Below are 72,089 nucleotides of genomic sequence, written 5' to 3'. Positions count from 1 at the left end.
GCACGTACGCGAGACACCCGAACACCTTCAGATGCCGGTAGGACACTTCTGTTGGAAGACAGGTCCCTCCGGATGGGAAGGGAGAAGAACAGTGCTGACGAACAAACTCGGCTGAGGCCGACAGGCCGAGGCCGAAACGGAGAACCGGACGAGGAGTACCCGACTGCGGAGAGTCGGGTGGTGTAGGCCCGGTATGAACCGGACGAGGAGGACCCGACTGCGGAGAGTCGGATGGTGTAGGCCCGGTATGAACCGGATGAGGAGCACCCGACTGCGGAGAGTCGGATGGTGTAGGCCCTGTATGAACCGGACGAGGAGTACCCGACTGCGGAGAGCCGGATGGAGCCCATCGAGGCTACATTTGTAAATAGCCGAAAAGTCATATTAGTATAAATATTGCTTAGGGCAAACTTTTAGTCATAGTGTTGTCATTCTTGTTGTTATTCTTTGTTGTTGGTGCAAGAAGAAATCAGAGCGCGTAACTGTACAGAGAGAGAGAGAGAGAGAGAGAGAGAGAGAGACGAGGTCGTTGCCTCTGTTGTAACCGCCACCTGTGGCGAAGAACTGTGAGCACGAGGTCGTTGCCTCAGTGATCTCACTGTTGTATACTTCTGCATAGTGACAGTTTGCAGCTTGTGGGCTGCCGTGGTTTTTCCCCCTATTTTGGGGTTTTCCACGTATACCTCCTGTGCACCATTCCTTCTCTTTTGTGTCGCGTTTCATTACCTGTTTTTCTGTGTATGTAAAGAATCTCGGTTGTGGCCGAGCGTCGGACATAAGGAACGTCGAGTTCCCAACAACTTCCTTACTGGTCCATACTCTCTGTGGCGTGTCTCCGTCCAAGGGTACTGAGGGTGATCTGTTTATCACGTATGTCGCCGTCGACAATGCCTCATCCCAAAACTTCTTGGGTAGTTTTGCATGCGCTAGCATACTCCGGACCCTCTCCATTATGGTCCGGTTCATCCTCTCGGCCAGTCCGTTTAGTTCCGGCGTCTTCGGCACGGTAAATTCGAGCCGTATTCCCTTCGAGCGGCAGTACTCCTCAAACTGCCCTCGGTACTCTCCTCCGTTATCTGCTCGAACCGCCTTCAGCTTCCGGCCGGTTTCTCTTTCCACTCTCGTGTGGAGCTCTTTGAAGACGGATAGCACCTGATCCTTCGTCTTCAACAGTGTGGCCCACAGCTTCCGGCTGTTGTCATCTATGAACGTCATGAAGTACTGCGCTCCAGCATGTCACTTCATGTCTACTTGACACACATCCGTATGCACCAACTCCAGTGGTGCATTACGTCTCATCGGTGGCCTTGGTCGGAAGGAGGTCCGGTTCTGCTTACCGGCCAGATAATCCGTGCACTTCTCTAAGTGCACGTTCTTCACTGGAATGAGGTTGTCGTCTGCAAGCCTCTTCATCCCCTTCTCGCTCATATGACACAGCCTCTTGTGCCACAGCTCACCGGCAGTGTCGGATGCCACGTTCACTTCTTCCAGACATAACCGGGCATTCATCAGGTACAGTGTGTTGACCTTCCGGGCCCGAGCCACAATCCGGCTCCCTTTGCTGAACTTCATGACACCGTTCCGAATGCTACCCGTGTAGCCTTCATCATCTAGCCGACCGGCTGATATCAGGTTCAGACGAACCTCCGGAATGTGTCAGACATACTTCAGCAGCAACTTGCATCCGGTTGGTGTGGACAGCCACACGTCTCCTATGCCGACAATTCGGCATGTACCTTCATTCCCCATCCGGACACAGCCGTGGTCACAAGCTGAGTAGGATGAGAAGCATTTCCGGTCCGGGGTAAGGTGGAACGATGCTCCGGAGTCTACCACCCAGGTCATCTCGTCGCCGGCAAGGTTTATCTCACTCTCCTCGGTGATGAGCATCAACTCTTCTTCACTTGCCGCGATTGCCGTCGTTCCCTTCCGGTCCATCCCCTTCCGGTCTTTACCGTTCCGGTCTGGGGTTCGCCTCGAATCGGTACCGTCGGTTTCCTTGTCTTTACGGAAATTCCGACAGTTCTTTTGGAAGTGTCCCGGTTTGCCGCAATAGAAGCAAGTAGGCCTCCCCCTTGACTTTGACCGTGTCCCCGACTTCTCCCGGTTCTGGGGACTACGGTTTCTCTGTCTTCCGCGTTCCGATTCAGCAAGGAGCGCTTTGGAGTCGGAGCTCGTATCTTTGTCTTTCCGACGTGCCTCCTCATCTAGCAAGCTCGACTTTACTCTTGCTAGGGATAACCGTTTTCCTTCCGGCCCGGCGTTGCCCAAAGTGACAACCAACGTCTCCCACCTATTCGAGAGGGAACCGAGCAGGAGCAGCGCTAGTACCTCATCGGCGAGAGGTACTTCCAATGACGTTGCTTGGTGTATCAGCCCCTGGAAGGCATTCATATCCTCCGCCATGCTGGAGCCATCTTGGTACCGAAGTCTTACTAGCTTCCAGAATACCGAAACCTGATTAACAACATTTTTGTTTTGAAACATTATGCTGATCTTCTCCCAAAGCTCATGAGCCTTGCTCTCTTCATTGAAGTTGTTGTACAGGCTCATATCGATGAAGCACCGTATGTACGCCGTTGTCTTCATGTGCATCACCTCCCATATCGCGGCGTCGATTTTGTCCAGTCTCTTGTCCCCGAACTGGGCCGGCAGCCAGAGGTCTTTAACCACGAGCATGTCCCTCATCTTCGACTTCCATACAGAATAGTTGGAGCCGGTGCGCTTGAACATGCCGCCAAACAATTCGTCCATATTTCTGTGTCGTTTCGCTCTAATACCAATTGACGGGAACTCACCGCTCCTTTTACACAACGCTCGGCCTCAACCGAGCTTCTTTACATACACAAGAAACAGGAAACGAAAACACGCGACACAAAGGAGAGAAAAGGGTACACAGAATGTTTACGTGGAAAACCCAAAGAGGCAAAAACCACGGCAGCCCACAGGCTGCAAACTATCACTAAGTTGGAATGTACAAAACAGTGAGTTCACGAAGGCAACGACCTCGTGCTCACGATCTTCGCCACAGGCGGCGGTTACAACAGAGGCAGCGACCTCTTTCTCTCTCTCTCTCTCTGTACACTGTTACGTGCTCTCTCTTCTTCTTGCACCAACAAGAAAATGACAACAACCACACTAAAAGTTTGCCCTAAGTCATATTTATACTAATATGACTTTTCGGCTATTTACAAATGTAGCCTCGATGGGCTCTCAGAAACATATTTACGAATATGTCTCTTCCTCTGGTTCGCACTAGGTCTGCGTCATCCGGCTCTCCGTAGCCGGGTGCTCCTCATCCGGTTCTCACCGGTTCTACACCATCCGGCTCTTCGTAGCCGGGTGCTCCTCATCCGGTTCTCACCGGTTCTGCACCATCCGGCTCTTCGTAGCCGGGCACTCCTCATCCGGTTCACACCGGGCCTGCACCATCCGGCTCTCCGTAGCCGGGTACTCCTCATCCGGTTTAGGGACGGATTGTTCGTTGGCACTGTTCTTCTCCCTTCCCATCCGGAGGGACCTGTCTCCCGACATCTTTGCCCCGGTGGCAAAGATGACGAAGATGCGGACCGTAGTTGCACTCGCAACGGCGAAAGGGTGTACATGGTACAACCTCCCGGCTTCAAATCGCACATTCATCCGAAAGCCATGTGCCGACTCAAGAAGCCACTCTACGGCCTTAAGCAAGCACCGCGTGCTTGGCATTCGAAGATTACGCACTATCTTCATCAATTCGGGTTTCGAATGTCGAAATCCGACAACTCCCTCTACATACGACATCACTCTAGAAGCCTAATTGTCATCATCCTATACGTGGATGATCTGGTCATTGGAGGTGAAAGTCTAGTCGACAAGTCCCTTCTCTCCGGAAAATTCGAGATGACGGACATGAAGGAGCTCCATTACTTCCTTGGCATCGAAGTAATTCGGATTCCGGTTGGCATTATGATCTCTCAACGGCACTACATTCTCAACTTGTTATACAAGTTTCGGATGACTGAGTGCAAATCGGTCGCTACACCTCTCGATCGAAACCTCAAACTATATGCTGACTCTGGCACAGACGAGTGGGAGCTGACCCAAGATCATCAACTGATCAGGAGCCTCATCTATCTCACGATCACTCGACCCAACCTTAGCTATCAAGTCGGACTCCTCGGCCAATTCATGCAAAAACCACGCAACATTCACTTGGATTGCGCTAAGCAAGTATTACGATACGTGAGCGGCACAATGGATTACGACGTTCTCTACGCATCGAAGGGTACACAGAGGCGGACTGGGCAGGCTACAAAGCTCATCGACGATCGACCTCCGAATTTGTCTACTCACTTGGTAGCGGAGCAATATCTTTGAGTAGTAAGAAGCAGCCTACTATCGCACTTTCGAGTACGGAGGCCGAATACAGGGGCGCAACCGTAGCTACATGTGAAGTCGTATGGCTCAAGAGATTTTGAAGGATCCCCATCAAGGATCCGGGTGTCCCCATCAAGGATCCGACTCCCATTTACTGTGACAATATGAGCAGTATATATCTGGCTCGGAACACGGTGTTCCATGCGCGCACAAAGCACATCGAAGTGCACTATCACTTCATTCGAGAGCGCGAACAGGCCGAAGATGTCGACCTTCAACACATCAACACGAATCTTCAGACGACCGACATCTTCACCAAAGCCTTAGGAGCCGACAAGCTTCAGCAATTCATGTCAGACCTTGGATTGACGATCCCTGACTTGCCAAGCTTCAGGGGGAGTACAAGCGAGAACTGGATACCGTCCGAATCGGGTACGAGCCGAAGCGGACATCAGAGATCATCTGAACCGAATACCAACCGAAGCGGACATCAATCAAAAGGAACGAACCCGAGTTGAGCTTGAGGGGGCGTGTTGAGAATCAAGCTCAACATAGCACAATGTGTGAACACACCTTTTGAGAATCTATGATTACTTAAAGGTCAAGAGTCACACCACTACTCTGTACACATTAACTATGTGTCATAGAATCATATTCTATGACACATAACTAATGAGTTACATATTCCCCATGACTATGATTCTTCACATTCCCCAAGAGGGAGAGTGGTTGTTGTAAGTTAATGAAGAGAGAGGGTGACTCTATATAAAGCACCCTCCTCATACTTCATACTATGTCGGTTGTGACTCCTTATTATGCTACATTTTGTAATTCTTATTCTACTTGTGAAATATACACCTTCTTCTTGAGTATTCCTTTTTCTACCAATCTTGTGTTCTATCATCTCTCATCTAATTCCTCTCACACATACACATAACACGCATCTCTTCCGCCACACAAGAATCATACCCGATTCTTTACACTTATGAACAAAATAGCTTGGTTTAAGTTATATAAGATCCAAAGATATTGGATCAATCATGGGCACAAAAGGTCTAGATTGACATGTTTATTTTACAGGAATTAGTTCTTTTCTTATGAACAAAATAACTTTGTTTTCCTCAAGGGATCACAACTTCCCATGCATAAACTCGTGTATCATGTGATGCACATGGTTTGGAAAATATGAGGTGATATTATCTTCATTGTTTCTACATTAGTTGTTGTTCTATGTTTTATACAAAGCTCACACATAAATATGATATGGAGTTATGTTAAAAGGAAGAGAATTTGAGTGGACGAGCATTAGATTCCCAGAAGTATAGGTTCTCTAATATGTTAGCTACTAGTGAAATTGGCATATATGTTTTGTTTAAATCCATGTGTATATAGCTATTAGTAAAATGTTCATAGGTATACTTATTTAAATCCATGGTTAAATAATGTTTTGGACACATATTCACTTTGGTATTGATATGAAATTATTAGCACCAAAGTAAATCATTGGAAAAGAGTATATCAAAATATAAGAACCATTCAAATAAGGAAAAGGAGAAAATATCATGGGGATAAATAATACTTGGTGGGAATCTCTAGATTATTCAAGCAAAGGCCTTTATATTTCATAGAGGGATTGAATTAGAGCAATAAACTAAGGAGGCTTTAAAAACAATAATGAATTGTAGATAGACACGTTGAAAGGGAGATCCATGGATATAGATTTAATGGGAAATAAAATATTCAATGTACGTATGGAAACTTGTCAGCTTATAAATGATTGGGAAAATATATTCCATACCCTAATACAATTGCCAGTTTGAGCTCACTATTGAATGTAAACATTGCTTGGAAGCAAACATAAAGAAAAGAACCCAAAGCTAGCTAGTTTGACAACTATCATAAGGTAGCCATTGTGGCCAAGCACATGGTATGGTCTGTCCCTTCATATAAGGGGAGAATTGATCCTTTGAGGACCAATTCTAAAGCTAGTTTTAATGGTTTAAGGGTTGGATAATTTGGAAACTAGGATTTAACGTTAGGTATATAGGGCAAAAGCAAAGTAAGAAAGGGTAACAGGTTTCCTAACCATCAATTATGTATTAGAGTTCAAAGACTAGATCTTACCATTTGATTTATCCCTTGTTATTTTGCAAATTTTCTATTTCTCTTCTAGTGATAACCTTGACCATAGTCTCAAGAAAAACTTGACCTTTTCATGTTTTTCTTTCTTTGCATAGACCACATCATCACCACATGTTCCCACGTGTCATCGGTTCTTATGGGTTTTCGCCCATGTAGTAGGAAAACAGGTTTTCTTTTTGTGCTACCCTTAATCTATTAAAATTAGCTTTAGAATTAGTTCCTAAGGTTATATTTACACCATATTGCATCTGTTCGAAATGAGGCCAACGACAACTAGTTCACCAATACAAAATGAGAGAAGACAATAGCCAAAACAAAGATAGAAAACTGAAAAGGCACATATAGCGAGACAAGATGTTATCGTGGAAAACCCAGAAAAGGAAAAACAACGGGAGCCCACAAACTCCTAACAGAATCACTATATGAGGAGAGTACAAGAAACTCTAAAGCAACGACCTTGAGCTCTACTTCGTCTTGTAGAAAAATACAACACTCACACTCTCTCGCAACACACTTAATCAACTCTGTACATACATATAATTACCGACTTATAATCATATTGCACTTTTGCCCTAGCTATATTTATACCCATGTTCATATATGACTATTTAAAATATAGCCCACAATAGGCACATTAGGGCTATTTACAAGTATAGCCCTTAGTTGGCTTCCGTTGATTCAGCTATTCGCCGAGTCAGTTATCACTCGAATTGGCAATCAATCAATTTTCGGCCTCGACCGAGTTTGCTATTGATTGATTCGGTTTATCTCTCCCTAGTTGGTGCTAAGTCCTCCTGACGGTCCGACTCCTTGCGCAATATCCGAATTCCTATTCGAACAAGCCAGCTATCTTCTGGCTCTTCAATCGATCTGTTGAAGACAAGGCCGTCAATGCGGAAGATCAAATAGCATTCGATTCGAGTTGAGTACCTGCGTATGACAGTTTCCAAGATCGTGCACAGAGATAGAGAGAGAGAGAGAGAGAGAGACACAAAAGACTTTCTATTCAAATAGAAACAGTAATACAACCAACCTTACAAAAAGGTTACTAGGTCACTTTATATAGTGACAGACATAGGGCAACTACCATTTATGCTAATTACACAAATGGCCCAAACTTGATCTATACAAAGGGATAGTGTGAATACGTCCATTATACACTTGTATTCGACACTCCCCCGTAATGGGCGTATACATGGGTTATCTAAGATTACATGTATAAACCTAGGTTCTCGGACATATCAGTTTTGTTCGAGTCGGCAGGGTCCGAAGGCAGAAGGCCGAACTGGTCGGGTCGGAAGAGTTGAAGCCGATCATTAGGGAACTGATGTCGGTTGTCCGAAACCATCCTGCGCTGTGTCCGGCTCTAACCGGACTGGTTTGTCGTTACGCCCATTTGATGTCGAAGGGACCGAAAGCGGTCTGCCGAAAGACACTTGGTCATTCCATCTGCGACATTGTCAGTTGTGGATATTTTCTCTAGACCGATTTTCCCTGAAATGACGCAGTCCCGAACGAAGTGATATCGAACGTCGATATGTTTGGAGGCATTGTGGTGAACCGGATTTCTCGACAAGGCAACAGCACCTTGACTGTCGCTATAGACAACTGGAGCCGGGTCATGGTCGACTTGCCGAAACGTGTGAGCCAGCCGGCCGAGCCACAAAGCTTCTTTTGCAGCGTCGGACGCAGCTACATATTCTGCTTCAGTCGTTGAGGTCGCTGTGCACTCCTGAAGTTTCGACTTCCACGAAATTGCTCCATTGCCGAATTTGAAGCAGTATCCGGTTGTTGATTTCCGACTGTCTATACAGCCGGCGAAGTCCGAGCCGGTGTAACCGACTACGCCTGAGGTTGAGTTCGGACCGAAAAGAATGCCGTGGTCTTTTGTGCCAGCCAGATATTTGAACACATGCTTGACTGCGTTCCAATGCGATCGGCCAGGATTGTGCATAAATCTGCTAACGACTCCTACGGCATGAGAAATATCAGGCCGTGTCGCGACCATCAGGTACATAAGGGAGCCGACTGCCGGTGCATACGGTACCGACTTCATATCTTCCCCCTCCGGACCGGATGTCGGGCACTCTCGCTGAGAGAGCCGAAGATTCATGGGGAGCGGGGTTGAAGCAGATTTGGCTGATTGCATGTTGAAGCGTTCCAAGACACGTCCGATATAGTCGGTCTGAGACAAAAAAAGATGTCGTTTGTTGCGATGCCGACTAATCTTCATGCCAAGTATGTGTCGTGCCGGACCGAGGTCCTTCATGGCAAACTTCAACCGCAGTTGCCGAGTGAGATCGGCAAGTTCGCCCGCGTGGCGTCCAGAAATTAGCATGTCGTCCACGTAAATGATGAGGAAGATGGGTGATCCATCTTGAGCCGTGTTGGTAAAAAGACAATGGTCCTCATCGCTTTTGGAGAAGCCGATCGATTGGATGAAGTCGTCGAACTTCTTGTACCATTGTCGCGGTGCCTGTTTGAGGCCGTATAGACTCTTCCTGAGTCGGCAAACTAGATGTTCTTGGCCAGTTGCCACGAAGCCTTTTGGCTGCTCCATATAAATTTCCTCTTCAAGATCACCATGGAGGAAGGCTGTTTTGACATCTAGCTGAATCAGCTCCAAGTTGTCGGCTGCCACTACGCCGAGTAGAAAACGAAGGGTTGTCATTTTCACCACTGGTGAAAAAATCTCGTCGAAGTCAACGCCATATTCTTGTCGGAAGCCCTTCGCAACTAATCTGGCCTTGTACTTTGGGGTGGTCGAATCAGACGTCTCTTTTAGTCGATAAACCCACTTGCAAGGAAGAGCACGTCGATTCGTAGGTAATTCGACCAGATCCCAAGTCTTGTTTGCCCGAATGGAGTGCATTTCCGACTCCATCGCCAGATGCCAGGTGGCTGAATCGACAGATGTCGATGCTTCTTCGTAAGACGTCGGTTCGCCGGCGTCGGTGAAGAAAATTCCAGGAGAATACCTCTCCGGAGGTTGCGACAGTCTCTCGGATCGTCGAGGTATGATTGGACTGGTCGTATCGGGTATCGAGGTCGGATGGTCCGAAAGCGGATTATTCTGCTGTGCCGAGTCAGAGGTGTCCGAGTCGGTTGTGGAAGGTTCAGCTACCCGTGAAGCTGACCGTGTGTTAAGAGCGGGGCCTTCTTGAAGGGTCGGCACATCGGAAAATGTTACCCTTCGGACTTCGATCGGTGTTTTGACTGATGGATTCATAGCCGACTCGTTGAACACAACGTCCGAACTTCGAACGATTTGTCTGCGTTCGGGGTCCCAGAGTCGGTATCCCATTTCGCCGTCTGATCCATATCCAAGGAAAATGCATTTCCTGGACCGAGGTGCAAGTTTTCGGCGATCATCTTTCGGAATAAGGGCGTACGCCTCGCATCCGAAGATCCTCAGCTTGTCGTAATTCGGCTTACTGCCGATCCATAGTTCCTGAGGAATTTGAAGTCCTAGAGGTCTGCTTGGCGACATATTGATTATGTGTATTGCCGTGAGTAGAGCCTCTGCCCAGAAGCCATCCGACAGTCCGGAGTGTTGGAGCATGGAAACTATTCGTTCTTGGATTGTCCGATTCATGCGTTCTGCAATCCCGTTTTGCTCCGGACTGTGTGGTGCCGTAAATTCACGTCGGATGCCGCGTTGTCGGCAGAATTTGACGAATTCTTCTGATTTGAACTCTCCCCCATTGTCGGTCCGAAAGCATTTCAGTTTTCGGTCGGTTTGATTTTCTACCATAGCGAGCCAATCGGAGAAGATCGAGAAGACACGATCTTTGGTGCGAATTGGATAAGCCCACACCTTTCGAGTCGAATCGTCAATAAAACTGACGAAGTAAGAGGCACCGCCGAGAGACTGATGCGGCATTGGGCCACAGACGTCCGAGTGGACTAAATCGAGAGGTCTCGTTTCTCTTGGTGCTGATGTCGGGTGTGATGCGGCTGCTTGTTTGCCATACTGGCAATGTTCGCAGAATTGATGATCCGAGAAGGAGAGTTTAGGGATGTATCCGGTTCTAGATAGGTGCGTAATGCCGGCCTTGCTGAGGTGTCCTAATCTTCTGTGCCATAGTGATGACACAGGAATATCCACCAAAAACAGGTTACCCTCTCTGAGCGTAACATGTAACGGATACAGTGAGTGTATCTTGGGTCCTCGAGCAAGCAGGAGGTTCCCCCTGTGGAGTGTCCACCCTCCCGAAGAAAAACCGGCACGAATGCCGTCTTCATCTAGTTGTCCGACTGAGATCAATGGCCTTGAGAGCTCGGGTACATGTCGGACATTGTGAAGTACAAGTGTAGAGCCACCTGCAAGGTTGAGCTCTACTGTGCCGATTCCAATGATGTCACAGTGTTGCGAGTTGCCGACTCGAACTGAGTCGGAGTGACGGATCGTATATTGCCGAAATTGGGATCGATGAGGAGTCACGTGAAATGACGCGCCCGAATCTAAGAGCCATGTGCTCGATTCTTCAGTCGTGAGCAGAACTTCTGATCCGATTGGATTTTCGATCGATAGTATATTCGGGTCGTTTGGTAGCACATCAGCTGAGAAGCTGACGTAGTTGATCTCCTCATGCCGGCCACTCTTCTTGTCTGATTTCTAAGACTTGTCGTTCTTGTTCTTGAGTGCGCGGCAGTCGGCTTTGATGTGTCCGGGTTTCTTGCAATAGTTGCAGATTCGATTATCCCGTGACTGGCTCCGTCTTCACTGATTGTTCGGCTGCCGTGAGGAATCTCTTCCTCGTATGTTCGATCGGTCTATCGAACCTTGTACTACATAAGCGTCGTCTGTTGAGTCTTTGGCGAAAGACTTTCTCCGAGCTGCTTCGGTCAGGATTGCGCTCGTGACTTCGGAGTATTTAACAGCCGTGGTTGACGCGTTGCACACGGTTGTGACGAAAGTTTCCCATGATGAGGGAAGGCTGCTCATGAGTATCATTGCTCTGAGTTCATCCTCGATTGCCGTCCCCTGAGATGAGATTTGGGAGCTTATGCTTTCGTACTCATTGAGATGTGTTTGAACCGAATCTGATTCTTTCATCCGCAAGTTGTAGAGGCGCCGGATCAGAAACATCTTTGTTGCAGCGACCTTCTTTTCGTAGGTGTCCGACAGTGTTTTCCACAGTTCGAATGCTGTCGTACACGATTGCACCGTAAAGTATACCGATTCCGATAGGTGCATCCGAATCGTGGCGCGGACGATTCTGTCCAGCTTCTGCCACTCAATTGGTTTGTATCCTTCTGGAGGTTCTTCATTTTCGATGGGATCGATTTGCCCCTTGACTATGAGATAGTCCTGCATTTGCTCCTTCCAGAAGTTGAAGTTCGATCCATCGAACTTTCGTAGACTCATTTGTGACGAGCCGGATGTTGATGCCATCAAATTTGGTTTCGGTTGACGAAGCTCGGTTCGGAGTTGACTACGAACCTTGTTGGAGTGCAGCCGGTTGGCTCACCCGATATCGTTCTAGTCGGATTTGAACCCGAGTCGGTTCGGCTTCGGATATATGTATTGTTGAACTTGCTCGAATTGACTCCGGTAACTTGAGGGACAGAACCGACTGGTCTTCCCGAATGTTGCCGAGTCGGAGTGAGCCCGGTTCGCTTCCGAATATTTATGCCAAATACCGATTATTGAAACCGATTGTCTTGACCGATTCTGCTTCGGGTGACTGCAGCGACGAGAGAGACGGATCCAACTGATCCTCCCGAATGTCGATCAGCCGGATGAAGCACGAATTGGGGTTGTTGTCTTGAGACCGATCTGCACCGAGTGGTTACAATGAGCAGCGAGCAGCGTTTGATGACCTCTTCGGATGCCGTTTAACCGAGTGGAGCACGATCGTGTCAATGTTGCGCAAGGGGATTTCACCTCGAGCGGTTACGATCACAAGGAACAGAGTACAACCTGCTGGCTTACTCCAAGCGAAGATGATCTAACGCGATGAGATGCAAGTCTCGTTTTTCTTCTTCTTCTCTCTTCTTCGAATGACGCAAGAAACCGAATGCTGAGACGACGGCCGACAGCGGGATGAAGGACCGAATACTGTGCAGGCTCTGATACCAGATGTTGAAGACAAGGCCGTCAATGCGGAAGATCAAATAGCATTCGATTCGAGTTGAGTACCTGCGTATGACAGTTTCCAAGATCGTGCACAGAGATAGAGAGAGAGAGAGAGAGAGACACAAAAGACTTTCTATTCAAATAGAAACAGTAATACAACCAACCTTACAAAAAGGTTACTAGGTCACTTTATATAGTGACAGACATAGGGCAACTACCATTTATGCTAATTACACAAATGGCCCAAACTTGATCTATACAAAGGGATAGTGTGAATACGTCCATTATACACTTGTATTCGACACGATCACCTTCAGGCCTATCCGGCTAGCTCTCCATCCCATTTTGAGGGATTGGATTCTCAACAACTTCTTGATTGGTGGGATAAATATCTCTTCTATTTAATTTGTTCATCTTCCCTTTCCTTTCAGGTAGAACATAAGGTAATATTTAGTGGTATGAAGCACCAATTGTGTTTTATGTTCATTTCTTGTCCTTCAATCACAGGTTGCTAGTGTGGTTAATGACCCTTAAACCATTCATCGCTTAATCTGAATGTTCATTACTTATCATGAATGTTTCAGTTCGTAAAATTCAATATCATTGCATCCCCGTTATCCTACCCTTAAACCAATGAAATTAGCTTTAGAATTGGTCCTTGAAGTTATAGGTATATCAATTATATACATGATTTTGAGTCATAATTTGGACACATGATTTGAATGGTTCTTTTCCCATTTTGTAACTTTGTGTTAATGGCCTCTCCACAAGTCTTACCACATGGACAATATGGCCGAGTAACGTACCACTCATTACCCCGAAAGTGTTAGGAAACAGGTCCCTCCGGATGGGAAGTGAGAAGAAACTGGATGTGGAGTACCCGGCAACGGAAGACCCGGTGAGAACTGGATGACGAGTACCCGGCAAGAGCCGGATGGTGAAGGCCAGGTGAGAAGTGCTCACCGGATGAAGGGACATATTCGTAAATATGTTTTCTGAGAGTCCATCGGGGCTATATTTGTAAATAGCCAAAATGTCATATTAGTATAAATATGACTTAGGGAAAACTTAGTGATATTGTAGTTGTCAGTCTTGTTGGTGCAAGATTTGAGTGCGTAACTGTGTACAGAGAGAGAGAGAGAGAGAGAGGAGGAGGTTGTTGCCTCTGTTGTAACCGCTGCCTGTGGCGAAGATAGCAAGCTCGAGGTCGTTGCCTCGGTGCTTTACTATTGTACATTGTTGATATAGTGATAGTTTGCAGTCTGTGGGCTGCCGTGGTTTTTCCCTAGTTTGGGTTTTCCACGTTAACATCCTGTGTACTCTTCTCTTCACTGTGTCATGCGTTCATTACCCATTTTCTGTGTTTGATTCTAGGCTCGGTTGTGGCTGAGCATTGTTCATCGGGAGCATGTATTCCTGTCAAAGTGGTATCAGAACAAAACGACACAGAAAATGGATGAATCATTGGGAGGCATGTTCAAACTCACTGGCTCCAACTATTCCGTGTGGAAGTCGACGATGAGGGACATGCTCGTGGTTAAAGATCTTTGGTTGCCGATTTAATTCGGGGACAAGAGACCGGACAAAATCGACACCACGATATGGGAGGTGATGCACATGAAGACAACGGCTTACATACGGTGCTTCATCGACATGAGTCTATACAACAACTTCAATGAAGAGAGCAAGGCTCATGAGCTCTGGGAGAAGATAGGCATTATGTTTCAAAACAAAAATGTTGTCAATCAGGTTTCGGTATTACGGAAGCTACTAAGACTCCGGTACCAAGATGGCTCCAGTATGGCGGAGCACATGAATGCCTTCCAGGGGCTGATCCACCAGGCAACATCATTGGAAGTACCTCTCGCCAATGAGGTACTAGCACTACTCCTGCTTGGTTCCCTTCCAGATAGTTGGGAGACGTTGGTTGTCACCTTGGGCAACGCCGGGCCGAACACAAAACGGTTATCCCTAGCAAGAGTGAAGTCGAGTTCGCTAGATGAGGAGGCACGTCGGAAAGATAAGGATACGAGCTCCAACTCCAAAGCGCTCCTTACCGAATCAGAACGCGGAAGACAAAGGAACGGTAGTCCCCAGAACCGGGAGAAGTCGGGGACACGGTCAGAGTCAAGGGGGAAGCCTACCTGCTTCTATTGCGGCAAGCCAGGACACTTCCAGAAAAACTGTCGGCACTTCCGAAAAGACAAGGAAACCGACATCACCGATTCGAAGCGGACACCGGACCGGAAGGGAGCGACGAAAATCGCGGCAAGTGAAGAAGAGTTGATGCTCATCACCGAGGAGAGTGAGCTAAACCTTGCCGGCGACGAGATGACCTAGGTGGTCGACTCCGGAGCGTCGTTCCACCTTACCCCGGACCGGAAATGCTTCTCATCCTACTCAGCTGGTGATCACGGCTGTGTCCGGATGGGGAATGAAGGTACATGCCGAATTGTCGGCATAGGAGACGTGTGGTTGACAACACCAACCGGATGCAAGCTGTTGCTGAAGGATGTCTGACACATTCCGGAGGTTCGTCTGAACCTGATATCAACTGGTCGGCGAGATGATGAAGGCTACACGGGTAGCATCCCGGAATAGTGTTATGAAGTTCAGCAAGGGAGCCTGATTGTGGCTCGGGCCCAGAAGGTAAACACGTTGTACCTGATGAATGCCCGGTTATTCCCGGAAGAAGTGAACATGGTTTCTGACACTGTCGGTGAGCTGTGGCACAAGAGGCTGTGTCACATGAGCAAGAAGGGGATGAAGAGGCTTGCAGACGACAACCTCATTCTAGTGAAGAACGTGCACTTGGAGAAGTGCACTGATTGTGTGGCCGGTAAACAAAACCGGACCTCTTTCCGATCGAGGCCACCAATGAGACGTAATGCACCACTGGAGCTGGTGCATACTGATGTATGTCAAGTGGACACGAAGTCACATGCCGGATCGTAGTACTTCGTGACGTTCATAGATGACCACAGCTGGAAGCTGTGGGCCACACCGTTGAAGATGAAGGAACAGGTGCTATCCATCTTCAAAGAGCTCCACGCGAGAGTGGAAAGAGAAACCGGCCTGAAGCAGAAGGCGATTCGAGTAGATAACGGAGGTGAATACCGGGGGCAGTTCAAGGACTACTCTCGCTCGAAGGGAATCCGGCTTGAATTTACCGTGCTAAAGACGCCGGAACTAAACGGGCTAGCCGCGAGGATGAACCGGACCATAATGGAGAGGGTCCGGAGTATGCTATCAACATCGACGTATGTGATAAACAGATCACCCTCAGTGCCCTTGGATGGAGACATGCCGCAGAAGGTGTGGACCGGTAAGGAAGTGTCCTACCGACATCTGAAGGTGTTCGGGTGTCTCGCGTACCTGCATGTTGCTAAGGACCGGAGGGGAAAGTTGGATTCAAAGACCCAGTCATGCATATTCCTCAGATACGGCGATGATGAGTTCGGCTACTGAGTGTGGGATCCGGTTGACAAGAAGGCTTTCCGGAGTCGAGATATTATCTTCATGGAGGACAAGACTATTGCCGACTGGGAGTTGGAGAAGAAGATAATGAGCTCCGATGAGATTCGGACACACCCGGCTAAGAGCCGGTTGACACTCGAGGAACCAGCCGGTTAGGGTGAGGATACCGAACCGGCAGAAGAAGAAGTAGAGGAAGCTGAAATCGGAACCGGCCAAGATCCCGAATCGGATTCGGATGAAGAACAAATAGAGGAGCCGGTTGCCGAAAGCCAAAGACGGATATATCCTCTTAGAGAGAGAAAGGCCCCCCGGAGATTTCCGGATGTAGAGCATGTGATGCTAACCGATGAGGGAGAGCCGGAAAGCTTCGAAGAAGCGAAGGATGACACCCACAGCCGCAAATGGTTAAGTGACATGCAGGATGAGATTGATTCCCTGCATGAGAACCATACGTACGAATTGGTGGAGTTGCCGAAAGGAAAGCGGGCACTCCGAAACAAGTGGGTGTACAAGTTGAAACCGGGAGATGCCGGCAACCCCCCGAGATACAAAGCCAGGATCGTGGTCAAGGGGTTCCAACAAAAGAAGGGCGTGAACTTCGACGAGATATTTTCCCCGGTAGTAAAGATGACCTCCATCTGGACGATGCTGAGTATAGCAGCAAGCAAAGATGAGATCTACATGCAGCAACCGGAAGGATTCGTGGAGAAAGGGAAGGAGCACCTGGTTTGCCGGTTGAAGAAGAGCCTGTACGGACTGAAGCAGGCTCCCCGACAATGGTACCTGAAGTTCGACTCCTTCATGACCGATCAAGGGTACCACAAGACGCAGGCCAATCACTGCGTGTTTGTGAAGAAGTTCGAAGGAGGCGACTTCCTGATACTCCTTCTGTACGTGGATGACATGTTGATCGTTGAACGGGACCAAGCCAGAATACAGATGCTGAAGAAGGGTCTAAACCGAAATTTCGCAATGAAAAACTTGGGTCTTCCAACACAGATGCTAGGGATGCATATCATTTGGAACCGGCCAACGAAGCAATTGTGGCTGTTATAGGAGAAATACGTGACAAAGGTGCTTCAATGGTTCAACATGTTAGAAGCGAAACCAGTCGGATCGACACTCCTGACAAACTGCAGATTATCCGGTAAGCAAAGCCCGAAGACGAAAGCAGAGAAGGCTGATATGATGAAGGTTCCTTATGGCTCTGCCATCGGGAGCTTAATGTACGCAATGGTGTGTACCCGGCCGGATATAGGATACGCAGTCGGAGTGGTGAGCCGGTTTATGAGCAATCCCGGCAAGGAGCACTGGAACACGGTCAAATGGATACTCTGGTACCTGAAGGGCACTTTGAACATGTGTCTCTGATTCGGCTCCGGTAAACCTCAACTTGACGGTTTCACCGATTCGGACATGTCGGCTGATGTGGATACCAGCCGGTCTACATGCGGGTATTTAATGACTTATGCAGGGGGAGCTATTTCATGGCAGTCGAGGTTGCAGAAGACAGTTGCGTTGTCAACCACGGAAGCGGAGTACATGGCGGCTGTGGAAGCCGGCAAGGAAATACTATGGATGAAGGACTTCATCAGAGAGCTCGGTATCCAGCAAGATGAATACCGGCTCTATTGCGACAGTCAAAGTGCCATCCACCTTGCTAAGAACGCAACGTACCACTCCAGGACAAAGCACATCCATCGTAGGTATCATTGGATCTAGGAGCGAGTAGAAGATTGAGAGTTCGCGCTGATGAAGATCCACATGGCCGAGAATGGGTCAGATATGCTGACCAAAGTATTGATACCTGACAAGTTGGATGCATGTCGTAAGAGGATCGGACTAGTAAGACATCCCATGCCGGAGTCAAGGGGGAGTTTGTTAGGAAACATTGTTCTTCTCACTTCCCATACTGGAACGCGGTCAAATGGATACTCCGGTACCTGAAGGGCACTTCGAACATGTGTCTCCGATTCTGCTCCGGTAAACCTCAACTTGACAGTTTTTCCGATTCCGACATGTCGGCTGATGTGGATACCAGTCGGTCTACATCCGGGTATGTAATGACTTATGCAGGGGGAGCTGTTTCATGGCAGTCGAGGCTACAGAAGACAGTTGCGTTGTCAACTACGGAAGTGGAGTACATGACGACAAGGAAATACTATGGATGAAGGACATCATCGGAGAGCTCGGTATCTAGCAAGATGAATACCAGCTCTATTGCGACAGTCAAAGTGCCATCCACCTTGCTAAGAACGCAGCGTACCACTCCAGGACAAAGCACATCCAATGTAGGTATCATTGGATCCGGGAGCGAGTAGAAGATCGAGAGTTCGCGCTGATGAAGATCCACACGGCCGACAAAGGGTCAGATATGCTGACCAAAGTACTGATACCTGACAAGCTGGATGCATGTTGGAAGCGGATCGAACTAGTAAGACATCCCATGCCGGAGTCAAGGGGGAGTTTGTTAGGAAACAGGTCCCTCCGGATGGGAAGTGAGAAGAACAATGTTGATGAGAAAACTCGGCCGAAACCTGATGTGGAGTACCCGGCAATGGAAGACCCTGTGAGAACCGGATGTGGAGTACCCGGCAACGGAAGACCCAGTGAGAACCGGATGACGAGTACCTGGCAAGGAAGGCCCGGTGAGAACCGGATGACAAGTACCCGGCAAGAGCCCGATGGTGAAGGCCTGTGAGAAGTGCTCACCGGATGAAGGGACATATTCATAAATATGTTTTCTGAGAGTCCATCGGGGCTATATTTGTAAATAGCCAAAAAGTCATATTAGTATAAATATGAATTAGGGCCAACTTAGTGATATTGTAGTTGTCATTCTTGTTGGTGCAAGATTTGAGTGCGTAACTGTGTACAGAGAGAGAGAGAGAGAGGAAGAGGTCGTTGCCTCTGTTGTAACCGCCGCCTGTGGCGAAGATAGCAAGCTTGAGGTCGTTGCCTCGGTGCTTTACTATTGTACATCGTTGATATAGTGATAGTTTGCAGTCTGTGGGCTGCCGTGGTTTTTCCCTAGTTTGGGTTTTCCACGTTAACATCTTGTGTACTCTTCTCTTCACTGTGTCGTGCATTCATTACCCCTTTTCTGTGTTTGATTCTAGGCTCGGTTGTGGCCGAGTGTTCATCGGGAGCGTGTATTCCTGTCAGAAAGCACATTTAGGAGGATTAAGACACCGTTCTAAACATAGACGTAAATGCTCGAAATGATCAACTTTTTTAATATATACAGCAAAATCATCAAGAAATACCTACATAAATGTAGGTATATAATCATTGAAATTTTCTTGAATGACCCTCGGAAATGTCATCGAAGCTGTTTTTAAGCCAAACATCATTACGATTATGACAAATACTCCTCATTGAGTTACAAATGTTGTTTTCTCCTGATCGTCCGGGTGCACGGGAACCTGATTATAGCCGCTAAATCCATCTAGAAAGCTGTAAATTTCATGTCCTACCATCCCATCCAAAACTCCATCCGTAAAGGGTAACAAAAATGCATCTGTTACTGTAGCTGCATGAAGCTTTCTATAGTCGGCACATACCTTTATCTTTCCATTCTTCTTGGGTACGACTACGATTGGACTTAACCAAATTGCCTTCTTCACTATTCCAAAATTATTGTGTTGTTCCGCCGGTAGTCGATTACTATACGTAGCCAACAAAATAGGTCGAACGTTCCGATCCGAATGTTCTATCAAGATGATTGTGGTAGAAGGATGGATAGATGAACTAGTCAACAAATAGGACTTGCTATTTGAGTAACCTTGATTGACTAATTGGCCTTAATATAATTACTTAGTAAGCAAATCAGAAATTGATACTGGGGATAACAATGCACATAGATATTGTCGACATAGAAATACTCTAACTAATAACTTATATTAATTCCAAAATAGAATGATAGATTTACAATGCTTTTTTATTCCTCTTTAATAGGTAAAACTGAGAGTCTCTTTTCAAGATTACACTTGATGTTGTTCGGCAAGAACTATTACAAAACTGTCTAACTAATTCTTGTTGGCATAAAAGGCCGACTCCCTCCACTTTGTATTCTAGTGTGAACTTGTCCACATAGTTAGGGCTTAGTATATAAGCAATAACCTAATGTTGTAAAGAAAAATCTCCCTGATCATATATCGGATATCAAGTCTCTGAGAGAGAGAGAGAGAGAGCGAGACAAAGAGAGAACTTAATAGAGCTTCTATTAAAGCTTCAAACTGTGTATATCATTACTTCTCTTTCTATGTTGTTTTCTGAGTACGAACTGAGACAGATCCTCGTACATTTCCACATACACTTCCGCTTCAATTGGTATCAGAGCGATTTGCTGCTCTGCGGCAACAAACAACAGAAAAGGCTGAAAGAAAACACCAGGTTAGTAAATCTCACTTCCGAAAGAATCATGGCATCAACATTCTATACAGGAGTTGAGATCCGAAAATTCGACGGCAAAAACTTTACCCTATGGTAGGGGATGATGTAGGATGTACTGATTATTCGAAGACAAGTCGAGGTTGGCCACAATGTTTCCGACTATTGGTCAATCAAGACGAAAGAGAGTGGTAGGCGATCCGAGTGGAATCGAGGACGACCCGACTCGGACCACTCTCCAATAGGCAACCAAATCAACATTGTCAATTCCCGATCAGGAGAAATTCTCTCCTTAGAGGATTTCGTGATCAGAGAAGTCCTCTACAGTGCACAGGATACACACACGTGGCTACTGGATTCTGGTGCCACATTCCATGTGATCCCCAACATTGAATGGTTTTCAGACTATTCAGTCGACGCCAATGGCACAGTTCGTCTAGCCAACGGGCAGGAGTGCAGAATTGTAGGAACCGGAGAGGTTCCCATCCGATTACCAAATGGCAACACAATAACCCTACACCGAGTTCGGCATGTACCTAATCTAAAAAGGAGTCTGGTCTCCATCGGCATGTTATCCGAAGACGGGTACAACACGACCTCTAAGTGAGTTGGTATGGATGATCAGCCGAGGAAACCTGAAGATAGGAGGCAGGCACAAGTACAACAACCTATACCCGCTAATGGCGATCAATCTGGAAGGGGTCGTGAACGTAGCTGAAAAGACCGACCCAAACTTATGGCATGGCCGACTTGGTCACATGTCTCAAGCCGGACTTGATTGGCTGATGGCGGTAGGGTACATCCCGAAACTCAAAGCAAAGACAGACTTCTGTGAGCATTGTCGATATGGGAAATAGACCCGAAGTCCGCACTCTCTCCACTACGAGACGTACTTCATCACCTTTGTAGATGACTATACATGGAAGGTCTGGGCCTAGTCCATCGGGTGCAAAGATGAAGCGCTTGAGGTTTTCACTCGGTGGACATCTGAAGTGGAGAACCAGTCGGGACATAGAGTGAGGACACTCCGATCCGACAACGGAGGTGAATATACCTCTCCAACAAACGGATCCGACATCAAAAGACCATTCCTTACACACCCATGCAAAATGGAGTGGTAGAACGGATCAACCGAACAATCCAAGAGAGGGTGATGGCAATGCTCTAGCAAGACAGACTAAAGCTGGAATTCTAGGCCGAGGCATTGCAAACGGCAGTATACCTGATAAATATGGCGCCGTCAAAGGCAATCAGGCTCAAAGTGCCCCATGCACTATGGTCTAGGAAATAGCCAACCTACGATGGGCTCCGTATATTCGGATGTGAAGCGTATGTGTTCATCCCCAGCGATAAAAGGACAAAATTGGCACCCCATACAACGAAATGCATATTTCTCGGTTATGGAACCGATGGGGAATTTGGTTACAGGCTATGGGACCTTGGGAACCGGAAACTTATCCGGAGCAGTGATGTAGTTTTCAATGAAGACTTTATCTTCTCTCAGTAGAACCAGCAGAGAACAGTTGGTAAGAAGGTATCCTTCGAAGACGACAGAGTTGTCATAGAAAAACCAACCCATCAAGCCGAATCAGAGATTCGACAAACAGTCGAACTCAAACAAGCCGACAACATACCTGCCGACTCCAAATATTTAGGAAGTCCACTAGTCGAACTCGAAGACAAAGCCATCAACAACAGAGCCAATTCGACAAGAGTCGAAGCAAGCAAAGTCAACAAGATGCAAGTAGGAAATAGAACTGACTCGACAAAGTCCATAGCGGAGGACAACGTGACACCGCCGAAATCCCGACTTGGGGGTGGGTCACCTAACAAGATGTTGAGAAATTGTTCAGTAAAATCACAATAAGAGAACTGTGCTAAAATACGAATCACAGATATGCCAGAAAACAGGACAACAATGGTGCACAGAGATTTAACGTGGAAACCCTAAAACGGGAGAAAACCACGGGAACAGAGCTTCACTATGTATAGTGGATATACGACACAGAATGTTACAACACTCCTTCGAGTGTATCAGCCACGCAAGCTTGGCGTTTGCTATTACGTACACAGTTATGGCGTCACTCTCAGTCGCTCTCTATCTCACACACTCTCACACCACTTCTGTTCTACACTCCCTATATCCAACGTTTTGCCCTAAGTGTATTTATACTTATACACAGTGTGGGCTATTTACAGATGTAGCCTCTCCTACATATCATTATCATTATTGCTATAATAATAGTAGTAGTCGAACTATTAAACATTCGACTCATTGTTTTCGACTCTTCGACTATCGGCTTTCCGAACAGTCGGATCTTACTTGTCTTCGACTGTCAGCTATTTCCGAACAGTCGGCTCCTCCTCCCACTGGAGGGACATATTCCCAACAAACTCCCACTTCACTCCTGTGGGAGGGAGTCAGTCAATCTTGTCTTTTGTCGACAGACTCTAAGTCTGTCGATAGGTAGGTTCTTTGTGAGAATGTCGGATCCATTGTCTTTAGTGTGGATCTTCACAAGAGAAAATTCTCCTTCTTCGACTCTCTCCCGCAACCAGTGATACCTTCTCTGTATGTGCTTGGTCCGGGAGTGGTATGCAGCATGCTTGACAAGGTGCACAACGCTTTGGCTATCATAGTGAAGCAAGATCTCCTTCTGCTTCATCCCTAATTCGTTGAGAAAATTTCTCATCCAAATTAGTTCTTTGCCAGCCTCTACCGCTGCTATATACTCTTCCTCTATAGTCGACAAGGCTACAAACTTCTGCAGCCGTGACTGCCATGACACTGCTCCTTGACGTGGATTGGCTCAAGTCGACATCTCCCGACATGTCCGAATTGGTAAAAACCTTCTAGCACTGGTTTTCTGACACCATACCTTAGGCACACCCCCGAGGTGCCTTTTAAGTACCTGAGTATCCACTTCACTGTTGCCCAGTGTTCTCTCCCTAGATTACTCATGTGTCGGCTTATTGCTCCTATAGTAAATGCTATGTCTGGTCTCGTACAGACCATAGCCTACATTAGATTGCCAACAGCCGAGGTATATGGTACCTTCCTCATCTCAGCCTTCTCCTTCCTCCCTTTCGGGCACTGCTTTGCATTCAACCTGCAATTTGTCGGCAACACCGAGCCGACTGGCTTTGCGTCCGACATGTTGAACCTTTCTAGGATCTTCATCACATACTTTTGTTGTGACAACCATAGCACCTTTTGAGTTCTGTGAGCATGGAGTGGTGGATCTACAATGTATCCCACTCGAGTACAAAATCCTATTTAAGGCTTTATGGTCAACACACTAACTAGATTCTATCTAGGTAACTACTAAGTTACATGTGTTGACTAACTAACTAAACTAAGTTGAGCTTGATCTCTCAACACTCTCAATGTAACCAAATGATCCACAATGGAGTGTTTTGGTCTAAATCCTGCTTGCCCAAGTGCTCTTTTGCTTGTACATTGTATTGTTTGCCGAAAGTGGACTGCTGGGAAAAAAGTAAAGAAAAGAACAAGAAGCGTATGATTATAGTAGGAGCGTTAAAAGAACGCATGTAACAGATCACGCAGGAAGCATAACCAACTATGCCCTCTGTATATAATGGGTATAGGAACATTGTACAAACTAGCGTAGTTTTGAGTATACGTTCTCTAATATAGTTACCGTCTTCTCTGATCTCTGTGTTTGTGTCGATACATAGCGTAATTGTCTAAAGGTTAGGTAGTGCATTTGTGCTCATATACGCCCGGTAGGAAGGAGCTCGGTTGTAGCCGTCTCCAGTCACGCTCCACCTTCATGGACAGTAAGTGATGCTCTATTCTTTATAGTTGCGCACAGTACAAGAATCCATTCTCTATACCACAATCACCTTGAACCTACCCTGAAGGACCGAGGGTAGGCCGTGTTCCTAACTGGTACCACTTTTGGCACGCCCGGTGATCTGTGAATCCTCACAGCGGAGCAACAGGGAATGGATGTCTAGCCGCTGACGCTGTCGTGCCCTTCGGCTCCGGATCGTTGCGTGAGTCGGGTGGGAACCGCCGAGGTTTTTGACTAGGAGGAAGAGGAATACAACTTAAGGCTAGTTATGAATAGTGGAAAGAGAAGTAAGATAGCAATCTCGTGAATCCCACGAGTTCAGTGTAATTAAAACAATATTTAGATTATAAGAGCAATTAAATGGCAAAATTCGTGAATCCCACGAATATATTAGATTGATCCAACCTTGTATATTAATCAACAACCTTATACATATTTCTCTCCTCCTTATATAAAGATGGAAGAGGCTAAGCATGGCTTCATGCTTTTTTCACCTAAAGTGTCCATGCACACTAAATGTGCATGTGATGCTTTGTCATTTCCTAAATATAGGGCTCATGCACGCTAGATGTGCATGAGTCACTTTTAATGGCACGTGTAAAAATATTCACACTCTAAAGAATACATGATTTTTACCTTTTAATAAAGGTATGTGTAAATAAAGGTCTTATACCTATTAAATCTATATTTATAACACTAAAGATAAGTTATTACAATGGTAAAGTTGGGGTTTATCTAAGTGGAGGTGCATGGTTCGAATCTTGCCCTATGCACATGATAAATTCTTTTGATATTTTATTTATCTATTTATATATATCTAAAATCGGATATATTATTTTATGGTTTTCCACGTAGTGTGTGGAATACACTACGACACTCACCCCCTCCGAACCCGCACATCCTCCGGTATGTGCCGAAGTTCTTGATTCCCCATATCCGTCTTCACCCAAAGCTTCCTCCGATTCTCCCCTTATGTCGACTATGAGTTGTAATTCACTTTCTTCGCTTCCCGCATCACCGTGGTCTTCGTCCGATTGCTCCTCGTTGTCGGCCTTGGCTTGGATCACATAGGGTTTGTCGTCGGTCCACTTCTTGAAAATCTTCACCCGCTTCCCGGCTATAGGCACTCGTAGTATTGTTCCATCCAACTCGGACAGTCGGTACGTTCTGTTGTCGAAGACTTTCCGAACCTCGTATGGCCCGAACCATCTTTTCGCGAATTTAGGCATCGTTGTATGTTGATGGTCCAAACTACTGTCATAGACAATCACCCAGTCTCCTTCTTCAATCCTCCTCGGTCGTAGTCGGTGCTTTGTGTCGAACCGGCTTTTGTTCCTTAATCGTGCTTCTTGTTGTCGGCGTATTGCTTCCGCTATGTCTGCCGGTCTCCCCTCTAGTTGTCGTATCCGGACCGCTAGTAGTTCTTCCTGGCTCATCTCTTCCTTCCACGGTAGCACTGTCCATGTTGCGATCGCGGTTTCCGTCGGCATTACCGGTGCTTGTCCGGTCATGAGTTCTGCCGGCATGTAACCGGTTATGGAGCTATGTGTCGTCCGATCCGCCCATAGTGCATACGGAAGTATCTACGGCCAGTCCTTCACCTTTCCATCGCATGCCTTTGCAAGTGCTTTCACGATCGGACTATGTCCTCGTTCGACTTTCCCGTTGGCCTCCGGATTGTATGCCGTTGTCAGTGATAACCAAACTCCGTGTTTGGCGAAGAATCCCCTAGCTTTGTCCGAGTCGAGTTCTCCCCGGTCCGCAATCACTTGTCCTACGCACCCGTACCTGCAAAATACTTCCTCCAAAAGAAATTGGCATACCGCGGAACACGTTTTCCTCTGAAGCGCTCGACCTTCTACTTGATTGGTGAGATCTTCCCGAGCTAATACCAAGTATTTCTTTTCTCCGATCCCGGTCGGCATGGCCACTATGTCAACCATCCACTTGAAGTTGATTGTTGGTGAGAATGTCGGATGTAACTCATCTCGATGTCGAACCCCAGAGTAGACTTGACATTTCTCGCAGCTTTCTGTGAACTCCGCAACATCTTTGTACATTTTCTTCCACCAATATTTTTGCTTGATCTTCACAAATGTTGCCCATGTTCCTCGGTGTCCAGCCCAATCGGATTCGTGAAACTCGGACATTATCCGGTCTTGTTGCTTTTTTGTCCCGACTACTCGAAGTGGTATACCATCCGGTCTTTTCGGCGCCCTCCATATTAATCCGTTTTCCAAGAAGAACTTTTGGACTTGCCTCTTCTTCCTTCGGATCTCGGCTCTTCTTCCTTTATCGTTTGTTGAATCCTCAGCCTCTTGTAACATCTTTCCGATCATCAAGCTTTCTCCCTCGTATTCTTCTTCCCGGAATTCTCGGATTACGTTTACTCGACATATGTGCTCCGACGCGAAGTAGTCCTCGGAAACTTCTTCATTATCCGATTCGGTTATGTCGTCTCCGAACCGAGCCCTTGATAACATATCCACTACCGCGTTGTCCTTCCCCGAGATGTGTCGAACCTCCGGATTAAGCGACTTGACATATGCAACCCACCTTAGCATAGCTACATCCGGTATCGTACAACACCGCATCATTCCAAGTATCGGAAGACAATCCGTCTCGATCACCACTTCGGCTCCGATCAAATAATCCCGATCCGATTTTATCGCCGACACGACTCCCCACAGTTCTCTTTTGACTTGTGCATATCCACGTTGCCTTTCGTTGAGAACCTTTGCTCCGAATCGGATCGGATACCGCGAACCATCGGAGTCGGCTTGATTGATGACCCACCCGATACCGGTTGGACTTGTATCAACCGTTACTATGATCGGTCGGTCATAGCTCGGCTTCTTAAGTGCTTCCGCCCTCCGAAGTGTCTTCTTCAATTTCTTCATGGCTTTGGTGTGTTCCGGTTTCCATTCGAATTTCTTACCTTTCCGCAACAAGTGGTAGAGCGGGTCCGCTATATGTGCATAGTGCGGAATCCATATGTGATAGAATGCACATGCACCGAGAAACCTTCGGACTTCGGATGTTGACTCGCATACTTCCTCCATAGCTTGAATCGCATCAATCTTTGTTGGTGACGGTCTTCAGCCGTAGGGCCCACATAGATGTCCGACCACCAATATTTCTTCTTGCCCGAATGGCGATTTCTCCCCGGAAAGTGTTAGGTGCACATCTTCTAGCTTTCGCAACACTTTCTTGCAATCATGAATATGGTCGACCACGAACTTTCGGCATCCCCGATCATCCATAGTCTCATCTTTTTCTTCTACCGCGCATCCTTTCATCGGAATGTCATCGAGGAACGGCATCGTTATCTCCGGAATGCAGTCTCGTAGCACCTTGTTCATCGCGTTCATCATATGAGCAACCGAGTTTGTCGCTCCTTGTGGTAGTGTGCACATTCGGACTAATCCTATCGGTGTTCGCATGGTTGTGATGTCTCGGCTCTCCACGGCTAGTTGGAATTGGTCATACCCCGAGTATAGGTCTCCGATGGAGTATATTGCACAACCGGCAAAAGCTTCCGCAAATTCGTCCACTATCGGACCGACTCCCGAGTTCCGGATCGTGACCTTATTCACCGGTTGCAAGTCTTGGATAAATCGGAGTGACCCATTCTTCTTCGGAACCGTAAACCATCGATTTGAGTACGGAGCAGTTGATGGCTCTAGAATCCCCATCGCCACCTTCTCCTTGAGCAAGTCAATGACTTTCGGAATATGCGCTCGTGGCATCGGAATCGGCTTCAGGTTCCACGGTACATGGTCAATCGTGAAGATCACCATCGGCTCCACTGTTCTTGGATTGACGCACCCTATCTCCCTTGATGTAAATGCAAACGCTTTGCCGTGTTGCTCCAACATCTCGCGAAACCGTTCTTCTTCTTTTTGTAATAGGAACCCACCTCCACCGATCCGAAGTTTCTTCCGGGTCTCATCTGTGAAGGCATGTCCGATATCCACGGACTTCCGAAGTGTCGGATCTCCCGAGACTTCTTTCCTCTTTTGTTCGCTACCGGCACGTAGTGGTCCCGCGGCCGGTTTCACCTTCTTCTCCACGGTCTTGTATTTCGTACTTACCATTGCTTCTTCTTTGCGGAGCGTATCCGGCTCCATTTTCGCAATGATCTCGTACATCTCGACCGATTCCACCGGGACTACCCGGTTCCCTTGGCTTTTATCTTCCGCAAGCTCTTCAAGTCGTTGTAGCGTGCTCCCATAGAACACTTCTTCGACTATCCCCACGATTTCCACGTAGTGTGTGGAATACACTACGTCAACGTTTCCTTCATTGCTTTATAATTAATATGTACATATGATGTTATTGTAGCCTAATACCAAATATTATTACAAACTTGGCGAGGGGAGCCTCAGCTCGCGAGTTTTGGTTCCATACACCTCGACCTCTTGACTCGGATACTCCTTAAACTTTTGTAATCATTGGTATGGAGTAATGCCTCATCATGCATCTTAATTTTGGTTAAAATTTCCATTCATTTTCCTTCCTTTCTCTTCTCTTTAAATGTTTCCTTTCTAGAACATATGGGGTGTCCTAATCCTAAACCACAACTTAATGTTTAGGTGTTAGGGTGATGGGATGTACATTTGCAACAACTCAATCATGTCATTGTTTAAATAGGTGACCTTGAGCATTACATGCAAGCAAATGGCGACATGATTCTATATGTTGGTGACCTTTCCTCTATAGTCAACTATCCATTCCATGACAACTAATGGGACACTTGGGGCTGGTTTGTCAAAAGGAGCACGGCTTATCAACCGTGGATTTGGACAGCTGGGAACCATGAGCTTGATTTTCTCTTGAAGTGGTGACTTCTTCTTTTCGATGGAAACTATTTTAGTTTCAGGAAACCCTAAACTCCTAAACCCATGCTAGGATCATCTGCAAATGTATGCATACATGTTACATATATGTATATGTATGTTGGGGTTTGAGAAGAGGTTATTTTGTTAAAGGATGTGTATGCACTCTAATCTTAGAAGTGGTTACATTTGAATTTGAATTTGTGTATGTACATGCATGTACTTGTGCTACTTTGCATACCATATTTATGTATACACAAATATGCTAACAATATGAAGTGATTAATGTGCATATGTGTTTCTTATTTATACATATAAATTGGGGGAGGGAGAGAAAGATTATGAGTTGTTTTTCCATGATTTCTTCTGCAATGAGATCATGGCCTTCATCACTTTCTTTTTGTTTTAGATTTTGTAGGGAGAGACGGAGCTGTTTAAGCCGTATTTGAACCGCTATTGGGTGCCACATGAAGCCTCAAACAATACATCTCCATTGTAGTACTCCATCAAGAGAGAATTTGCTCATATCATTGTTCTTTAATCCTACTCATCATATGGTAAGTTAATACAACTCTAATTGTTCTCTCTTTCTCTTTTTGAATAGACCGACCGACTCATAGACACACAACGTAAATGTTTGTGTAGGGAAATACACCCCACAATATGCCTAGCTCCAAGAGGAGCTAGCTTCAATGGATAGAACAAAGAACATTGTTTTGTTCCATTCTCCATGGTATAATAGCAATGAACATCATTATATGGAGGGTGAAACAATGCGTGGTCAATTCGAATCATGGTTTGTGAATGCCAAGGTAGACATTGTGTTTTCCAGCCATGTACATATATTCACCTCAGTTGTCTGCTCGAACCGCCTTAAGCTTGCGGTGGGTTTCCCTTTCCACTTGGAATTCCTTGGATACGAATAATACCTAGTCATTCGTCTTCAATGGTGAGACCCATAGCTTCCGATTGTGGTCATCTGTGACTGCCACGAAGTACTGTTACCCAGCATGTGACTTCGTGTCAACTTGGCATACATAGGTATGCACAAGCTCTAGTGGTTCTTTCCATCTTGTCGGCAGTCTCGACCAGAAAGAGGTTTGCTTATGCTTGCCGGCCAAGCAATCGGTGCACCTCTCAAGCTGCACATCTTTCACCTACAGAATGAGGTTATCTTTGGCAAGTTTCTGCATCCCCTTGTGGCTCATGTGGCACAACCTCTTCTACCACAACTCACCAGCAATGTCAAATACCACATTCACTTCTTCCCAGCATATCCGGGCATGCATTAGGTACAACTAGTTCATCTTCCGGGCTCGGGCCACGATCAAGCTCCCTTTGTTGAACTTCATGACTCATTTTCGGATGCTACCGGTGTAGCCTTCATCATCTAGCCAACCGACTAATATCAGGTTCAGTCGAACCTCCGGAATGTGTCAAACATCTTTAAGCAGCAACTTGCAACCAGTTGATGTTGTCAACTACATGTCTCCTATTCCGACAATCCGACATGCACCTTCATTTCCCATTTGGACACAACCGTGATCTCTGGCGCTATAGGATGAGAAGCATTTCTTGTTGGGGGTCAGACGGAACGATGCTCCGGAATCGACAACCCGTGTTGTCTCGTCTCTCACAAGGTGCATCTCACTCTCCTCGGTGATTAGCAACAGTTCTTCCTCACTTGCCAACGTTCCTTTCCGATTCGAACTTCTTTGATCCAGACCCTTCTTTGATATGGACCCTTTTTCGAGTCGACAATGTCGGTTCCTTTCTCCTTCCGGAAGTGTCGGCAATTCTTCTGAAAGTGCCTTGACCTCCTACAGTAGAAGCACGTAGGACTCCCCCTTGACTTCGATCGTGTCCCCGATTTGTCCCGGTTCTGAGGGCCCCAATTCCGGCCTCTTCCGAAGTTATTGTTGTCTTCCATACCAAGGCCTTAGGATCGGATCCAGACTCTCAGTCCTTCAAGTGAGCTTCTTCGTTTAGCAAGCTCGACTTTATTATCACCAGGGATAAGTTCTTTCCTTCCGGTCCGGAATTGCCCAGATTCACAACCAATGTCTCCCAACTATCCGGAAATAAACCTGAACAATAACAATTCGAGTACCTCGTTGGCTAGCGATACTCCGCGCAAGGTAGTCTAGTTTATTAGCCCCTAGAAGGCGTTCATATGCTCTGCCATGCTGGCGCCGTCTTGATACCGGAGCCTCACTATCTTTCGGAATACCGAGACCCGATTTACTACGTTCTACTTCGCCAGCATCGTGCCGATCTTCTGCCAGAGCTCATTGGCCTTGTTCTCTTCATTAAACTTATTGTACAGGCTCATGTCGATGAAAGAATCCCCAAACTGTACCTGCAACCAGAGATCTTTAACCACCAACATGTCCCTCATCTTCAACTTCCACACTGGGTAGTTGAACATGCCACCGAAAGAATCTTCCATTTTCTTTCCTTTGTTGTGCGTGAAGAGAAATGCACGGAATATCGCTCGGCCACAACCAAGTAGTAAATCACTTCTATAAGAATCAAACACAGAAATGGGAGATGGAGAGTACACAATAAAAAGACACAAGATGTTTACGTGGAAAACCCTAATAGGGAGAAACCACGAGAGCCCACAGACTCTGAACTATCATTATGAAGAGAAGGGGTACAATCAATCAGAAACTTTGAGGCAACGACCTCAAGCTATGTTTCTCGCACTGTGGCGGTTACAACAGAGTATCACTCTGTATCTCTCTCTCTCCCTCTCTCTCTGTACAAGAGTTATAACAATTTGACAACAACACAATCACATCCTAAAGTGATTGCCCTAAGTCATATTTATAGTTATATGAACTTAGGGTTATTTAAAAATATAGCCTCAATGGGCTTATTCAAGACATATTTAAAAATCTGTCTTCTCTTCGAGTTCTCACCGGGTCCACCGATCCGGTTCTCACCGGCTCACTTCTGGTTCTCACCGGGTCTCCTCCGGTTTCCAGATCTCTTCCGAATCTCACCAGATCCTCTTTATTCATCACAAGATCCCATCTGGAGAGACCGACTTCCCAACAATCTCCCCTTCACTCCGGTATGGGATGTCTTGTAAGTCTGATCCGCTTCCGGCATGCATCCAGCTTGTCGGGTGTCAACACCTTGGTTAGCATATCCGACCCGTTCTCCTCCGTGTGGATCTTCGTCAGAACGAACTCTCGATCTTCAACTCTCTCCCGGATCCAGTGGTACCTGCGTTAGATGTGCTTCATTCTGGAATGGTATGTTGCGTTCTTTGCAAGGTGGATGGCACTTTGACTATCGCAATAAAGCCCGTATTCCTCTTGCCGGATCCGAAGCTCACCGATGAAGTCCTTCATCCATAATATTTCCTTGCTGGCTTCCATGGCTGACATGTAGTCCACCTCCGTGGTTGATAGTGCAACTGTCTTCTACAGCCTCGATTGCCATGAAACGGCTCCCCCTGCATAGGTCATGACATATCCGGAAGTTAACCGGCTGGTGTCCACATCAGCCAACACATCTGAATCCGTAAAGCCTTCCATGAGGGGTTTACCGAAGCCGAATCGGAGGCACATACTTGAAGTGCCCTTCAAGTACCGGAGTATCCATTTTACCGCATTCTAGTGCTCTTTTCCAGGGTTGTTCATGAACCGACTCACCACTCTGACTGCATATCCAATATCCGGTCGAGTACACACCATTGCGTACATCAAGCTCCCGACTGCAGAGGCATATGGAATCTTCATCATATATTCCTTCTCTGCCCTTGTCTTCGGGCTTTGCTTACCGGATAATCTGCAGTTTGTCGGACTGTTGATCCAACCGGTTTTGCTTATGCCATGTTAAACCATTGAAGCGCCTTTGTCATATACTTTTCATGTAACAACCACAATTGCTTCTTCGACCGGTCCCGAATGATGTGCATCCCCAATATCTGTCTTGCCGGACCCAAGTCTTTCATTGAGAAGGTCCGGTTAAGGGCCTTCTTCAGCATCCGTATCTTGACTTGGTCTCATCCGATGATCAACATGTCGTCCACGTACAGGAGCAATACCAGGAAATCTCCTCCATCAAATTTCTTAACAAACGTGCAGTGATCAGCCTGTGTCTTGTGGTACCCTTGATCGGTCATGAAGGAGTCAAACTTTCGGTACCATTGCCGGGGAGCTTGCTTTAGTCCGTATAAGCTCTTCTTCAGCAGGCACACCAGGTGCTCCTTCCCTTTCTTCTCAAATCCTTCCAGTTGATGCATGTAGATCTCTTCTTCGAGGTCTCTGTGTAGGAATGTCGTCTTTACGTGCAGTTGCTCTACCTCAAGGTCCATGCTTGTCGTTATGCCCAATACCGTCCAGATGGATGTCATCTTTACTACTGGGGCAAAGATCTCATCGAAGTCCACTCCTTTCTTCTGCAAGAAGACCTTCACCACGATTCGGTCCTTATACCTTGCTGGATTTCCGGCGTCTCCCGGTTTCAGCTTGTACACCCACTTGTTCCGGAGTGCCCTCTTTCCAAATCGTATGTGTGGTTCTCATGTAGGGAATCCATCTCATCCTACATGGCACTCAACTACTTGTGGCTGTGGGTGTCTCCCCTTGCTTCTTCAAGGCTTTCCGGCTCCCCCTCATCGGTTAACAACACATGCTCTACATCCAGAAATCTTCGGGGGGCTCTTCTCTCCCAGAGAGGATATCTCCGTCCTTGGTTTCTGATTGCCGGTTCCTCCGTTTGTTGCGAATCCGAATCCGATTCGGGATTTTGTCTAGTTCCAGTGTCTTCTTCTTCTTCTTCTTCTTCTTCCGTCGGTTTGGTTTCTTGTCCGTATCCAACTGATTCGTCGAGTGTCATCCAGTTACCGGCTAACATCCGCTTTTCAACCGGGTATATCCTTTTGTTCTCAAGCCGATTTTCAATGGATGATCCGGAGTTCGTTACTTTCTTCTCCGACTCCTAGTTGGCAATGGTCCTGTCTTCCATGAAGACTATGTCCCGACTCCAGAACACCTTTCCGTCGACCAGATCCCACACCCAATAACCGAACTCATCATCGCCGTATCCAAGGAATATGCATGGTCGGGACTTCGGATCCACCTTTACTCTCTTGTCCTTCGCCACATGCATGTATGCAAGACTCCCGAACACCTTCAGATGCCGATAAGACACATCCTTACCGGTTTATACTTTCTGCGGTGAGTCTCCGTCCAAGGGTACTGAGGGTGATCTGTTTATCACATAGGTCTCCATCGTTAGCGTCTCATCCCAAAACGTCGTGGGTAACTTGGTATGTGTGAGCATGCTCTGGACGCTCTCCATTATGGTCCGGTTCATCCTTTCGGCCAACCCGTTAGGTTCCGACGTCTTCGGCACGGTGAATTCGAGCCGGATTCCCTTCGACCAATAGTACTCCTCGAACTGTCCTCGGTATTCTCCTCCGTTATCTGGTCGAACCGCTTTCAGCTTTCGGCCGGTTTTCTTTCCACTATCGTGTGGAGCTCCTTGAAGACGGATAACACTTGATCCGTCGTCTTCAATGGTTAGACCCACAGCTTCCGGCTGTGGTCATCTATGAACATCACGAAGTAATGTGATCCAGCATGTGACTTCGTGTCTACTTGACACACATCGGTATGCACCAACTCCAATGATGCATTACGTCTCATTGGTGACCTTGATCAGAAGGAGGTCCGGTTTTGTTTACCAGCTAGGCAGTTGGTGCACCTCTCAAGATGCACATCCTTCACCGGAATGAGGTTGTCATCGGCAAGCCTCTTCATCCCCTTCACGCTCATGTGACACAATCTCTTGTGCCACAGTTCACCGGTAGTGTCGGATGCTACGTTAACTTCTTCCCGGCATATCTGGGCATTCATCAAGTATAGTGTGTTGACCTTCCAGACTCGAGCCACTATTAAGCTCCCTTTGCAGAACTTCATGACACCATTCCGGATACTACCTCTGTAGCCTTCATCATCTAGCCGGCCGGTTGATATCAGGTTCAGTCGAACCTCTGGAACGTGTTAGACATCCTTCAACAACAACTTGCATCCGGTTGGTGTTGTCAACAACACATCTCCTATGCTGATAATTCAGCATGTCCCTTCATTCCCCATCTGAACACAGCCGTGCTCACCAGTTGTGTAGGATGAGAAGCATTTCCGGTCCGAGGTAAGGTGGAACGATGCTCCTGAATCGATAACCCACGTTGTCTCGTCGACAGAAAGGTTCAACTCACTCTCCTTGGTGATGAGCATTAGTTCTTCTTCACTTGCCGCGATTGCCGTCGTTCCCGTCCGGTCCGGGCCTCGCCGATCCGAACCGTTTCAGTCTGGTGACTTCCTCGAATCGGTATTGTCGGTTCCCTTGTCTTTCTAGAAATGCCAACAGTTCTTCTGGAAGTGCCCCGACTTGCCGCAATAGAAGCAAGTGGGCCCCTGCCTTGACTTTGACCATGTTCCCAACTTTTCCTGGTTCTGGGGACTCCGATTCCTTTGTCTTCCGGGTTTCTGATTCGGTAAGGAGGGATTTGGCGTCGGAGATCAGCTCATCTTTCCGACGCACCTCCTCATCTAGCAAGCTCAACTTGACTCTTGCTTGGGATAGTTGTTTTCGTTTTGGCCCGGAGTTTCCCAACATGACAACTAACGTCTCCCAGCTATCCGGGAGGGAACTGAGCAGGAGTAGAGCAAGTAACTCATTGGCGAGAGGTACTTCCAACGAGGTTGCTTGGTGTATCAGCCCCTGGAAGGCATTCATGTGCTTCACCATGCTGGATTTGTCTTGATACCGGAGCCTCACTAGCTTCCGAAATACCGAAACCTGATTAATGGCATTCTTGTTCTGGAACATGATGCCAATCTTTTCCCAGAGTTCATGAGCCTTGCTCTCTTCATTGAAGTTGTTGTACAGGCTCATGTCGATGAAGCACCGGATGTATGTCGCCGTCTTCATGTGCATCACCTCCCACACCGTGGCGTCCAGGGCCTGAATTTGACGGGTTAGTCTTAAAGTTTTTTGACGGGCATTTTTTAAAGATGTATGTCATATGACGTAAGAGTGCAAAAATTAACATGTCATTTGACATACAAATTTCTTATAATGAAAAGTTCTATATGATGCTTCATTATTATACATTTTATTACTATAGAAGGTACACAAATAGACACAACTACCTCGCAAAGATAATGAAATACAGAAAATAAATATCGTGTTAATGTTTTTTTTTTACCAAAAAAGTGTTAATGTTTTTTAAGCCAAAGTACAAACTATATATGTATCCATAATCATAATTCATTCTTGCAAAGTGGATACAATAAGCTTCAAACAAATAATCATACAAATCGAATACTTAATCATCATATATTAAGGTAATACAAAAACAATATTGTATAATAACTTGTTAAATGAACATAATATGATAGATATTCATGGTAACTTACATTTTTAAAATGTAGTTAAAAAATGTTGAAGGTTGAAGGCTGTTTTTGTTCTATTCCCACTGCACAAAAAGGCTACATAGAATCAATAATTTTTAATTGGAACAATAGCTTGCTACCTAATAGTAAGTACTCACCTTTTCCTATACTAATAAGTTATTATTAACCCTAATTTTTTAATAAAGCATAGTAAAACGTAATAAGTATGTATAAAACAATAGGTTAGTAAAACATTTAGTTTAAAAAAACTTAAAATCAAACCTTATTGAAATGAAATACTTTTAGTTTATTTTTAGAGGTATTAAGGTAATACAAAAACAATATAATAACTTGCTAAATGAACATAATATGATAGATGATCATGGTAACTTACATTTTTAAACTGTAGTTAAAAAATGTTGAAGGTTGAAGGATGTCTTTCTTTGTTCTATTCCTGCTGCACAAAAGGCTACATAAAATCAATCATTTTTAAGTTGAAAAATAACTTGTTACCTAACAGTAAGTAGTAAGTAGTAAGTACTCACCTTTTTCCTATACTAAAAAGTTATTACTAACCCTAATTTTTTAATAAAGCACAGTAATAAGTATTAAGTATTAAGTAATAAGTAATAAGTATGTATAAAAAAGTAGGTTAGTAAAACATTTACTTTAAGAAAACTTAAAATCAAACCTAGAGTGACTAGTCTACACTCTAGTATTTTTTAGAGTATTTAATAAAGCACCAAGGTTATTGTTTAAAATTTAAATTGATTTGAGGATTCATCATTACAATTTATATGATATTATTTTAAGCGTGTTATAAATATATATATATATATATATATATTAGAATTTAGTATATTACACACTTCATACTATATAGTCAAATTGAATCTTGATACTACATAGATGATAGTATGATAGTACATATATTTAAATTTTATATGACAATATGTGGTATATATATATAATATATATGAATAATGACATAGAAAATAAAATTTTAGCATGTCATTTGACATGTATAATTTTAAGGGGCCTTTCACATGAAAAGGAAAATTTTATACTTTATATGTCACTTGACGGACATTTTTAGTAGGTGTATGTTTTTGACGGGCAAAATGGCCTTTGACGGGCATGACACCCGTCAAATTCCTGCCCTGGTGGCGTCTATCTTATCCGGTCTCTTGTCCCCGAACTGAACCGGCAAACCAAAGATCTTTAACCACCAGCATGTTCCTCATCTTCGACTTCCACACTAAGTAGTTGGAGCCGATGAGCTTGAACATGCCATCGTAAGATTCTTCCATTTTCTATGTTGTTCGCTTTGATACTAGTTTGAAGAGAAATGCACAGGAATATCGCTCGACCACAACCGAGTAGTTAATCACTTCTATAAGAATCAAACACAGAAATGGGAAGTGAAGAGTACACAAGAAAAAGACATAGGAGGTTTACGTGGAAAAACCTAATAGGGAAAAACCACGGGAGCCCACAGACTTTGAACTATCACTATGAAGAGAAGGAGGTACAATCAATCAGAGACTTGGAGGCAACGTCCTCAAGCTCTATTTCTTTGCACAGTGGCGGTTACAACAGAGTATCATTCTGTATCTCTCACTCTCCCTCTCTCTCTATACAACAGTTACAACAATATGACAAAAACACAATCACATCCTAAAGTGATTGCCCTAAGTCATATTTATAGTTATATGAACTTAGGGCTATTTACAAATATAGCCTCAATGGGCTTATTCAAGACATATATACAAATCTGTCTTCTCTTCCAGTTCTCACCGGGTCCTCTTTATTCATCACCGGATCCCATTCGGTGTCGTGTGAATCTTCACACACTATGTAAAAAAAATAATGAAATAATTATTATATATTAGATTAGTAGCTTACTATAGAAAGATGGATATACTCAAGAGCTTCAAAATGTATTTTACTATATACAAAATGGAGAAATACATACCAAGTTATGAGAAAATAAAGTTTGATTAGATAGGGAAATTAGAACTATCCCACATAGATAGGAAAGTTAAGGCCCTGCCTATATAAACACCTTGAGCTCCCTCATTTTTCATTTGTGCTAAGAGCACTTTGGCCACTTTGTCTTGATGGATGATGGTGGCCAAATTCCTTAAAATCGGAAACCGGTCGGTAAGCAAATTCGGAAAACGGGTCCGGTAAGCTAATCCGGAAACGGGCCGGTAAGCAAATCCGGAAACTGGCTGGTATGCAATCCGGAAACCGGCTGGTATGCAATCTGGAAACCGGCCGGTATGCAAAACCGGAACCGGCCGGCAAGCAAAACCGGAATCGGAACGGGTATGCAAACCGGCCGGTAAGCAAAACCGGAACCGGCCGGCAAGCAAACCGGAACCGGAACGGGTATGCAAACTGGAAACTGGTCGGCAAGCAAAACCGGAACTGGAACCGGCAAGCAAAACCGGAACCGGAACCGGCTGGCAAGCAAAACCGGAACTGGAACCGGCCGGCAAGCAAAATGGAACCGGCTACCGGACGAGGTTGGACGCGGACGGACGAAAGATTGGATCATGCAACAAACTAAAGTAAAGTGAAGAGAACTAAAGTAAAGGCCATTTGGACGCAAGCAACTAAAGAAGGGAGTGCATTGAAAAAGTAAAGGTCATGTGGACAGTCACATGCAACCAAATTAAAAAGCTAGGCAACTAAAAGTAGAGGCCATGCAACAAAAAGTAAAAAAACTATGATCAAGGGAGAACTCCATATTTATTTATTTATTTTCCTACACTAGGAGGCACTCTTCATATTATCTAAATTTCTTTTCTTTTCTTTGGGGAGCTCTCTTATCTTATCGAAGCCAATAACCCTAATCTTCCCTACGGAAGCTATCTCTCAGGTAAACCATAATTTCCATACGGAAGCAATCTCTCAAAATCCAAAATTCCTTGTCAAAGCCATATCACTCAAGAATCATAATCTCTTATTTCCTCTAATCTATTATTCTAATCATCTCCATAAGATAAAACTTTTGTAATCCCAATCTTGGGATTGATTGTAATCTTTCTTTCCCTTTTATTAATGAAATTTGTTAATCTTTTTCATTTCGGTTAATTCTTAGTACATAAATACACGAATTTGATATCCTCTAGACAAAGGCCCCGGGGTCTTGCCTCAACGTTCACGTATCCTCCTCGTATTTTCGCGATATCTTTGGTGAACCCAACGTGAAACGAGGCGGTAGGAGGATATCTCATGGAGGCATATAGATACAAAGAACCGAAGAGATGCAAACTATACGAGTTCGATCAATGGGTATCATCATTAAAGACCCACCAAAGTGCCATGCATGCTTTCGTTGAGTTCGAGTGTCGCTTTGCACAACTCTCGGAGGGGGATCAAAGATTGGTGGGGGTGGAAAAAGTCCTAATGTTTGTGAAATCGATAGACCGGAAGGAAAGGAATGCCATTGGAATCTGACTTGAAGATGACGATGGTGCAAATGGCCTCACAGAAGATTGGATGAAAGTGGAAAGGGTATGTCGACTTCACGATGAGAGGAAGGCAAGATTCTCATCGGTGACAACACAACGTACTACGGATGGTGAAAAGAGGACGAGAAGCAACTACAAACTACCACCTAAAGAAGAAAACTCGAAGAGGGAAGGTTCAACAATACTCGACATAGAAGTCTTGATGGAAGAGGCATTCGAGAACTTAAAGGCGCAAGTTGAGGCTGAAGAGAAGCTTCAAAGGGAGCAAAAACTGAAGCAAATGATGAGCAAGGAAATGAAGGCCAAAACTAACACATGCAAAGAAGAGGGAAGAATAATTGAGGATTGCTCGATTGAGAAGGTCAATGGGTATGAGGCCGATGAATTTGAAGAGATGGCCACAGATAACGAATTAGAGATACAGGTGGCTATGGACAACACAATGAAGGAGGATGGCAAGTGTGCCGAGACTTCTTCCCCACTATTTCAAGATATTTGGGAAATGGTAGACGGGAACATATTCGTCGGTGGAGAAAGGGCCATCACCGAAGAGACATACCCGAACCAAATAAAGACCCAAGAGATGAAAGGTGGTAACGAGGAAGTGAAGGTCAATGTTGATATATACGATGAAGAGGTCAAACAAAGCACAATGGTGCATGACAATGGCCAAGCGAGTCAAGTGAAGTCTAAGGGTATTCCGCGAGATATGATTCCATGCTCCGACTCAAAAGGGGATTCTAGTGTGAAGATCAAACAAACGATGGTCAACTGTCACACGAGAGCATACCATGAAAAAGGTGGATGTGGGAAACATGAAATGTGGTCATCCCAGATTTTGAAAGTGAGCGTGGACTTGAAGCATGGGCTACAAGGAGTAGTCAAAGTCAATGTTCAAGTGAGGTCTAATGAAGACAAACCTAGATTGATGAAAGAAGGAAGACTAAATTGCGTTAACCATGGCGATGGTCGAAATAAAGGTAGCACTTGCATGATGCATGAAGGGTTATGCTTCGGGAAGGCAGAAGAGGACATGAAAACCAAATATGGCAATGCAAAGCTCAAACAAAGGATTTGGTGGTTTGGATGGTCTCCATGGTTATGGTGGAAAGAATGGTCATGGTGGCATTGGAAGAAGAAAGATAAGGAACCAACGAGTTGGTTCAAGGTCAATCTCTATCATAGATAGTTAGCTTATGAATGAAAGAAAATATTACGACAAGGATTAAAGATTTCAACTAGGAGGATACAACTCAATAACACAATTGGCACATACCGGTGGATGTGCAGGTTTGGTGGGGGTGAATGTCGTGTGAATCTTCACACACTATGTAAAAAAATAATGAAATAATTATTATAGATTAGATTAGTAGAGTATTATAGAAAGATGGATATACTCAAGAGCTTCAAAACGTTTTTTACTATATACAAAATGGAGAAATACATATCAAGTTATGAGAAAATAAAGTTTGAGAAGATAGGGAAATTAGAACTATCCCACATAGATAGGAAAGTTAAGGCCCTGGCTATATAAACACCTTGAGCTCCCTCATTTTTCATTTGTGCTAAGAGCACTTTGGCCACTTTGTCCTAATGGATGATGGTGGCCAAATTCCCTAAAACCAGAAACCGGCCGGTAAGCAAATCCGGAAAACGGGGCCGGTAAGCAATCTGGAAACCGGCCGGTATGCAATCCGGAAACCAGTCGGTATGCAAAATCGGAATCGATCGGCAAGCAAACCTGAACCGGAACGGGTATGCAAACCGGAAACTGGCTGGTAAGCAAAACTGGAAACCGATCGGTAAGCAAAACTGGAACCGATCGGCAAGCAAAACCGGAACCGGAACTGGCAAGCAAACTGGAACCGGCCGGCAAGCAAAACCGGAAACCGGCCGGTAAGCAAAACCGGAACCAACTGGCAAGCAAAATGGAACCGGCTACCGGACGAGGTTGGACGCGGAGGGACGAAAGATTGGATCATGCAACAAACTAAAGTAAAGGTCAAGTGGACGGTTGCATGCAAAAAAAGAAAACGCCATGCAACTAAAAATAGATTCAACGAAAAGAAAAGCTATGCAACTAAAAGTGGAGGCATATGAACAACGAGGAACTCCATATATAATTCCATTTTTTTTCCTATACTGGGATACTCTCCATATTATCTTAATTTTTTTTCCTTTTCTTTGGGGGGGGAGCTCTCTTATCTTAGGGAGCCATAACTCTCATAAACCCTAAAATTCCCTACGGAAGCCATAACACTCAAAAACCCTAATCTTCCCTACGGAAGCCATAATACTCATATAACCTAATCCTAATCTTCCCTACGGAAGCCATAATACTCATATAACCTAATCCTAATCTTCCCTACGGAAGCCATATCTACCAAAACCCCTAATTTTTCTTTACTATTAATCTTAGTAAACCTAAAACTTCTAAATCCCAATCTTGGGACATATTGTAATTTCTTTTTCCTTTGTTAATGAAAATTATTAAATTTCTTCTTTCCGTTATTTGTTAAAAATATAAACGCACGAATGTGATTATCCTCTGGTCGGAGGCCCCAGGGTCCTGCCTCAAGTTCGCGTATCCTCGTCGTATTTTCGCGACACCGGAGAGACCGATTTCCCAACAGTTCGTTTTGATACCAATTTGTTGCAAATAGTGCTTGTCCACAACCAAGTCTTAATAACTCAATGGAAGAAACATAAATAAAATAAGATTAACACACTTGCACAGAAAATGGGTCAACACAATATGTTTACGTGGAAAACCTGAAGAGGCAAAACCATGGGAGTTCGCAAACTCCGAATAGGATGACTATAGGGCAGAGGTACTACAAAGTGAGACTCAGAGGCAATGACCTCGAGCTCTATCTTCGTCTGTCGGCAGTTACAACAGGAAAGCTTTCTATATCTCTCTCTCTCTCTCACACTTTGTCTCTCTATACACCTTCATACTGTCAACTACGCAAAATAGAGTTGCCCTACTTATATTTATACATATACAAATTTGGGACTATTTACAAATATGACTTTGATTGTCGCAGTGGAGCCGGAATTCCTCCTGCTAGATCCCTAGCTTTCGGATGAAGTCCTTCATCCGTATTGCCTCTTTTCCTGCTTCTACAACCGCCATGTATTCCACTTCCGTTCTTGACAGTGCAACGGACTTTTGCAACCTCGATTGCCACGATACAACTCCCCCTCCATAAGTCATAACATATTCGGGCGTTGACCGACTGGTATCTACATCAACCGACACGTCTGAATCCATAAAGCCTACCAATAGGGGTTTACTGGAGCCAAATTAGAGGCACATATTTGAAGTGCCTTTCAAGTACCGAAGTATCCACTTGACTGTGGCCCAATGTTCTCTTCCGGGATTGCTCATGAACAGGCTGACCACTCCGACTGCATATCCGATATCCGATCCTGTGCACACAAATGCGTATGTCAAACTTCTGACGGCAGAGGCATATGGTATCTTCATCATTTCGACTTCTCTACCTTTTTCTTCGGGTTGTGTTTGCTGGACAACTTACAATTTGGTGGAAGTGTCGACCCAACCAGCTTAGCATCCGTGATGTTGAACCTTTTAAGCACCTTTGTCACGTACTTCTCCTGTGACAGCCTTCTCCTGTGACAGCCATAGCTGCTTCTTCGTCCAGTCCCAGACTACATGCATCCCCAAAATTTGTCTCGCTGGACCCATATCTTTCATTGCAAATGACTGGATTAAGACCTTCTTCAGCATTCTGATTTTGATACGGTCTCGTCCGACGATCAACATATCATCCACATATAGTAGTAGTATCAGAAAGTCCCCTCCATTGAACCGCTTCACCAATATGCAGTGGACGGCCTGCGTCTTGTGGAATCTACCCTTGGTCTATCATGAAGGAGTGGAACTTCTGGTACCATTGTCGAGGAGCTTGCTTCAATCCGTATAAGCTCTTCTTAAACCGGCACACTAGGTGCTCCTTCCCTTTCTTGACGAATCCCTCCGACTGTTGCATGTAGATCTCCTCTTTAAGGTCACTGTGCAGGAACGTCATCCTGACGTCTGTCTGCTCGACCTTGAGGTCCAAGCTTGCCGTAATGCTGAACACAGTCCGGATGGATGTCATCTTTACTACCGACGCAAAGATCTCATCAAAATCCGCTCCTTTCTTCTACTCGAAGCCCTTCACCACAATGAGGGCCTTATACCTTGGTGGATTTTTGGCATCTCCCGGTTTCAACTTGTACACCCACTTGTTCCGGAGCTCTCTCTTTCCTTTCGGCAGCTCCGTCAGTTCATATGTGTGGTTCTCATGCAGGGAATCCATCCCATCCTGCATGGCACTTTACCACTTGCGGTTGTGGGTGTCTTTCTTTGCCTCTTCAAAGCTTTCCAGCTCCCCCTCGTCGGTCAGTAAAACGTGCTCTACATCCGAAAATCTCTGGGGTGGCCTTCTCCCTCTTAGAGGGTATCTCCGTACTTGGTTTCCAACAATCGGCTCCTTCGTCTCTTCTCCATCCGAATCCGATTCAGGGTCTTGACCGGTTCCTGTGTCTGATTCTTCTTCAGTCGATTCAGTTCTTTGTCCGAATCTTGTTGATTCATCATGGTCTTCGGTTGACATTCGGCTTCCAACCAGGAACTGAATTCCCAATATAACATGCATACGAAAGGATGTTGAGTAATCATCAACTCATCATTTCATCGCCTTTCTTTACATTCATCAATATCGATTCGCAAAGAATTCTCACCACTTGACAAGATTTAAGATTTGATTGCAAGGAGAAAATGATAAGTTTTCATTCTATCATCACATCACACTACAAATGTATCATTGTATTAGTATCGAATTTGCAACATAAACTACAACATTGTGAATGGGGAATGCACCCTGCAACTAAACACATCCGCACCCATTTACATAGTCATCGGGGATGGTGGAAATGCAGAAGGTCTTGTCGTAGAGTAACGTTCCGTTTACCAAGCCTCAACCCACATATTCCGTGTTCGGAGAAGCTAGCTTTGGCCATGCCGTGCTTGAAATAAAGAACAAGACACGTGCATATTATTATTGGCATCGCAACCAAGATGGTGAAGCCGTTGTATCCAACTCTCTTTGGCTATCCAGCCAAAATTGGAGCTCATAAGGAAAATCTCTTTCATCAATGGGATGTCACAAATGAAATGCAACTACAAAATGCCTAAAAAACAACTATAGGAAACTTGTTCCATGTAAAAAACAATCCGAAATTTCAACATTTATGGATCTCTTTATTAGATGATGTGAGTAATGGATGTCATCGCACTTCAAGATGACAAGTCTTTCTTGGTTTCCTGTACAAAACTATTATATAAGAACATTAATAGATTCCAATGAATACCGGTTCTCTTACTACATAGGGCTATTTGATACTTCAATCTTTGTATGTAAAAGAATTAAATATAAGAATTTTCTAAACCATTGAAACCTTGAAGGTGGGTGAACCAACCATACTCACAAAATCGTGAGGGTGTGCCATTTTCACGAACAAATTTACTTTGTTCTAAAATACGGTGTAACTTTGTTTTACTCAAGGAAGCACTATTTTCCATGAGCTTATAACCTTGATATGGAATGAAGAAATGTTAATGGGAACAAAATTCGAACAAATAAATGTTGCATGCTGACAAGCGTATAGTTGTTAATTAACAAGCTATCGTTATTTAAATATGTCTTTATATCATGTCCAATGGATTGAATGAAATTATCCACACAAAAGAAGGCCGTTTGAAAAGGTTGCTTCCAAGAGAGTCCATTGTAGAAAAATTCTCAAGGAAGGAAGAAAAGAATAAAACCATCGTGGCCATGAAGCATATTTAGTAGGGATTCCTTGAATATACTTAACATATTTGTGGAGGAGATTGATGTGAGAATAAGTAGTTATGTATAGTGAATTTAACAGTTGAAAAGGACACTTCAACGTGCACATAGATACATGGCAATAAGAAGGGTTGAGAAAATATATCCCATACAATGACCACTTTGTGCTCATTAGAAAATTTTAAACATCACTTGATAGCATAACAAAACACGAACTATGGCTATGATATTATCTTAGGCATTGTGGCTTAATCAAGAACCACCTTGGTTCTGAATTATTCTAAGTGTGTTCCTACTATATTAAAAAATGGAAACACAATGTCTAGATCTAGCTTTATTTGGGAAATAGATTACAATATTTCTTTCAAATTATGCTTTTCCCATGTAATGACTTGTTTATATATTATTGTCAAATGGTCTTCTTTCAATATTGTTGAGATCAAACTCAACTTCCCTTGTGTGGGAACACATACAAGAGTGAGTCGACCATCCACAATTGAAGACTACCCTAAACCAACTATCTATCATCTGGAAGTTCTGATTGAAGGGGCGTGTTGAGAATCAAACTCAACTTCCATTCTCTGGGAACACACTCTAGGATGCTCAAGTATTTGAATATCACACTTGCTTGTATAGTAACTAGCGTGTCATACAAGTTAATGTCCTATGACAGACATTCAGTAAATAGTTAAGACTCCACCTCTTTCCCAAGAGGCAGTTCTAGTGAGAGAACTTAGAGAGAAGGTGAGTACATAAGAACCTTTCCTTGTCTTTGTAATTTTGGTTCACTCTTGCTCCTTGCTAATTTAGTTTCCTTGTTTTCTATATACATTGTGTTCTCTCTTTTTGTCAGCAGCCCTCTTTGCCCTGCGGTTCTTCAAACTCAAGGTAGAGTTTGAAACCCTAAATCGATTGAAAGGTACATTCTACTTCTTCTATCATTCTATTAATAGTAAATATGCCTTGAGGAGTAAAAGTCAATGATGATGTGATTGAAAGCCCAAACAATCAAATGCATACTTTGTCAATGGAAAAGATGGCAGCTATGTATATCTCATTGCAAGAGACAGTGATGCAAATGCAAAGCGAAATGTATGGTTATAAGGAGAAAGAATTAACTCTTCAACATACAATGGAAATTCAAAAATTGGAGATTAAAGCTTTGTGTGAAGAACTACATGCAATGAAGAACATGACTATTCAAATGCAAAATAATCGGATGCTGGAAATAGAAACAAAAATGTTGAGTCTTGAAGCAGAGAAAGAGATTTTAGTGACGGCAAATGCCGAAATAAAATCTACAATTGAAGGGAAGGAAGAGGTGATCATGACAAGGTGGAAAGATGTTCTCTTGAAAGAAACATTGAAAATCACACAAAGGCATTCTAATACCATGGATGTGTTAGATGCAAATGAGCAATAGGAAATCGAAAGAAGAAAGAATAATATTGTCATTAGAGGTATGCAAGAGAATGATACTGAGAATGCATTATCTCTTGGAGCGAATATAATGAAATTCTTTGAAAATCACTTTGCTATGCAAGATGTTATTGTATATGCCGCACATAGGGTTAGCAAAAAGCAACTAGACGGAAAGTCATCTTGAGCTATTGTTTGTACAATCTTTGATGAACGTAAAAGGAAAATGATTCTAGATAGTAGTAAGGTGTACTTAAAAGGGACAAGTTTTTTTGTAATGTAGGATAGAACTCCACAAGAGCAAAATCGTAGAAGGCAAGCATATGCATCTAGGAAACCAAATCAAAAGGCACAACAAGCAACGATCTATGGGACTATAAGTGCTTCACGATTGAAAGTAATGTTTTGGAGTTGTAGAGGATGTCCATGGAATAAGGGTTTAGGACTCAATGATGTAGCTCAAGGTATGGATATTATATTTTTGCTGAAACATGGGAGCATGAGGCAAAACGTATACCTAAGATAGACGATTACCTCATAAAATCGATATGGCCTCACTCCAAAGGGAATGTTGGGTGTGCCGGGATATTATATTTTTGCTGAAACATGGGAGCATGAGGCAAAACGTATACCTAAGATAGACAGTTACCTCATAAAATCGATATGGCCTCACTCCAAAGGGAATGTTGGGTGTGCTAGGATAGCATGTATCTACCATGAGAGCTTAGATAATTCTATCAAAGTTTGCAAATATGATGACTATAAGAGATACATATGGATAGAGGTTAATTTTGGGAAAGAGAAGTTTAATATAGTTGCATGATATATTCCTCACAAAGACTCAAACTACTACAGTAGGTTTGGGTTAGATTGTGATGGTCCTTTTATAGAATTATGCCATGATATACATTCATTCAAGAAGATTGGTAAAGTTTTAATTCTGGGAGACTTCAATGCAAGAGTTGGAAATTTCCAAAATGTGGAGACATTTAAAGAAAATGTAGTAGAACATTGTCTGTTTCATGACTCAGAGGATTGTGTCATGTTAGATTATAGAAAACTTTTGATACATATGTTAAATTGCAGAAACTTGATTATCCTAAATGGTATAAAGGAATTCCCATTGACAAATGTGCTCACATGTTTACCATCCTTAGGTGGAGGAAGTGTGGTTGAGTACATATTAATGTTGGCATGTGATCTATCATGGGTGAATGTGTTTAAAGTTAGTTCTCTATCTCTGGACTCAGACCACAGGCCAATGTACTTAGACCTTGCAATTCCACATTTCAACAATAGATGCCATGGAGTGAAAGATGAAAAGAGACGTATCATCCGACCTATATAAGAACGTAGTGAGGAGAAAGACAAAAAGATATTTCCAAATGCATGAGATGAAAAGAAAAACATGTTTAAGCTCAAACCAAAATTAGAATGGGGACAACTGAAGGGTAAGAAAGAAGATGTGAAAGGCCACTTTACAAATGAAGAGATGTTAGACTATGTACAAAGGCTATATATGCATGAAGGTGTGGCTCCTATGCTTGAGAAAATTGAAACACTATCCACTACATGTATCAATATTGATGATGTCAATAAGGGAATAAAGAAGATGGCGAGTGGGAAAGCAGCAGATGCAACCTACATCTGAAGTGAGCTTTTAAAATGGACAATGCCACATACTCGTCATTAGATAATGACAATGATAGAGCAAGCTATAAAACAAGGATTTCCAAATGATTGGCTTATGAATTGGATTAAACCAATATTTAAAGCCAGAGATTAGAATCAAGTATCAAATTATCGTACAATAATGGTGAGCTCAACTATTGCTAAATTATATAGTACTATTATGGAGCAAAAGATAAGCACATGGGGGCTGAAAGTATAAGCAAAAGAGCACTTGGGCAAGTAGGATTTAGACCAAAACACTCCATTGTGGATCATTTGGTCACATTGAGAGTAATCATGGAAGAGAGTCGACTACAAGGAAAAACACTTTAGTGTTGTTTTATTGATTTTAAGAATGCTTTTGATGTCATACCACGAAGTGAGGTTTGGAATAGAATGGTAGAGATTGACATGCCATTAGAGTACCGATTTGTTGTTGCACGCCTATATGAACACGTTAAATGGCAACTAGAAATGGATTGTGGATTCTCAACACCCTTTTTAAGTAACATGGGGGTCAAGCAAGGATGTCCAGTATCACCCACACTCTTTGGCTTATGTATTGATAAATTAGAAGAAGTGGTGAATAAGGTTGCAAGAGAAGAATGATTGAATGCCCCCAAATTGATGCAACATGTTATCATATTGCTTCTATATGTAGATGATGTGGTACTCTTCTCATAAGATGTTGATAGTATACAAAATTTACTTAGGGGTATTAGAAGAATTTTGCCATAGTAGTGGACTACCAGTGAACGTGGAGAAAACAAAAATGGTGGTAGTGCAAACAATCCAACCTCATCATTACCCTATGCTCACATATAGAGGTGAACATATACAATTTGTTCGAAGCTTTAAATATCTTGGTATTGTCGAGAGAGAGATAGAGAGAGAGAGAGAGAGAGAGAGAGAGAGAGAGAGAGAGAGAGAGAATCGAAAGGCAAATATTATATTGCAATGTAAAACTGATTACAAAGAGTAGGCCATAGAGTGATATAGAATGGTGTTGAACCAATTTAGTTTTGGAATGATTTATAGATCCCTATTTATAAGTAATATAGAACACTCTAGAATATTTTAGGTCCTTCTAGAATGTAGAGTAATCTAGAAGGTTTCTAGAGTATTCTAGAAGGTTCTAGTATGTAGAACACTTTAGAATATTCTAGGTCATTCTAGAATGTAGAGTAATATAGAATATTCCTATGATATTAGATTCTATATTCTAAAAAGTAAATATATAAACATATTATTACAATGGTTAAGGATTTGCCTTGTTTATAACAAGGTCGTGGGTTCAAATCCTCTCAAGGCATAATGTGAGTGTCATCATGACATTATCCCCCTTCTTCAAGGACATGTCTCACGGGTCGTAGGATGTAGGATTTGTATTAAGACTTGGTTTATGAGGATATTGGCGATGAAATGTGGTCACCATGTCCACGACATTGGAAAGATTTGCTAAAGGTTCCCAATTTCGATCATTGGGGGTATAGCCTAACCAATCAACCAAGTAATACAACGTGTTTTGCACGATTTTAAAATCGAGAATGGCAACAACCTCAAGTTCGGGTCCTTCTAAGAACTCAACAGGTGGTGGGGGTGTTGTAAGACGGCCAAATATTGAACTTGTGGTGTAAGGTTCCATAAGGGATACATGAAACACCGGATGAAGACGCATGTGCGGAGGGAGGCCAAGACAAAACGCAACATCACTTATCTTACTAGTGATCATGTAAGGGCCAAAATTTTGGTAATCCATTTTACTACAAGGTCGAGTGGTCTTGATATTGTGTTGGAGAAGCCATACATGATCCCCAACACGGAAAGTTTTAGGAGGAGTCTAGGCGAGGAAGATCTGCAAGCCGCTTATGTGTAACTCGAGCATCATGCAAATTCTAGAGAATGGTAGCGTGAATTTCTTGGAGGTGACTAAGATGATCGTCAACAGCAGGGTTGGTAGGAATGTTTGGATGCGCATTCATCGTCCACTGAGGATGACAACCCGTATTTGCAAAAAATGGAGAATATCTTGTAGAAGAATGGATTGAGTTGTTGTAAGCAAATTCAGCGAAGTGCAAAAAATCAACCCAATCATCTTGTTGGTAGATGATGAAACAATGAAGATATTGCTCCAAAGTTTGGTTGGTACGCTCAGTTTCGCCATTAGTCTCGGGATGAAAGCCCGAAGAAAGCTTAGCCGAAATGTGGAGAAATTTGAACATGTGCTTCCAAAACTTTGAGATGAATTGTGGACCACGATCACTAATAAATAATATCATCCGGCAGACCATGATGCCTAAATACTTGCCGCATAACAAGATTGATGACCTCTTGACTAGTAATAGACTTCTTACATGGCAAGAAATGTGCCATTTTGGTAAGGCCAACACAACCAAGAGCAACCTCGAGAACACAATTTCTACTACTAGCAAGACATTTCAAACACGCGAGTGGGAGGGACTGTTAGAAGGGGGAACAATCATGCCGGACTTGGTTATTAAAAAAACTCCATCCAGAGTGGATACCGTGGGAAATTTGGCCACTACGAGGTAGAGAGTCACAAAAAGAAGAGTGAGTCAGCCTCCACAAGACGACAACTCACCAACTATGCCTCAAACTCTGACTACAATGATCTTGACTTCCACAACATTGCTCCCCCCTACATAGGTCATCACGTACCCAGAAGTTGATCGACTTGAGTTTACATCCCCCAACATGTCCAAGTCGGTAAAACCTTCGAGTACAAGCTTTCTAACACCATACCTGAGGTACAACCTTGACATGCCTTTTAAGTACCTGAGTATCCATTTAACAGTTGCCCAACATTCTCTTCCTGGATTACTCATATATCAAGTTATTGCTCCAACAACAAATGTTATGCCTGGTCTCGTACAAACCATAGCATACATCAAACTGCCAATGGCCTAGGCTTACGATACTTTCCTCGTCTCAACCTTTTCCTTCTTGCTCATCGGGCATTGCTTAGCATTCATCATGCAGTTTGTCGGCAACGCAAAACCGACCATATTTACTTCTGACATGTTAAATCTTTCTAGGACCTTTGTCACATCCTTCTCTTGTGACACCTATAACACTTTCTTAGTTTTGTCCCGAACTATGTGCATCCGCAAAATCTGTTTGGCCAGTCCAAGATCTTTCATGGAAAATGACTTGCCTATTGCTTTCTTCAAGCTCCCGATCTTCCTCGTATCTTGTCTGACTACCAACGTGTCATCCACAGATAATAAGAGGATTAAGAAGTCACCTTCATTGTACCTTTTTACAAACACACGATGATCATCTTGTGTTTTTCTGGAACCTATGTTCTAGCATGAGGGACTTGAACTTCTTGTAACATTGGCGCAGATCTTGTTTCAGACCATACAAGCTTTTCTTTAGTCGACACACCAGGTACTCTTTCCCTTTCTCCACAAATCCTTCGGGTTGTTGCATGTAGATCTCCTTGTCTAACTCCCCATGTAGGAATGTTGTTTTGCCATCCAACTATTCGATCTCCAGATCCATACTCACATTTATGCTCAGAACAGTTTGGATGGATGTCATCTTCACAACTGGAGCGAATATCTTGTCAAAATCGACACCTTTTTTTGTTGAAATCCCTTCACCACAATGTGGGCTTTATATCTGGGTGTGTTGTCAACTTCTCCAGTTTTTACCTTGTAGACCCATTTATTTGTGAGTGCTTTCTTACCTTTTGGTAGCTTTGCCAGATCGTAGGTGTAATTTTCGTGCAAGGAGTCCATCTCATCTTGCATTTTACTCAGCCATTTCCCTATGTGCTCATTAGCCATGGCCTCATCATAGCACTCAGGCTCACCATCATCAGTCAAGAGGATGTATTGACTAGCATATAAAGTTGGTGCTCTCCTTTCTCTAAGTGGGTATCTCTTGCTTCCCGTTGTCGGCTCAAGGTCGGATGTTCCTGCCGACTCTTGATCTGAACACACTTTGGTGTTAGTAGGAGATATCCTTTCCTATCCACACACTCTGTTGGACATCACATTTCAATGGCACTTAGGGAGATCCATTGATCAGATAAATAGTCGTGTACATCGCCTTTGCCCAAATATGATTTCGGTAGCTTAGCATGTGACAACATGCTCCTTACTCTCTCCATTATCGTCCATTTTATCCTCTCTACAAGCCCGTTCAACTCAGGGGCCTTTGGAAAAGTGTATTCGATTCGAATACCTTGGGCCTTGAAATATTCTTCAAACTGCCCTTTGTATTCACCATCGTTGTCGATTCGGACAACCTTCAACTTCTGACATGACTCTCCTTTGGCTCTTGCCTGGAACTCCTTAAAAAACGACAACAATTGATCTTTCGACTTTAGTACCAAAACCTACAACTTTCGACTGTATTCATCAATGAAAGTCACAAAGTACTATCTACCAGAATGAGATGGAGCATCTACATAGCACAGATCCGTGTGTACTAGTTTCATTGTAGCTTCTCTTCTCCTTGGTGGTCTCGTGTAAAATGCAGCTCTATTCTGCTTTCCAATTAAGCAATTGACACACTTCTCCAAGTGCACTCCTTTTACTTTTGGAAGGAGTTTTTGGCCAGCTAGGATGTGCATCTCCTTTTTACTCATGTGGCCGAGCCTCTTATGCAATAACTCACAATTCAAGTCAACTACCATAACTCACCATTCATATACAATGTGCCCTGTTTCGATGCATGGGCCACTATGAAGTTCCCCCTACAAAACTTCCACTTGCCATTTTGAAAGCTACCACTGTAGCCTTCGTCGTCCATTCTTCCAATCAATATCAGATTCAGCTTGATATCAGACACGTGCCAAACATCCTTCAGATTTAGCCAAAAACTAGTCGACGTTGTTAAACATACATTTCTGAGGCCGACTATCTTGAATTCTTCATTATCTCCTATCTTCAGATAGCCCTGATTTTCGGCTATGTAAGTTGAGAAACTCTCTCAAGGGAGTTATATGAAAGGATGCACCCGAGTTGATTACCCAGGTACACTCTTCACTTGCAAGAGTTTTGCTTGCTGCTCACAAATGAACAAGATCTCCTCTTCACTTGTGGCAATGGCTGATGTACCCGTCTCCTCAGAAATCTTTCTGGGTTCAACATCCTTCGAAGCGCCTTTATCCTTCTTGAGGTGTCGACAGTCCTTCTAGAAGTGTCTAGGCTTTCCACAGTAAAAGCATGTAAGCTTACCTCTGGACTTGGGCCTGGCATGCGACTTTTCTCTCCTCTATGGACTTCTTTGTCTGTTTCTTCCTTTGCTGGCATGTTGAGCCACATTTGACTCCAACTGGGATAGGACACCCTTGTTCTTCCTTGTCTCCTCATTCAAGATGCTTGTCCATACCACTTGTAAAGATAGTTTTTCTTCTTGAGATGAGGTGTTGGGAGTCACCACCAGGTTCTCCCAAATATCCTGCAATGTGCACATCAACAACAGGGCCTACATAGTATCATCAAGGTGAAACATGGTTGTCGCAAGTTGGTTTACATACCCCATGAATGTGTTTATGTGCTCGACTATACGCTCTTCATCCCCATACTTCAATAATACGATCTTGCTCATCAAAGATGTCTTGTTCAGGGTATTCTTCGTCTCGTATAGCCCTGTCAACTTTTGCCACATCTCATAACTATTTGTGTCGTTCGCCACATGTTGTAGGACACTGACATCTATGCATTGTCTGATGGTGGCCACTACTTTCTATGAGCTACACTGAAATGTACAATGTCGAAACATAAAACAAAATAGACAAAGTATACACAACACACAGGTATTACATGGAAACCCTAAACGGCGAAAACCATGGGAACAAAGATCCACTATATCAGAGAATATATAGAGATAAAACATATTACAACACTCTTCAAACAAAGCGTATCAACCTCATAGGGCTCTTGGCATCACAACTATGGTGCCACATACACACACATCTCTGCACACAACTACAAAAAAACTCTATTAGACATCTTATGTTCTCACTACTAAAGTTTTTCCCTAGAGGTATTTATACCTCAACACAGTATGGGCTATTTACAAATATGTCTGCTATTATTATTATCTAATAATAATAGTAACAGTCGCTAATCAGCTGACTGATCAACTAGTTGTTTCGACTAACCGACTCCGATGTCGATTGTTGAGTCGGTCCGACTAGTTGACCTTGTCGTTGACCATCTGGTCGGCCCGACTAGTGACTTCGATCATCTACAATCGACTCTCTCTTAGTCGATTGTCCAGGTCTTCGACTGTCGTCTCTTACTTAGTTGAACAGTCGGCTCCTCCCACATGAGGGACATATTCCTAACATGAAGTTCTATTCAACAACGAAGAATACTTCATAGAAAAGGAAGGATGAATTATCGCTTGTGGTCAAAGAGAAGGTTGAAGAGAGGAGGATTCTCACGAGATGAAATCGACAATGTTTGTCAAGGGCCATGGAGCCAATGCCGATAAGGAGATGTGGCACAAAAGGATACGCCACATCAATCACCAGAAGGTGAAAGGAATGCAATCGTCATTGAATTCCCGTCCTTTACCAAGAAGAAGATTGCAGGCGTGTGTGAAGCCTGCAAATTTGGTCAACAACATTGACAATCGTTCCCAAAGGAGAGAAACGCGAGTAAAGGGACTCTGGATCTGATACATTCAGATGTGTGGGGACTATCTTAGAGGGCAACATTCAGTGGTTGCCGGTGTCATGATGTTTTTGACACATAGTGTGAAACCACCCTCAAAAGAGAATAAAATAGTAGTCCAAATAAACTAATGTTGTTAAATCAACTATAGTAATAAATGAAATGATAAAAAGTTAGAAGCGGTTTTCGAAAGTAGACAAAAATAGAGAAAAAGATAGGAAAAGAAAAGCTAGCGATGGATATAGAAATAGCTTTCTAAGAGTAGCTTGCATGTCCTAAACAGAAATAGTGATAAAAAGGAAACTCGACTCATATAGAGAAACTTTTGGGAAAAAGAAAGAAAGGAGGTAAGCAAGCAATCCTAAACCTATAAATAAGAGCTTATTTTAAGAGAGAGGGGGAGGGGATTTGAAGAAGGAAAGATTTATGTTTCCTCTCTCATACTCTTATACCCTAAACGGGGATAGAAAAAAAATCATGTAACAAAATAGATTCATTATAGTGATGATTTAGTAATAAAAAGCTTTCCATGAACTTTCCTCTCTCATGATCTCTTCCTTTAAACTTTTCTTATGTATAAGTAAAATTAAGTGTTATTCATGCTTGCTTACTCTAAGACTTCTTGCTCATAAGAATAATTAAGTATTATTCAATCTCACATAATCTCCTACTCGAAGATTTGCTTATGCATAAATCTAATTAACTATTATTAGATCTCTTATACTACCAATTTACTCTTATTAGAGGGAAATCTCTCATCTTTAAGCTTAAAGTGCATTAAGCATTAAGCCATAAATCCTTCGGGTCCAGAACCTCGGCGGTTCTGCCTCACGATCTACACTTACTGACGGATTTTCACGACACTGGTATTATGTGACGTTCATCGATGACTTCTCCAAGCACACCTAGATATTCCTTATGCGGTAGAAGTGCGAAGTGTTTTCCCACTTCTAGAAATTCAAAAACGAAGTTGAAAAGGCAACCAGTCGGTACGTCTGATGCCTTCGATCGAATGGCGGGAAAGAGTACTTCTCCAAAGCCTTCATACAAGAAGGAATCCGGCGGGGGTTCACTTGCCGACAAACACCTCAATAGAACGGAATAGCCGAATGAAAGAACCAACACATACTCAAGGTGGCAAGGTTGATGATGAATGAGAAACATCTACCAAATTCGTACTAGGCTGAAGCGGCGAACATGGCCGTCTATCTAATGAATGCATGATCCCAAGTCGGAGAAATGTATCCTCATAGGGTACTCACTCAAGTGAGTAGAGATGTCATATTTGACGAATCGGCATCTTGGTACATGGTCGAGTCAACTCCATCTGATCCGATAGGAACAAACTTCGACATAAATTCAGAGGAGGATGATCGACTATGGCTCACAACAGAGGAAAGTCCAATCTCAACTAGATTGAGTGGACCGCACGAGCCCCCAAGCGACCAAAGCATGTCGTGACCAAGTCCGAAACTGGACAAAGGCAGAGCCAAAATGCATGAGTACAAAGACTCAGATGGAAACGAATCGGCTCACTCACCAGACAGTGAGTACAATGGATTGGATGTTTCTATCATGAGGACAGGAGGAGTCGAGAAAACATTAACGAAGTGAACAACCACGTCGGTCCACCCGTGTAAAGAATGTAGTCAGCTAACTCAGCTACAATGACTACATGGCATATCACTATGTCTTTATGATAAAGGTGGCAATACTTCGGAAGTCGGGAAATTTTTCCGAAGCTGGTAATGACCCATGATGGGTTGAAGTGATGCAAGCATTCTCCAGGAACGAGACATGTGATCTCGTCCCCCCTTCACTGACAAGAACTATGCGGGATAATCTTCGGCCACAACCGAGACTTAGATCACTTAATGATAATCAAACACAATACAAATGGAGAAATGGAAGTAGCTACACAGATAGAAGAGAATGCATTGGATGTTAACGTCGAAAACCCGAAAACGGGAAAAACCACGGGAGTCCCCAAACTCCAACTATCACTATGTAGAGAGGAATACAATAGATGAACACAGAGGCCATGACCTTTTGCTCTCAATCTTCGCCTGACGGTGGTTACAACAAAGACACACACTGTGTCTCTCTCTATCTCTCTCTTAGCTTCTGCTACGCTTTGTACATCAGTTACACAAAATAACTCTATACAAAATAATAACTACACAATGATACACACACGCTCAAGGGTTTGCCATAGGTCATATTTATACTAATTTGACTTTCGGGCTATTTACAAATATAGCCCCAATGAGCTCTTTGGAACATATTTACATATACGTCCCTTCATCCAGTGAGAGGGTCTCCCCGGGCCTTCAACATCCGGTTCTCACCAGGTCTTCCTTGCGGGGTATTCATCATCTGGTTCACACCGGCTCTTCCGTTGTCGGGTACTCAACATCCGGTTCACACTAGGTCTTCAATTGTCGAGTACTCATATCCCATCCGGAGGGACCGAAATCCTAACAAACTACCCCTTCACTCCGGCATGGGATGCGTTGTCAGTCTGATCCGCTTCCGGCATGCGTCCAGCTTGTCGGGTGTCAGCACCTTGGTCAGCATATCTGACCCATTCTCCTCTGTGTGGATCTTCGTCAGCACGAACTCTCGATCTTCCACTCGCTCCCAAATCCAGTGGTACTTCCACTGGATGTGCTTCGTCCTGGCATGCTACGCTGCGTTCTTCACAAGGTGGATGGCACTTTGACTATCGCAATAGAGCGGTGTTCCTCTTGCCGGATCCCTAGCTCTTCGATGAAGTCCTTCATCCATAGTATTTCCTTGCCGGCTTCCACAGCCACCATGTACTCCACATCCGTGGTTGACAACGCAACCGTCTTCTACAACCTCGACTGCCACGAAATAGTTCCCCCTGCATATGTCATAACATACCCCGATGTTGACCGGCTGGTATCCGCATCAGCCGACATATCCGAATCGGTGAAATCGCCAAGTTGGGGTTTCCCAGAGCTGAATCGGAGACACATACTTGAGGTGCCTTTCGAGTATCAGAGTATCCATTTTACCGCGTTCTAGTGTTCCTTCCTGGGATTGCTCATAAACTAGCTCACCACTCCGACTGCGTCTCCGATATCCGGTCGGGTACACGCCATTGCATACATTAAGCTCCCGATAGCAGAAGCATATGGTATCTTCATCATATCCGTCTTCTCTACCTTCATCTTCGGGCTTTGCTTACCGGATAACTTGCAATTTTCCGGGAGTGTCGATCCGACCGGTTTCGCATTTGACATGTTGAACCGCTAAAGCACCTTTGTCACGTACTTCTCCTGTGACAGCCACAATTGCTTCTTTGACCAGTCCCGGTTGATATGCATCCCCAATATCTGTCTTGCTGGACCCAAGTCTTTCATTGAGAAGGTCCGATTGAGAGCCTTCTTCAACGCCCGTATCTTGACTTGGTCTCGTCCGAAGATCAACATGTCGTCCACGTACAGGAGGAGTATCAGGAAGTCTCCACCTTCAAACTTCTTCACAAATACGCAGTGATCGGCCTGCGTCTTGTGGTACCCTTGATCGGTCATGAAGGAGTCAAACTTCCGGTACCGTTGTCGGGGAGCCTGCTTCAAACCATAGAGGCTCTTCTTCAACCGGCAAACCAGGTGCTCGTTCCCTTTCTTCACAAATCCCTCCGGTTGCTGCATGTAGATCTCCTCTTCGAGATCATTGTGGAGGAACGCCGTCTTCACGTCTAACTGCTCTACCTCGAGGTCCATGCTCGCCGTTATGCTTAGCACCATCCGGATGGAAGTCATCTTTACTACCGGGGCAAATATCTCGTCGAAATCCACTCCCTTCTTCTGTTGGAACCCCTTCACCACGATCCTGGCTTTGTACCTTGGGGGGTTGCCGGCATCTCTCGGTTTCAGCTTATACACGCACTTGTTTCGGAGTGCCCTCTTTCCTTTCGGCAACTCGACCAATTCATACGTGTGCTTCTCATGTAGGGAATCCATCTTGTCTTGCATGGCACTCAACCACTTGCGGCTATGGGTGTCATCCTTCGCTTCTTCGAAGGTTTCCGGCTCCCCCTCATGAGTCAGCAGCACATGCTCTCCATCCAAAAATCTTCGGGGGGCTCTTCTTTCACGGAGAGGATATCTCCGTTCTCAGTTTTCGGTAACCGGCTCCTGTGTCTGTTCTTCATCCGAATCTGATTCGGGGTGTTGCCCGGTTCCGGTTTCAACTTCCTCTCCTTCTTCTACCGTTTCGGTATCTTGACCGTAACCTGCCAGTTCTTCGAGTGTCAACCGGCTCCTAGCCGGGTAGGTCCAAATCTCATCGAACCGATCCTTATCGGTCGGCTCGGAGTTCATTATCTTCTTCTCCGACTCCCAGTCGCCAAGGGTCTTGTCCTACATGAAGATAATATCTTGACTCCGGAAAACCTTCTTGTCGATCGGATCCCACACTCGGTAGCCGAACTCATCATCGCCGTATCCGAGGAATATGCAAGGTCGGGACTTTGGATCAAACTTTTCTCTCCGGTCCTTAGCAACATGCACGTACGTGAGACACCCGAACACCTTCAGATGCCCGTAAGACACTTCCTTACCGTTCCACACTCTCTGCGGCGTGTCTTTGTCCAAGGGTACTAAGGGTGATCTGTTTATCACATAGGTCGTTGTCGACACCGCCTCAGCCCAAAATGTCTTGGGTAGCTTAGCATGTGCTAGCATACTCCGGACCCTCTCCATTATGGTCCAGTTAATCCTTTCGGCGAGCCCGTTTAGTTCCGGTGTCTTCGGCACGGTAAATTCAAGCCGGATTCCCTTCGAGCGGCAGTACTCCTCGAACCGCCCCCGGTATTCTCCTCCGTTATCTGCTCGAACCGCCTTCAGTTTCCGGCCGGTTTCTCTTTCCACTCTTGCATGGAGCTCCTTGAAAACGGATAACACCTGATCCTTCGTCATCAGCGGTGTGGGCCACAGTTTCCGGATGTGGTCATCTATGAACATCACGAGGTACTGCGATCCGGCATGTGACTTCGTGTCCACTTGACACACATCGGTATGCACCAACTCCAGTGGTGCATTACGTCTCATCGGTGGCCTTGAGCGGAAGGAGGTCCAGTTTTGCTTACCGGCCAGGCAGTCGGTGCACTTCTTAAGATGCACGTCTTTCACCGGAATGAGGTTGTCATTGGCAAGCCTTCTCATCCCCTTCTCGCTCATGTGATACAGTCTCTTGTGCCACAGCTCACCGGCAGTGTCGGATGCCACGTTCACTTCTTCCCAGCATAACCAAGCATTCATCAGGTACAATGTGTTGACCTTCTAGGCCCGAGCCACTATCAGGCTCCCCTTGCTGAGCTTCATAACACTGTTCTGGATGCTACTCGTGTAGCCTTCATCACCTAGTCAACCGACTAATATCAGGTTTAGTCGAACATCCGAAACGTGTCGGATATCCTTCAGCAGCAACTTGCATCCGGTTGGTGTTATCAGCCACACGTCTCCTATGCCGATAATTCGGGATGTACCTTCATTCCCCATTCGGACACAGCCGTGATCACCGGTTGTGTAGGATGAGAAGCATTTCCGGTCTAGGGACAAGTGGAACGACGCTCTAGAATCGAAAACCCATGTTGTCTCGTCGCTGACAAGGTTCAACTCACTCTTCTCGGTGATGAGCATCAACTCCTTCCGGTCCGGTCCTCTCTGGTCATTGCCGTTCCGGTCCCGTGATCACTTCGAATCGGTATTATCGGTTTCCTTGTCTTTCCGGAAATGCCGATAGTTCTTTTGGAAGTGCCCCGGCTTCCCACAGTAAAAGCAAGTGGGCCTTCCCCTTGACTTTGACCGTGTCCTCGACTTTTGCCGGTTCTAGGGACTCCGGTTCCTTTGTCTTCTGTGTTCCGATTCGGTAAGGAGCGCTTTGGAGTCGGAGATCATATCATTGTCTTTCCGACACGCCTCCTCATCTAGCAAGCTCGACTTGACTCTTGCTAGGGACAATTGTTTTCCTTCCGGCCCAACATTGCCCAAAGTGACAACTAACGTCTCCCAACTATCCAGGAGGGAACCGAGCATGAGTAATGCTAGTTCCTCATCGGCGAGAGGTACTTCCAACGATGTTGCCTGGTGAATCAGCCCCTGGAAGGCGTTCATGTGCTCCACCATTCTAGAGCCATCTTGGTACCGGAGCCGCACTAGCTTCCGGAATACCGAAACCTAATTAACAACATTATTGTTCTGGAACATAATGTCGATCTCCTCCCAAAGCTCATGAGCCTTACTCTCCTCATTAAAGTTGTTGTACAAGCTCATGTGGATGAAGCAACGTATGTATGTCGTTGTCTTCATGTGCATCACCTCCCATATCGTGCCATCGATCTTGTCCGATCTCTAATCCCTTAATTGAACCGGAAACCAAAGATCTTTAACCACGAGAATGTCCCTCATCTTCGACTTCCACACTGAGTAGTTGGAGCCGGTGAGCTTGAACATACCTCCCAACGAATCTTCCATTTTTCTGTGTCGTTTCGCTCTAATACCAGATTGACAGGAACTATGCGGGATAATCTTCGGCCACGGCCCACAACCGAGACTTAGATCACTTAATGATAATCAAATACATTACAAATGGAGAAATGGAAGTAGGTACACAGATAGAAGAGATTTGCACTGGATGTTAACGTGGAAAACCCTAAAACGGGAAAAACCACGGGAGTCCCCAAACTCCAACTATCACTATGTAGAGAAGAATACAACAGATGAACACAGAGGCCACGACCTCTTGCTCTCAATCTTCGCCTGGCGGCGGTTACAACAGAGACACACACTGTGTCTCTCTCTATCTCTCTCTTAGCTTCTGCTACGCTTTGTATAGCAATTACACAAAATAACTCTATACAAATTGATGACTACACAATGATACACACACGCTCAAGGGTTTACCCTAGGTCATATTTATACTAATATGAATTTCGGGCTATTTACAAATATAGCCCCAGTGGGCTCTCTGGAACATATTTACATATATGTCCCTTCATCCGGTGAGAGGGTCTCATCGGGCCTGCAACATCCGGTTCTCACCAGGTCTTCCTTGCGGGGTACTCATCATCCGGTTCATATTGGTCTTCCGTTGCCGGGTACTCAACATCCAGTTCACACCGGGTCTTCCGTTACCAGGTACTCATATCCTATCTGGAGGGACCGAAATCCTAACATTCACCCCACCAAAAGGCAATCGAATGTCGGTGGATATACAAGGTGAAGCACAATGCTGACTACACCGTCAATTGGTACAAGTCCCAAATTGTGGCAAAAGGGTATGCACAGACACACGGAGTCGATTACGAAGAGATCTTTGCCTTGGTGGCAAAGATGACTACCATTTGAACTGTGATTGCGCTTGCAGCGGCAAAAGTGTGGCACCTCCATCAAATGGACGTTAAGAACACCTTCCTCCAAGAAGAATTAGATCAGGGGGTATACATGGTACAACCACCCAGATTCAAGTCCAGTATGCATCTGAATGTTATCTTTTGACTCAAAAAGCCTCTCTACGGTCTCAAGCAGTCACCCTAGAGCATGGCATTAGAAGATAACCCAATATCTTTACCAAATCGGCTTCAAAATGTCGAAGTCTGACAACTCTCTATTCATTCGGAGCGACTCTAGAGGACATATACTGATTTTAATATATGTTGATGATTTGGTCATTGGAGGAGAGAAATTAGCCAACATCAGTCATATCAAAAAACTTCTCTCAGGTCGATTCGAAATGAAAGACATGAAGGAGCTACATAAGGTATGTGAGTGGAACCGTGGATTACGACATCCTCTACAAGTTGACCACACCAATTCGACTAGAAGGGTACACCGATGCCGACTGGGTAGGCTACAAAACTGATAGACGATCAACATAAGGGTTCCTCTTTGTTACTCCTAGGCTAGACTTGCATTACTTCCATGTACATACAATCCATCCAGATCCTTTATATAGGCATCCGGTAAGATTACAAAAGGGTGCCTCATTCAGCTACCCGATTATAGAACGGTGCGGATCTAGATTAATACAACTATCCGGATCCGTCACTTCCTAATACAACTAATCTATCATTATCTATTATTCCCCGGCCTCCGATTCACACCTCCACCTCTGGATCATACTCTTCTTCGGCCAACACATGGCACGCCGGTGGACAGTGCATTGCACGTCGAACCCACAAGTCAGCTCCTTCATTCCTCGTGAAGTATGTAAAGGATGCCTTGGTCCAGTGGTTTCAGTTACTCTTCCTCACTCCCCGTTTGCTGCTGCATCTCCAACTACTTCGCTTGTGTCTCTGGCTCAGGTTCCGTTCTCTCTGTCTTTGTCTGTTCCATCCTCTACATCTCTAGCTCTAAATGCGGTTGTCGCTATGTTGAGGTCCCCAACTCTACCTGCTGGTCTTCAGCACTAATATCTATCTGTTCAGGTCTCTGCTCGGGTCTCTGCTCGACTTCTTTCTGCCTTCGCTCCTGCTCATATGCTTCCAACTCTAGTGTGGCCTACAATTATTCATCTTCAAATTCTTCGAGCAATTTTCGGACAATGTCTATCTATACTTCGGCCATGATCACATAGACGTCCTCCGACAACTCCTCTCGAATGGTGATTATACTTTCTTCATCCATCTTATAGAAATTGTCGTCATCTTCCTTCCGATTTTCGGCATCAACACGGAGAATATGGAGCTCAGCCGCTTGCTTTGACCACCGATTCCCGACTACCGCGGAACAGTCATCTACTTTCGTTCTCATCCGTTCCCTTCCGTCTCTGATAATCATCCGGATGTGCTTAATGCCCATTTTTACCTTGTCCTCCATGGCCTCCTTTTCCTTCTTCAACTGTTGGATCAATGTCGAAAAAAAACAAACAAAACAACGGGAAGTACGAGATTTCAAATGGCAATGATGGAAAAGAAAGTGGAAAGATGTGACGTAAGGCAGATACTTAATGCACACCATGCGTCGTAATCATACCATAATTATCCACGACATGCGGACACACTACCCAAGAATAGGCAGCGACGCATGGACAGAGGGCTCAGAGCGAGATGGGCAAACAAGGTTACCGGAAGCAAAAAGGAATCTCATTTCGAGATAGGAAACTTTCAAGAGCACAAAGAGAGCGAGCAACTCGGAGCAGTCGTAAGGAACCTCCAACACCTATCCGGGGTAATCTCACGGAAGACAACACAAAATTGATGGCGCTTACAGAAGAATCGAAAGACTGGCTACAACAGAATGGGCTCGAAGGATTTGAACTGGAACCACATAAAGAACCAGAGAAGGTCGCGAAGACGATCGATGTTGAAAGCATCTTCGAAGCAACAATGTAGGCAACAATCGAGCTTCCGTCGGGGGACTCTAGTCGATTGAGAACCCATCATCAGGCATCCTGGATGAGTATTTAGGCGAGTTCTCAATAGCAAGCAAATCTTACCGGATGCAAGGAGAAGAGAACGTTGTATTCTGGGAAATAGCCAGAATCCGGCTTGAATACGAGTTTGTGCATCCCAGGCCACTCACCATGCCGAAGAACCGAGCGGGCTTCATCATAGCGTGTTTGGATTGGCCATTGATTGTAGCACACTCCCTGCAAATAGCCATAATCATGGTGGCAGACGGGAAGAAAGTGTGGACCGGAGTAACACAGTGGCAAACAATCTTCACGCCGCCACAATGCACCATTAAACTGAAGAAGCGGGCACAAGCGGAAAGGACGCCACAACCCTCATCCAAACGGTAGCAATTACTTGCGAACCACAGCCCCCCATGGGCGGCAGAAGCATCCCGCCAAGCAAAACCGATGCCAGAACCAAGGAGAGAAGAACCTACTAGGCCGGCGAAACCCATTCAGATTAAGCTGAGAAGGAAAGATAGCGAGCACGAGAAGTCGGAACAGGTAGAGACAACACACCAGGAGACCTAGAGGAGGAGGAGCTGGCAAAAGAAGAAGAAATCCTTCAGAGATCCCTAGAAAACATCACGATGAGCAGCATGGGAATGGATCGGGTCTAGAAATGGATAGTACATTGATCACCTGCTCAGCGGTAGTGGAACCGAGGCCCGAGGAGCATGCAGAATCACTACGACGAGAAATGGTTGAGACAGTTCAACCATAACTAGAGCCAGAGGGAGCAACACAACCGGATCATAATAAACAACTGATGAATGAGTTGAAGCATCGACCGAAGAACCAAGAAAGACCGGAACTAGAACCGGTAACAAAAGAAGAACCAGTGCATAGAGTTTGCGGGAGAATATGGAGCAAAGAGACATGCTGGAGGCGGTGCAATAGTTTGTTGTACTCACACAATACGAGACTTGCCTGCAATTGCTCGAATGGCTGGGAACATAGGTTACCTAAGTGGCTGATCGGGTGGAAGGAGAACACAAGGAATTGTTTAGCAGACCCACATAGACAGAGCAATTGACGGCAGCGACCGATCAGTTGGAGGAGGCCCAAAGCCGCATTAAATTTTTGGAGGAAGAATTGGAAAGGGCTAGGGAACTATTGGCCATTCAAGCAAACTTAGGCCATGAAATTGATATGATTTCTTAAATTCCTTTGTGATCCAATAGGGTTCCATCCACCGAAATTAGAGCTTTCCCGACATGCTCCCCATCTGTGTTTGAAAAACCAAAACTGGGTTGCCGAATTCCGAACTCCTCGTCACCTTTCTGGTGTCAGTCGACGAATGCCTTCTTATGACGCTACTCTAATTCCATCTGCATTAAATTTAGTATATGTTGAGAAACGAATCATTAATTCACAAGAAAAGGAATATGCTGAAATACACAACTCGGAAACACAGAAAAAAACAAACAGTGTACACAGATTTAATGTGGAAACCCTGTAACGGGAGAAAACCACGGAGAACAAAACTTCACTATACAATGGATACACAATGGATATACAATGGAGAGACCAGAGTACAACACTCTGTGTGCGGAGTGTATCAGCCCTCATAGGGCTCTTGGCGTCTGTTGTTACTAATACAACTATGGCGCCCGTCTCTCTCTGTCTCTTCTCTCACTTCTCTTGACTTACGTGCTCCACGACAACACACTCTATTTACTCTATGTCTCCGTAATACATTGTTAGCCCTCGGTGTATTTATACTAATACAAAATATTAGTTATTTACAAATGTAGCCCTTACTATGCATCACCACTATTATTATCTATAATAATAAGTAGCCATCAGTTGACTCTAGTGTCGACTGTCCAGTCGGTCCGACTAGTCGACCTGGTCATCGACCATTCGGTCGGCCCAACTAGTCGGTCGTGACTTCGACCTAGATCTGCTTTCTTTTGACTCACCCAGTCGATTCTCGCAATCGACTCTTCAGCCATCGGTACTCGACCCGAACAGTTGGCTCCTCCTAGTCTTCAACTGTTGGCACTTCTTGGCCCGAACAATCGGCTCCTCCCACTGGAGGTACAAATTCCTAACAAATTCCCCCTTCACTCCTTTGGGGAGGTGTCTGTTATTCCTCTCCTCTGTTGACAGACTGTGAGACTATCCATCAGTAGGTTCTTTGTCAGCATGTCGAATTCATTGTCATCAGTATGGATCTTCATGAGGATAAAATCTCCTTCTTCGACTTTCTCCCACAACCATTGAGTGATACCTTCTCTATATGTGCTTGGTTCGGGAGTGGTACAAAATATTCTTTGCTTGATGTATTGCACTCTGGCTATCACAATGGAGCAAGAACTTCGTTTGCTTCATCCCCAACTCGTTGAGAAAGTTTCTCATCCAGATTAGCTCTTTGTCGGCCTCTACCATTGCCATGTACTCTTAGATTACCTCTGTGGTCGACAAAGACACAGACTTCTACAGTCATGACTACCACAATATTGCTCCTCCTGCATAGGTAATCATGTACCTCTAAGTGGATCGACTTGAATATGCATCCCCCGACATGTCTGAGTCGGTAAACCCTTCAAGCATAGGTTTTCTGACATCATACTTAAGGCAGACACCCGAGGTGCCTTTTAAGTACTTGAACATCCTTTTTATTGTTACCCAGTGTTCTCGTCCTGGATTACTCATATATCGGCTTGTTGTTCCCACAACAAATGTTATGTTTGGTCTCGTGCAGACCATAGTGTACATTAAACTGTTGACGACTGAGGCATATGGTACTTTCCTAATCTCAGCCATTTCTTTCTCCCTACTTTGGCATTGCTTAGCAACACTGAGCCGACTGTCTTTGTTTCCGAGATATTGAACCTTTCTAGGATCTTTGTCACATACTTCTGTTGTGACAACCACAACACTTTCTTAGTTTTGTCCCAAACTATATGCATCCCCAAGATCTATTTAGCCGGTCCAAGATCTTTCATGGCAAACGATTTGCTAGAGCTTTCTTCCAGCTTCCGATCTTTCTTGTATCTTGATCGACTATCAACATGTCGTCTACATATAATAAGAGAATCAAGAAGTCACCTTCATCATACCTTTTGACGAATGCATAGTGATCAACCTATGTTTTCTAGAATCGATGTTCCGTCATGAAGGATTTGAACTTCAAGTACCATTCGCGTGGAGCTTGTTTCAACCCATACAAGCTTTTCTTCAATCGACACCCTAGGTTCTCTTTCCCTTTCTCCACAAAGCCTTTGGGCTACTGCATGTAGATCTCTTCATCCAACTCCCCATGCTAGAATGTTGTCTTGACATCCAATTGTTCGATCTCTAGGTCCATAGTGGCAGCTATTTCGTCGATGTCGACGCCCTTTTTTTGCTGGAAACCCTTCACCACAATGTTGGCTTTATACCTGGGTGCATTTTCGACTTGTCCAGTCTTCACTTTTTAGACCCATTTATTCCTAACTGCTCTCTTACCTTTCGGGAGCTCTACTAGGTGGTAGGTATAATTCTTGTGCAAGGAATCCATCTCATCTTGCATCGTGCTCAGCCATTTCTCCTTGTGCTTGTCGGTAATGGCTTCATCATAGTACTTTGGCTCCTTTCATCAGTCAAAAGGATGTATTGACTAGCATATGTCGTCCGTGCTCTCCTGTCATTGAGTGGGTATCTCCTTCCAGTCGTTGTCGACTCTCGTTCGGATGTCTCTACTGACTCTGCTCTTGGCTCAAGTTCATGTATGTCAATCCGCTTGCAAGGTTGGACGAATCCAACTCGTATTCCTTGATCGATCTTAATAGCTCTGCCGACTCAAACTCATAGTCAGTCTCTCTGAGACAACCGACTCAGATTCAGTTGTGCCGACTGGCTGTCTCCGAATAGCCGATTGTGTCAGTTCACTTGGCCTTAAGTGGGTGGTAGTGGGAGTCGTTTGGGGAGTTGATTCCTACTTCTATTGCTTCAAGACCTCAATCGTCTTGTCTTCCAAGGAGACTACATCCTGAGAACTCTTCCTACAAGTATCCCATAAATATTCATGGTTTCGACTTACTATCGAGCTTCAACCTCTGATCTTTAACCACATGCATATACACTAAGCATCCAAACACCCTCAGGTGTCGATAGGAGACATCCTTTCCTATCCACACCCGTTGTGGGACATCGTCTTTCCGTGGTACTGAGGGAGACCCGTTGATCAGATAGACAACCGTGTACATCGCCTTAGCCTAGTATATTTTCAGCAGTTTATCATGCGACCACATGCTCCTAACTCTCTCCATGATTGTTCGATTCATCCTCTCTGCAAGCCCGTTCAACTCAAGGGTCTTTGGCATTGTGTATTCAATTCGAATACCTTGGGCCTTACAGTATTCCTCGAATTGCCCTTTATATTCACCACCATTGTCTGTTCGGACAACCTTCAACTTCTGACCCTAATCAGGTTCAGCTCTTGCTTGGAACTCCTTGAAGAACAATAGTACGTGATCCTTCAAACTCAGTACAAAGGCCCATGTCTTCCAACTATAGTCGCCAATAAACATGACAAAGTATGGTCCACTTCGATGCGATGGAGCATCTATATAACACACATCATTGTGTACTAGTTCCAGTGCAGCTTCTCTTCTTCTTGGTGGTCTTGAGTGGAATATCTACTCTGTTCAGCTTTCCAACTAAGCAATCGACGCACTTCTCCCGGTGCAGTCCCTTTACCTCTGGTAGAGGTTTCTGGTCGGCTAACAGATGCAGACCCTTCTCACTCATGTGGCCGAGCCTCTTATGCCATAACTCTCCACTCGAGTCCGCTGCCACATTCTCTTCCGACTTGCACAATCGGGCATGCATCATAGTAAAAATATGCCCTCATTTTATGCTCGGGCCACTATGAGGTTTGCACGGCAGAATTTTCACTTGCCATTATGAAAACTACCATTGTAGCCTTCATCATCTAGTCTTCCAATCGATATCAAATTCAATCTAATATCAGGGACGTGTCGAACATCCTTCAGAGTTAGTCGACACCCTATCGACGTTGTCAAATAGACACTTCCGATTTCTTCTATCTTGCACTCCCCACTATCACCTATCTTTACATAACCATGCTCATTGGCTATGTAAGTAGAGAAATACTATCTTGACAGAGTTATGTGAGAAGACGGACCGGAGTCAATCATCCAAGTGCATTCTTCGCTTGCAAGATTTGCACTTGTCTGTTCACAAATGAACAAAAGTTCTTCATTGCTCATAGAAATGGATGAAGTTTACTTTTCTTCAAGAATCTTCCTGGGTTCAACATTATTACCGACACTCCTTTCCCTTTTAAGTTGTCGGCAATCCTTTTAGAAATGTCCAGGCTTTCCACAATAAAAGCACACGAGATTTCCTCTGAACTTCAACCTGGCTTGAGACTTTTCTCTCCTTGATGGACTTCTTTGCAGGTTCCTTCCTTTGCCAATGTGTTGAGTCAAATTTGACTCCAACTGGACTAGGACACCCTTGTCCTTCCTTCTCACTTCCTCATTCAGGATGCTTGTCTTCACCGATTGTAAAGACAAGTTCTCTTCTTGACAGGAGGTGCTGAGAGTAACCATCAGGTTCTCCCAGCTATCCGGCAATGTGCACATCAGTAGGATGGCTTGCATAGCATCATCAAGGGGAAACTTGATCGTGGCAAGTTGATTTACATACCCCATGAATGTGCCCATGTGTTCAACGATGTTCTCACCGTCTCTTTATTTCAGCCATACGATATTTCTCATCTATGAGGTTTTATTGAGGGCGTTCTTCCTCTCGTATAGACCTGATAGCTTCTCCCACATCTTGTGGCCATTCGTGTCATTCGTCACATGCTAAAGGACACTCACATCAAGGCACCATCAAATGGTGGCCACCGCCTTCCTATTAAGAAGTTTCCATTCCGACTCTAATACCCCCATGGGTATTTCTGCTCTATCGATTGGCTCGTACAAGTTTTTGACTATGAGAAGGTTCTCCATCTTTATCTTTCAGTCGGCATAGTGCTCATCGAGTTCCCACAGCTTCCCAGCCGGAGCCGTTCCGACTCGACTCGTGCTCACTTAGTCGTTCACGTTGTCGCGGAAATCCGCGTGTGCGTGTCGGATCCAGGCGAGACCACCGGGGTCTTGGACCGGGGAGAGATGGGTTTCCAGAAGGTCAAGTTCTTTGGAGCCGGATATGCCGTCGAGACACCGATCGGAGTGGTTTCGGATGCGACCTGGAGACAACCGATCCACACACATGCCGGAATACGACCGAAATGCGTAGAGGGAGAGCATGCGCATACCCACACCCGCTGGCCCTTCGTAGCCGTATTTATACAGGGCCTAATAAACTTAAGTATATATATAATAAGGTTCTGGTTCACCGTGGTCGCATGCACACACACACACACATACACACACACTGGGTAGAGCAAAACCCCGACACGCCGAGCCGAACACAATCAAAGAGGGGCCCGGGATAGCGCTCCAAGACCTGACACTCAAAAACACCCGACACACGCACCCGTGAACATGAACAAAACACCAACGCTTTGCACAGAAAAGACACACAAAAGTTTATATATATATATTCATACAAGTCAATGAAATACAAATGCGGCTTCGAGCCAGACTAAGGTAGATTGGGTTACAACAGGAGACAGAGCGGAAGTGAAATCCCCTTAGGACATGCGTGCTCATAGTTACCAAACTAAACCGTAAACAGACACCAATAAGAAGACCTCAAAGAAACTGTAAAGAAAGTAAGAAGAACAGAAACTAACATACCTTGGACCTAAGTGGTATACCCTCCTAACTCAAAATGGGGAACCCCCCTTCCTTTTATAGTCCAATGAGGGAAGGACGTTACAATGCGGGATAAATCCCTTATTACATTGGATACTCTTTCCCGATTCAACTCTTATTCGGCGCCTTAAAGACACCCCTATCTTTGTACATCATTTACAAGAGTGAGTGCACGCGGTGCACTCTGCCGATATTACCAACAACCCCGGTTTTCGCACAGTGGTCGTGAATCCTCACAACAACGTGTCCCAATCGATTCGGTTTTCATT

General features: G+C 44.6%; 1 pseudogene; it reads left to right on the top strand.

Moving 5' to 3' along the window:
- The first annotated feature begins 23,442 nt into the window (after nt 1-23,442).
- Nucleotides 23,443-45,467, top strand: LOC147855994 (purple acid phosphatase 2-like; annotated as a pseudogene).
- The last annotated feature ends 26,622 nt before the right edge of the window (nt 45,468-72,089 follow it).

This window comes from Azolla caroliniana, unplaced genomic scaffold (assembly GCF_043228905.1).
Source record: "Azolla caroliniana isolate FFs.n. ecotype wild unplaced genomic scaffold, voAzoCaro1.0.p SCAF_13, whole genome shotgun sequence".
In the NCBI taxonomy this organism is placed as follows: domain Eukaryota; kingdom Viridiplantae; phylum Streptophyta; class Polypodiopsida; order Salviniales; family Salviniaceae; genus Azolla; species Azolla caroliniana.
The sequence above is the reverse complement of the archived record's forward strand: the minus strand, read 5'-3'. Positions and strand labels throughout refer to the sequence as shown.